Genomic DNA, 72089 nt, shown 5'->3' on the forward strand with positions numbered 1-72089 from the left:
GAGAGAGAAGAGAAAATTAATATATCACTTAAGTGGTATCAGGCCACTCAAGTGAGGAAGTCTTTCTCAAAGTACGACCACTCAAGTAAGATAAACTTACTCAAGATTATCTAACTATGATGATGATAATGTTGATGATGAACATGTGATGATATATATTTATATATGTGATTGATGTGTTGTGATATGTATGGTATGCTTATTGATGATAAAAAGATGAATTCATTTGTAAGATAAACACTTTGTTGAATGAAAAACTTGTATTACGAATGAAAAATAAACCTGTTTCCACAACGAGTATTTTCTGAACTCGTCTCGATCTTGACAGGAAATCTCCAAATTGACTAAGTACGAGTATGAGTAATACCCGATTTTTTAAATTGGATATGGGAACGAAAATGAGTATGGACATGTATGCCCCATCCCTATATTCATCTCATCGTCGTTCTTATACATGTCCTCATTTTAAATTACTAAAATATCTTTAGTTTAGTAGGTAACTTGAAAAAACTTATATTGATTTTTCTTTTGTTCTTAGTTTCATAACCTATTTTTAAGGTACACATTTAATAAGTTTTACTCTTTTATATAATTTTACCTTTATCCAATTATTATTTGATACTTTGATTTGAGATTTATGCAATTATAATTTCTTTCTTTATATTTAACATTAGAGAAAAGAAAATGTATATTTTTTTGACATTATCCTTAATAATGTATATCATTATTGTTCATTTGTTGTGATTTAAAAAAAAAATTTATTTAATTAATATTTAAAATAATAACGAGACAGAAGATAAGGATAATACACAAATTTCATATCCGTGTAGTATGAGATGATGATGAAAAAGTGAAATTCGCACCCACATCCCATTTTCGTCCCTAATTTATATCATATGTTGTTCTTCATGGTGACCCTTTATAGATATGTTACTCTTTATACGTATGTTGTCCTTTATAAATGTGCAGTAAAAATATTTAAAATAATATTGTGATCATAATGATTAAAATATTAAATACAAAATTTATTAAGTAAAATATATATCTAATATTAAATACAAAACTTATTAAGTAAAATATATATCTAATGCTTCATTTTATGATCTAATTATATAAATAACACTTCGAATAATAAAAAGATAAAAAAAATCTTATTGCAAGACTTTCTATATAAAAATATAAATAATCATCCTATCATGAAAAAATTGAGATTAATTATTTATCAGCATAGTACTACAAATATTTTAAGATAGAAAGATTATCTTATAATTTATTATATATAATAATATACTATTATACCCTATATATATTAATTAATGACACGTTACATTATTTACCACAAATCCACGTGAACTATAAATTGGTAAACTATTTTAAAGATGTTCACTAGAAAAACAAAACTTCATCCCATTAAGTTTTTAACATTTTTAATTTAAATATGTTTGAAACTGATTTTCATATTAAATTTTCAATTTAATAATAATATGAAATGTTATAATCATATATTTATATTTGCAAGTAATTATCTACTTTACCTCTAAAAACAAATCATTGTACATAAAATATAATTAAAATGCATACCCGTCAATGTTCTCAGATTCAAATTAACTTCATAAATGTATAAAATATCAATCTTTATTAAAAAAAAATATTCCATTCACTTAAGTGTTTAAGATATTTTAAATTAATTCAATAATAATCTTTACTAATGTTTTTTATATTTAAATAATTAACAATTAAATAAATTTTATTATATCAATAAATTACCAGTCTATTTTATTTTAAAATAATTAAAATTCAAGTTAATATGTAAATCAATTTTAAATATTGATGGTTTTTGTTTAACTTTTAAATTAAAATGATTTAAGTGAAGGCCGTTTAATGTAGTGCTAAATCCTTTAACACTAAACATATGATGATATAGATAAGACCAAAAAATCACAAGTTGTCTCTCAAAAAAACTCAATAGTAAAATCAGTCAAACAATGTTCAGAACCTGTCTGCAATCAGTAAGATTAACAATAATTATAAAAGTCAAAATGAGAGTTTTAAATTATTGTGAAGAAAAGTAAAGTAGACCATAAAAATCAGTAAAGAAAGGACATTGACTTTCAAGTTTTTTTAACAATGAATTCTTCGTCAGTTGATAAATATATCATTCATTTATCATCTAAAATTAAATTAATTAACCAAACATGTGACAACAAAAATAACCGAATCTCAATAATGAAACATATGTCCACTAATTTATTCAGTACCTTAATCGTCTTCATGCATCTACTCATAAGGTTTTTAATCTTTTACCACTTGAATCATGTACCCAAGAGATTGTTAAAAAAAACTAAACAAGAGTTAATTAAAGACAAAATTGAATTATCAACATAGGTTCAAAAATAATTCCCAAAAAAATAATTAAAGTCAGAAAAAGATCAGACATTTAACACAATAAGATTTTGCAGAACAAAACTTTAATTGCACAAAATCTCATAATTCATTGTCAAATTACAAGAGAATCAATCCAAAGGAGTTTATCGAAGGTAAACAAAAGAATTAAAACAAAGAAATTAAAGAAAACTAAGGAAACTCTAATGCTATGTTTTTCGAACTTATAAGTTTCCAACTTTTTAGAATTCTCTTATTTTGTTTTGAGTTTTATCGCGAACCCTATTTTTTTGTATATTTGCAAAAGATTTGCTTTCAATTTTGTTTTTGAGATTTTGTAGATTTTTATTCTCTAATTCTTTAACTCATTTTATTTTCCGTTTTGATTTAAGGAAACAACTTCGACTTTTGTGTGATTTAGTCCATTCAACGTGGTAGACAGTTCCTTTAGACCATCTAGAAGATGCTTTTATTACTGTATAGTCCACTCTGAGAAGTATTAGACAATCTACTGCGACTAAAACACAATACTAACATAAATAATAGTTAACCCATTCAGAGTTATGGTCATTTCGTTTATACCATCTAGCAGATGCTTTTATTAGATCGTATAGTTTACTATGAGAAGTATTAGACCGTCTACTATGACTAAATACTTGCAGAAATAATAGTTAAGACTAAAATAAACCAAATTAGATGAATTTCAATTAAAACAGTGAACTTATCATGATTACACTTCAACAATATATATTTAAAGGTTTAAAGTGTGAGTAAAATTATGCTTGTAAGAGCACTTTTTTATAAAAAACAAAACAGCAACCCCCTGCACCTGCACACATATTTTGTTTTCTTCCTTATCTCCAATTTTTTTCTCTCTCTCTCCATATTCTCTTCTCTCCATCTCTCTTAATTTTCTCTCCCAATCTTCATCTATTTTAAAATCTGATCGGACCATGTTGTAGGTGGCGAGTTAAGGAACATTTCTACCCGATCAGATTTTTAAACAGAGTAAGTTCATTTTTACTCTAAATATCCTTTGTTAATATCCTTTGTTCTTTGTTTTTACTTAGGATTTAGTCATCAATCTTGGTGGGGTCAGTTGAGAAGTTTAATCCTCTCAACTTATTCTATTATATACTGAATTTTTGTTCTGTTTGGATAACTTGCATTAGGCCCGTAAATCTTGAAGCTTATCCAGACTGTGGGGAATAAAATTCTAAAAGTTGCTTGGAAAACAAGCAATTGAGGTAAGGGAAGCTAAATTTAATTTTTAATAGCACCCTAGGATAGAAGATCTGAATGCAGAAGGGACGTGGTCCCAATATTCAATTTCTCTTGTAGGGATGTTGTGTGTTTATATATATTGGGTTGTTTGTTTATATATTATTTAAATTTGTGAAAATATTCGGTTTTGATGATTTAGTATTAAAGTGTTATTTTTTTTTATGTCAAATAGACTTTTGAATATTTTGGATCACTTTTTGAATGATATTGTATGACAGAATGGTATGGAATTGAATTCATACATTTGGGATAATGTATGGACTGATGTTTGTTGTGTATTAAGTATTGATGCCTATGTGGTAACAGAGATCTCCGAGCTTCACTGATGATCTAAGTCACATAGACTAAGATATCAGGTGGTGAGAAGCTGATGGGGGAGTTCATGCACACCGTGACATATGAGATGCACAGCTTGGGTTGTATTGAACTTACCCTGATCCTTTCTGTTGGATTCGCTGGTAATCTTTGGATCAGGTGTTAGTCTCTGGTAGGACTTACTTAATACGAGTCTTCCGGAAGACGTTGTTTGTTGAATATTCTGGATGTGTAGATCCATGTGAGATCTATGTGATTGATTTATGTTGGAATTTGAACAAGATTGAATAATTGAGAAATTGGCCATGTAATTTGATTTTCTCTTTTAATTTAATTTCATATATTATAAAATTTTATTTTCACTAGCTTACCCTTGTTTTTTGTGTTGTGTTTAAACTGCGATGACTGTACTATGTACACGAGTAGATGACCATACAGGTGCAGGATAAATTTGTTGCTGAAGGTCGTCACGATATCCTGGTTGAAGCAATTGGACGACCTGAACACTCTGGTCGTGTTCGTGCAGCTGGACAAGGGATCGGAATTAAACTTTATTTTGGAGTTTCAGAACGACAGCCATCCTCCTCCTCCAAGAAGGAAACTCAAATGAAGACTAAGTTACGTGAAGAAATAATGGAGGAGATGAGAAAGGAGACTGATTTGATGTGGCTGGAGATGAAAAAGGAGAATGATCGAATGCGACAAGAGTTTCTATCGCAACAAGTTTGTGCTGAGCTGATTGAACCCCTTGTTAGTCCCACTCCCAAGAGCACAGAGGGGAGTTGTGCGGCTCCTCCAACATCAGGGGATGATATCAATGGACAGACAGAGGATTGTGAGCTCCTGGTAGTGGGCGGCAAACTTCCTCGGGTGGTGGCACTTGGAAAAGTCTGTAAAAACGCCACCACCTTACATAACGTTCCTCTCTCCCCTGATGTGGCGCAGGTAACAGTTGAAAAAGTACGATTTCCTGATGCTCGTGTTCCACTACCTTCAGATGAGGTAACCACTGTGGCCGATGCATTTCAGACATTCGTTGCCTGGCCAGAGAGCTCATTCGATCTATACCCGAACCTCATGTAATAATTTCGTTTCATTATATTATTTTTTATTTATATTTATATATTACATATAATTTAATACAAATGTTGTTTATCTTGTAGAAACCTTTTCAGTCACCAAGTCCGGAAAAGAAGCGTGAGGTTCCAGTTGACGATCCTATAGCTTCCCTACGTCTCATTGCTAGTCAGATTGGCAATGATCTTTTTCCAGTTCTGTGGGATAATACATTTTTTCAAATAAACACTGAACTGCCACTGATGATTTACAACACAGATTTATCATAATTTATATATGGGAAACCAGAGCTCAATATAAGTATAATTCAATTTTTTATGATGTAAGTATCTTTACCTATTATTCAATTTACTTTATGTTAAATTATTATTGATTATGCTTTAACTAAAAACTTGTAGGTTTTTGCATAGAGTCTGTATCACTGAGGGGAAGGAAAATATGTATGGATTCTTAGACCCTGCATATACTAATCTCGTTGGACCAAACTCAACTGAGACTCAAGCATACATCACTAACACCCTGGAAAAAGAGGGAAAACAAATTTATTTATGCCCTTATATTAATGAGTAAGTTTAATTATATGTCATCAATTATTATTATTTCATGTTTTAAATATTTACTAGCTCTTTTCATTGATCATATAGGCATCATTGGCAGTTACTTGTCTTATCAATGGTTGATAAGACTGCTGTGTGGTTCTGTTCCCTACACAAGAAGATTCCCACAAAATTTAAGGATATCATTGATACGTAAGTATAGTATAAACTTAACTTTAAATATGTTACTAATTAACCATCTACTAACGAGGTTTTTTGTATTAACCAGTTCATGGCGTGGATATAACATCCTAAAAGGTCGATCCGATTTAAATAATTTGAACTACATAAGAGTAAAGGTTTGTATTTTTTTTCTTTCTCTATTATCATTGTTTATCAATATACTGACATATTACTTTTGATTGAATTATAGTGTAATAAACAACCAGGAAGCTATGAGTTTGGCTATTACATTATGCAATGGATGATTACCATTATAAGACTAGGTGTTAAAACTGGTTGGAAAGAGGTACTAAATATGTTAAATCATTTTTATAATTCTTGAACATATATATATCTAAATACTAATTTATGTCAACTTTGCAATGCAGTTATTCACAGAAGAAACACCAATGAATGAGGAAGGCATTTCATATGTTAGAGATTCTTGGTCCACATATTTCATTAATTTTTATAACTCTAGCATAGGTAAACAATAGTGGTTTTATTATATGTAATTTGATCACTTGTAAATGTACATTTTGATGATTTCAATTGATTACTATATTTCTATATTTGTCTGGCTGGGTTTGATCATTATGCAGGTTATTAAAATATATGGTTTATGCACAAAACAAACTGCACTTTAAAAAAAAAAAACTATTTACAAATGCGGTCATTTACCAAGACCGCATTTGTAAATGCGAATTCACTATTTACAAATGCGGTCTTGGTAAATGACCGCATTTGTAAATAGTGATTTATGAATGCGGTTTTTACCAAGACCGCATTCATAAATCCTAAACCCCAAACCCACATCCCTCATTCAGAATAATATACAAATGCGGTTACTTAAAATAACCGCATTTGTAAATGTGATTTATGAATGCGGTCCTATGACCGCATTTGTAAATGCCAGATTTACGAATGCGTGCTGATCAAATGCGGTTCTATGACCGCATTTGTAAATTTAAAATAGCCGCATTTGTTTTACATTTCTGCACTAGTGAGTCTAGCTTTAAGGCTTAGCTAAAAGTGCCTAATAGGATGTTTAACAACGTTGTTTTCTTGAAATCTTGTCTGTGCTTGAGTCAAAGTAGATATTATGAATAAAAATGAAAATATTAAGAATGAAAAGAATCTTGATAGAGTGGTGAGGGTGCACACTCATGACTAGATCAAGATTATTTTCTATCTTAATTCTAAGTAGCAAGAATACATTTTAGAGATAAGTTTTGATTGGGTTTTTTTACGTGTTTCGTATGATTATTTCTTTGAAGTTTATTTGTCTTAAAGAAGTAGTTGGAAATTTTTAGTAATTTCTAATCCAATTATTTATGTGCTTAGAAGATGGCACGTAGACCACCTACTCCTCCTCCACCAGTAGATATGCCCAACTTAGCTCGGGCAATAGAGATTATGGCAACAACCTTGCAACAACAAAGTGTTATTATGGCACAACAACATCAGCCTGCCCTTCATTAATTAGAAACTACTAGATTAGCAGCTGAAGCATCTCGGCTTCATCAACAACCCCATACTTTTAGTCTGGAGGATTTTCTGAGGCACAATCCACCCAAATTTAATGGCAAGGTAAATCCAGATGGAGCAGACCAGTGGGTGAGAGACATAGAAAGAATCTTTGAAGCTACTCAATGTCCTGAAGAGAGAAAGTTATTTTATGCCATTTATGTACTAACTGAAGAAGCTGAATTCTGGTGGATAGGCATGAAGCAAATGATGGAAGACAAAGGAGAAGATGCCACTTGGGAGAACTTCAAAGTAAGATTCCTGGATGAGTATTTTCCTGATAGTGTCAGGTATGCAAAAGAAATCGAATTCATGCAGTTGGAACAAGGAAATCTTTCAGTCACTGAGTATGCTACTAGGTTCAAACACCTAGCTAGATTCTACACCCAGACCATGATTGAGGATTGGAGATGTAGAAAATTTGAGTTTGGATTGAAGCAATAACTTAAAGAAGTGGTGATTCTTATGTCCAGTAGAGATTTTCCTGCTCTAGTGGAGAAAGCAAAAGTAGTGGAGAGTTTGAAAATTAGTAGCAGACTTGCTGAGCCTCAAGTGGGAGGACCTTCTAAAAGCATGCCTAAATATGAAGATAGAAAGAAACCTTATTTCATACCTCAATCTTATAACAACGAAAGACCCAGTTCTCAATCACCACCTAGTTTGAAATGTTTTAGATGCAGTGGGCCACATGTTGTTAGATTTTTCCCTCATTCAGTGTCAAATGTGACATGTGATAGATGTCACAAGTATGGTCATGCAACAAAAGACTGTCGTGTCCAATTGGGAGCTCCAAATTCTGGCGGAGTGCAACAAGTACAACAAAATAGTAATAAAAAACCCAGAGCTGCTGGTAGACTTTTTGCCATTAGTGGAGCTAAAGCTTCACAGTTTGATAGCCTTGTTAGAGGTATTTGTTTTATCCTTGGAACACATTTATCTGTATTGTTTGATTCTGGGGCAACCCGTTCTTTTATATTTTTTGATTGTGCTAAGAAACTTAAGTTGCCAGTCCGAGAATTAGAATTTGAGTTGGTGGTATCTACACCAACAGAAGGTATTATAGTAACTTCTTTCATGTGTGTTGAGTGTCTAGTAATTATATATGGGCAGAGATACAAAATCAACATGATTTGTATACCTCTAAAAGATTTGGAGGTTATATTGGGAATTGATTGGTTGTCTGCTAATCATATCCTTATAGATTGTTGTCGGAAGAAGTTAATTTTCCCTAAATTAGAAGGAATGCAGGTTATCTCAACTCATCAGTTTGAGAGAGAGATACGAGAAGGTGCAGAATATTTTATGCTCTTGGCTTGTTCTATAGTTATTGATAAAGTACAAAAAGATATGTTTGTAGTTCAGGAGTTTATGGATGTATTTCCTGATGAGATTCCTGGACTTCCACTTAAAAGAGAGATAGAGTTTGCAATAGACTTGATTCTCGGAGCAGGCCCCGTGTCAATTTCTCCATACCGAATGGCACCAGCAGAGTTAGCTGAATTGAAGAAACAACTAGAAGACTTATTAGAGAAACAATTCATTCAACCTAGTGTTTCTCCATGGGGAGCTCCAGTGCTTTTAGTGAAGAAGAAAGATGGTTTGTCACGTCTATGCATAGATTACAGACAATTAAACAAGTTAACAATAAAGAATAAATATCCTCTTCCTAGAATTGACGATCTGATGGATCAGTTGCATGGGGCAATTATCTTTTCTAAAATAGATCTGCGCTCATGTTATCACCAAATTTTAGTGAAAGCGGAAGATGTTCAGAAGATTGCTTTTAGATCAAGGCATGGTCACTATGAATTTCTGGTCATGCCATTTGGTGTGACCAATGCTCCAGCTATCTTCATGGATTATATGAATCGGATATTCAGACCTTTTCTTGATAAGTTTGTGGTAGTGTTCATAGATGATATCTTGATCTATTCTCGTACAATGGAAGAACATGCAGAACATCTTAGAATTGTCCTGAACATTTTGAGAGAAAAACAGTTATATGCTAAACTTTCAAAATGTGAGTTATGGATGTCAGAAATACAATTTTTAGGACATGTCATCTCTGCACAAGGAATATTAGTAGACCCTTCTAAAGTGGAGGTTGTACTTTAGTGGGAGCGTCCTAAAACTGTTACAGAAATTAGAAACTTTGTGGGGTTAGCAGGATATTACAGGAGATATATAGAAGGTTTTTCTAAAATGGTGGCTCCTTTGACCCAATTAACTAGAAAGGATCATCCTTTTACATGGAATGAACAATGTGAGAGAAGCTTTGAAGAGTTGAAAAGAAGGTTGACTAATGCTCCTGTATTGACAATCCCTGATACCAATCAGTCTTTTGAAGTTTTCTGTGATGCTTCCTATCAGGGATTTGGTTGTGTTATGATACAGAATTAGAAAGTTGTTGCCTACGCTTCTCGTCAGTTAAAGGTGCATGAAAGAAATTATCCAACTCATGATCTAGAATTGGCAGCAGTTGTCTTTGCTTTAAAAATATGGAGACATTTTCTTTACGGAGTTAGTTTTAATGTGTTCAGTGATCATAAAAGCTTGAAGTATTTGTTTGATCAGAAGGGGTTAAATATGAGGCAGAGGAGATGGATTGAATTTTTAAAAGACTATGATTTCCAGCTAATACATCATCCTGGGAAGGCAAATGTTGTTGCAGATGCGTTGAGTCGTAAAAAGATACAAATGTCGTCGCTTATGATTAGAGAGCTAGCATTGATTGAAGATTTCAGAAGTATGAATTTGGAGGTTTCCATGTCTTCAAATTGCATTAGTTGTAATACACTTGTTATAACTAATGAATTTCTGGAAAAGGTGAAGGAGAAGTAGTTGGAAGATTCAAAATTGAAGAACTTCATGGGCTTATTAAATACTGACAAAGCTAAAGACTTCTCTTTAGGAGTGGATGGTATTTTGAGATTCAAAAATAGAATATGTATACCAGAAGATAATGAACTAAAGCAAACAGTGTTATCTGAAGGTCATAAAAGCAAACTCAGTTTACATCCAGGAATGACCAAGATGTATCAAGATCTCAAGAAGTCTTATTGGTGGCATGGCATGAAGAATGATGTAGCTAAGTTTGTAGCTGCTTGCCTGACTTGTCAGAAATCAAAGATTGAACATCAACGGCCTGGAGGCATGTTAACTTAGTTAGACATTCCAATGTGGAAGTGAGACAATATCTCAATGGATTTTGTTACCCACTTACCACGTACTTTGCGGAAGCATGACTCTGTTTGGGTCATAGTGGACAGGCTAACAAAGACGGCACACTTCCTACCTATAGACTTGAGAATCTCTATGCGGAAGTTGGCCCAGATTTACATAGATGAAATAGTCAAATTGATGGTGTACCCTCCAACATAGTTTCAGATAGAGATCCTAGATTCACCTCCAGATTCTGGCAAACATTTCAAGAAGCTTTGGGGACTAAACTCAGACTTAGTTCAACATACCATCCTCAAATTGATGGACAATCAGAGAGAACTATCCAGTCCTTAGAGGATTTTCTTAGGACTTGTGTGTTAGATCATTTGGGCAGTTGGAATGAAGTTCTACCTTTGGTGGAGTTCACTTATAATAACAGTTACCAAGCTAGCATAGGAATGGCTCATTTCGAGGCATTGTATGGAAGAAAGTGTAGGACACCTTTGTGTTGGTTTCAGGATGGTGAGAGTGTGTTAATTGGATCAGAATTAATACAACAAACCAATGAGAAAGTCAAAATGATTCACGAAAGATTGAAAACATCTCTCAGCAGGCAAAAATCTTATACAGATCAAAGAAGAAGACCTTTAGATCTCTGCGGGTGAGCATGTCTTTTTGAGAGTTACACCGTTCACTGGTGTAGGAAGAACACTCAAATCCAAGAAATTGACTCCTAAGTTCATAGGACCTTATCAAAATCTCCGAAGAATAGGCCTTGTGGCTTATGAAATTGCTTTGCCTCCTCCTTTAGCTAACATTCACAATATTTTCCATGTATCCCAGCTAAGAAATTATGTACCTAATCCCAACCACATTATAGAGTCTGATTTAATCCAAGTGAAAGAAAATCTGTCATTTGAAGTGTAGCCAATCAGAATTTTAGATTCACAAGTGAAACAACTTCGTGGAAAAAGTATTCCCATGGTGAAAGTATTGTGGGATCTCATCTCTAGAGAATCCACTTAGGAAATTGAAGAGGAGATACGAGCATCATACCCTAGTCTCTTTATTGGTAAGTTCATTTTCGAGGACGAAATTTTTTGTAGTTGGAGATAATGTAAGAGCACTTTTTTTTAAAAAACAAAACAGCAACCCCCCTGCACCTGCACGCATATATTGTTTTCTTCCTTATCTCCATTTCTCTCTCTCTCTCTCTCTCTCTCTCTCTCCATATTCTCTTCTCTCCATCTCTCTTAATTTTCTCTCCCAATCTTCATCTATTTTAAAATCTGATCGGACCATGTTGTAGGTGGCGAGTTAAGGAACATTTCTACCCGATCAGATTTTTAAACAGAGTAAGTTCATTTTTACTCTAAATATCCTTTGTTAATATCCTTTGTTCTTTGTTTTTACTTAGGATTTAGTCATCAATCTTGGTGGGGTCAGTTGAGAAGTTTAATCCTCTCAACTTATTCTATTATATACTGAATTTTTGTTCTGTTTGGATAACTTGCATTAGGCCCGTAAATCTTGAAGCTTATCCAGACTGTGGGGAATAAAATTCTAAAAGTTGCTTGGAAAACAAGCAATTGAGGTAAGGGAAGCTAAATTTAATTTTTAATAGCACCCTAGGATAGAAGATCTGAATGCAGAAGGGACGTGGTCCCAATATTCAATTTCTCTTGTAGGGATGTTGTGTGTTTATATATATTGGGTTGTTTGTTTATATATTATTTAAATTTGTGAAAATATTCAGTTTTGATGATTTAGTATTAAAGTGTTATTTTTTTTATGTCAAATAGACTTTTGAATATTTTGGATCACTTTTTGAATGATATTGTATGACGGAATGGTATGGAATTGAATTCATACATTTGGGATAATGTATGGACTAATGTTTGTTGTGTATTAAGTATTGATGCCTATGTGGTAACAGAGATCTCCGAGCTTCACTGATGATCTAAGTCACATAGACTAAGATATCAGGTGGTGAGAAGCTGATGGGGGAGTTCATGCACACCGTGACATATGAGATGCACGGCTTGGGTTGTATTGAACTTACCCTGATCCTTTCTGTTGGATTCGCTGGTAATCTTTGGATCAGGTGTTAGTCTCTGGTAGGACTTACTTAATATGGGTCTTCCGGAAGACGTTGTTTGTTGAATATTCTGGATGTGTAGATCCATGTGAGATCTATGTGATTGATTTATGTTGGAATTTGAACAAGATTGAATAATTGAGAAATTGGCCATGTAATTTGATTTTCTCTTTTAATTTAATTTCATATATTATAAAATTTTATTTTCACTAGCTTACCCTTGTTTTTTGTGTTGTGTTTAAACTGCGATGACTGTACTATGTACACGAGCAGATGACCATACAGGTGCAGGAAAGCCTTATGTAAATATTTGTATTTCTATAAATCCTAATCATGTATTAGGAATGTTTTGAAAAAACTCCAAGTTTGTATAGAAATACGTAGAACTTGTATTGTAATACTTAGATGTTATTTTCTGGGGTGTTACAATGCTAATCAAATATATTTAAAAAATAGAGATATAAAATTATATTAAATTATTATAAAAGTGAATTAAAAAATAATTGGAAACACTAAAATTATTAAATTATTATAATTCATACGAGTACTATGAAAAAGTTGTTATAACAACAGAAAAATACAAATAATCATTTATATATTTGTTATAATTTTAAATTTTTAAGCATTCATTTTTTTTAAATACTGAAAATTAATAAATTTATAATTAGTAATATGATCCCGTACCATTTTCACTTTTTAGAAACATTTATACCTTTTTAAATGTTTAAAATTTATAATAATTTTAAATTTGAGTTTAATTATTTAATGCTAACAATTCAAACTTTAAACAAAGCATTTACATTTGTTAAAGTTTAAAATTTAAAAAAAATAATTTATAACAACTGTTAAACTTACAATTACTGAATTAAATTTAATTATTCAACATTAACTCTTTCCAAGTTAATTACTCTATATTTTCAAATACACCTAGTCACTATATATTGATTGATTAAGTTAAGTTTAATAAAATAATATATTGATTGAATACATTATCGGCTTCTTTATGATTTTTCCGTTTTGGAATTATTTATTTTTGCTTCCACTTGTTTTTCTTTTTTTAAGTTATAAAGTAGACGTTGAATAGTAATTCATTTGTCCCACAAACTTCAATTTAAGTTTAAATTTCTCTGCCAAATATGAAAAATAACAATAAATGTAATTATTTTAAAAATAATTTATCTACGTTTTCAATAAATATAATATTTTAAAACTAAAACAAAGAAAAAAAATCAATAGCATGTAACCCTTAGAGAGTTGTGCATGATTGGTCACTACTGGAGTAAAAAATTCAAGCAATGACAAAGGAAAAAAGCCTTTCTTCCATCCTCATATTTCCAGTTTTAAAATACTTAGAAATTTGTTTCTTGAACAAAAGGATGATTTCTTAAACAATCTAAGTATACAATTTTTATTGAAATCTTTTATACCCGAAGGAACAAAATGTAAATGCAGATGTAATCATCAATAATAATTTCACTGCCTTTCAATTTTGTGATGAGTGTTGAGAATGTATTGTAATGCACCGCCAACTGAGTGATATAGCTTTGGGTCTTAAACAATAGCAAAATGGTTTTGTTGAATATGAGTATACGATAGCATAGGTATAGGTTGAGGCTTATGTTGACATAATTTGGCAAATGTACTGGTTCAACAGTAATATTTTATCTCAAAAGACGGATATTGAACCCAATAGAAAATATTCTATTAAAATCTTTATGTGTAACATTCACTAAATATGTAAATATGTACAAAGGTCTAATTCAAGGTATATGAGCATTGTTTGAATAAAATTTGCTTCTAATTTAAATAAAAACAAAGTAAATGATTATTAGAATTCAATTGATAAGATTGAGATTAAAGTTAATCCTTCTCACTCGTCTCTAGTTTGGATAAATAAACATATACAATATTCTGACCTAATTTGATATTGATGCAACAAAGAGAGTCATTCACATTGATTCTTCAAATATGAAATTATTAAGATCTTCTCCTAAAAATTGATTCCTTAACTATTTAACAAATTTTCTTATTAAGAAAAAATGTTATAAAACATTTGTTATGTCACAGTCTGATATGAGCTGGATTGACACTTTAACAAGACACACAACATTATGGAGACTTAAGGTCATCTCAATGGAGGATAATGCCATCCAAGAGAGAAGCCAAACTCATTGATCAATGAGTGTCATGTCCTTATCACAAACACTTGGCGGAATTGAAAGGAAAGCAAGAACAAAACAGAATGCTGAAAACAGAATTGGACTCAAGGAAGCTTAAGGAATCATCAATGGAGACATAGCCGTCCAAAATGATGTTCCAAACTCAATAAGAGTGCTATCTCCTTGTAAACATCCATGGAACAAGATAACTAAACAAAACTGAATCAAGAACACAAAGTACCGAACAAAAAGTAGAAACAACACATGGAGCACAAAATAATCGGTGGAAAGATGAAGAACACTAAAGAATTCTATAACTACCGATTGAAAATGAAAATGGAGATGAAAGGAATGAAACTTAGGTGAGGAAAGCTCGGCTGGAATGGGAATTGGAGTTGCTCACGCCACTTGGTGATGGAGTCCCAAGATGAGTGAAGGAAGTCGCCACTTGAAGCTCTCCAAAAGCTCACAAGATGAGACCAAGTAAGGAGATCCAAATCTCACACAAATCTCTCTCCAAATGAGTAGAGTTTCTCTATAGTAATTATCCAATTCTGAATTTACAAGAGCCCAACCTCTCTATTTATAATAGAAGAGGGCTGAAATGAAACACAAATGAAACTTAAAGTTCCCTCCAAATTCAAATGCAAATTGGTGCCACCTAGTCATGAAGTAAGTGTGATCCACTTCCTATTTTCAGCACCTCCTAAAATGCGTCTACACCCCCCTAACTATTCACACTTTTTATTTAATATTCATACCTCCTACAACTATACAAAATTAATTCAAATGATGCTCTTTTATTTAATGTTTGGCCTTGCCCCTCATGGTTTGGACTTGGGCTTCTTGGGTTTGAGCCTTCATGGACTTGGGCTTTGGGCTTGAGCCTCATCTTTTGAAAAGACTAATAAGAAGAACTTTAAATGATTTGGCCCTTGTCCATTCTTTCCATTAACAACATCTTTTTGATTCTCATCACAATCTATTCCTACTATCATAATATGTCAAGTATTTTCTTTTGGGTTAGATCATCAGAAATACTTCACAATCAATTCCAAAGATTCAAGATTTAAGCATAAAATGAAAATACCAATACCAAATAAGAATAGAACATCAGAGATAAATATCACCACAATACATAGGAGTTTGAAAAGATTACATTCTGGTGTGAGTTGATTTTAAGATTGCACATTTCATGTTGACACTTTGTTTGAGTTTTTGAATTAACAGAATATGGTGAGAAACCTAAAGAAGATTCCCACACACATATATTGTGGTAGTTATAAACACCATGCTATACGAAAATAATCGCCACCACATATATTTTATTTAGTGATACTTTTGAAAAAACTCTTTCCTTAAGCAATGTTTTATATATACCCTTCACGATCCATGCATAGAAATTTACCATTTGTGAAGTATTGAGAGAGCTTAAAAAGAATACGTGTGTATCAGTGAAATGAAAAATTTGTACTAAAATGTATCCATTTTTTAAAACCAAATTGAAGCCTTTGATAAAAACTATTATCTACACAACTCTAAATCTATCTTGTTAATCATTAGAAATAAAAGTTAAACATACTTGAACTCATCATATTAATAAAAAAATTGGACTTAAAATAGATGTTGAAACTGATAGCGACAAAATTGTTACCTATGTTGCATATAGAAAATAACCTTAAATGTCCTATATGTGTAGAAGGAAAACCTTTTAAGTGCATAGGCGTACAAAACATCTTGAACTATTTGATCTGATCTAACAAACTTCAAGAATTTTTGTAATAATATATCTATTAAAATCAAAGAATAAGAGCAAGGAAATGTTCCTAGAATATAAAGCTAAAGTGGTGAATCAACTAGATCAAAATAATTATGTGATAGGGTAGATTAAGATTTGATAGGGGAGGTGAATATTGTACAACAAGTCATAAATAATTATGTGAGAAGAATGATATAATACATGAGTTCATTACCCCCTTATTCGCTTATACAAAATCGTATAGCCCAAAGGAAAAATAAGACCTTGAAAGATATGATAAATGCAACCTTTCTTTTCAAAAAAAAAAAAAAAAACCTTGACGAAATCTTACATTCTTAATAAAGTTCCTCTTAAATAACTAAATAAAACACTTATGATTTATGGAAAGGTTACCCTTCAAACCTTGAATTCTTAAAATTGGAGGGTGTCTAGTATAGATAAAAAACCAAATTTAAAAAGGACAAATATTGACTAAAAAATTGTGGATGTTGAATTCATTGGTTATTCTTATCGCAATGGTACATATAGTCTTTTTTTTTTTGCCTTGATGATAATTCTATTATTTGTCTTCCCGTCAATAAGAGAAAGAGTTGTTTTAATGGAAAATGATATAAACATTTTGTTTGATTTAAAGGAATGATTTTTGTAAGAATATTTTATTCATGTTTTAGAACTTCTGTACGAATTCCATAATTTCAAGCAAGGAACTTTGGGCATGACTAAATTTTCACTAAGCTAAAAGGTTTGGGGAGGAGCTTGAATGTTGCACTTGTCCAATAAATTCTAAGCAATGAGGAATGTAAGGAATTATAGGCACCAAGATACGATTATTTAGTTTCTAAATTGTTTTAATGATTATTTCAATGTTGTTAAGTCACATATATTGTTGATGGATCTTTTACCTTCTTAAAAAAGTTTCTTTTTATGATAATTCAACATGAAAGGTAGGGTAACCTAAGTTTTGGTGAAGAAACCAAAGTGTTTCTTGAAACCAATGGTAATAGAAAGAACTTTGGCATAGGCAAAGGCAATAACAACTGAAGATGTGTCTCAAGAAAGCTTTGTTCCTATTGTGAATAATGCATGCTAGTGTATGTACATAAACCATTGGCCAAATTTTGTTGGTACAATAGTGCTAGCTCTTGCCCTTACTTTAAAAAATATATTATTTCTCCTAAAATTCAATTTTAACCTTGTTTTTGTGTCAAAACTCTCTCACAATTCTAATTCTCTTTCAAGTTTTTTTATTTGAAAACTGATAATTGTAGGATATGCAATAAATGAGGATGATTGATTTGACTAAATAAGTGGGATGTTTGTAGTCGTTGAAGATTGAGACTTCAAATAGAAAATGACAGAAGTTATGGTCAACAAATTTAATGTATTATTTATTTCCTACGATAAATTCTTGCAAGGAAAGAATGACAATAAATGATAAATGCACATAATTTAATAAATAAAGATTTTTATTGAAAATGGGAATCAAGACAAAAATTTGTGTGGAGTTTTTTCTTCCATCCTCATATTTCCAATTTTAAAATACTTTGAAATTTGTTTCTTGAACCAAAGGATGATTTCTTAAACAATCTAAGTATACAATTTTTTTATTGAAATCTTTTATACCCGAGAGGAACAAAATGACTCTCTAATTTGAATTCAACAATGTTAATCCAGATGTAATCATCAATAATAATTTCACTGCCTTTCAACTTTGTGACTAAAACTTCCCTAAAGACCTTTACTAAGTCAGGATAATATTTATCTTATAATTTCACTAAGGTCTTGAGGCCTTGATTATGCAGAAGTTTTTGGAAAGTAAAGCCTCCAATAATAATTGATAGATAAATATATAGAAAGAGACATTAAAAGAAATCATTAAATAAAAATTAATTTAAAAAAAAAATTAGTTATTATATTAACTAAATTATATATTATTTTAGAAAATAAAAAAATTATTGGTATATAAAATAATTTCTAAATTGGTATCTAATTAGTTATTAAGATTTTAGTTACCAATTAATTTAGATTCTAAAGTTGGTAGCTAAACCCTTGTAGCTAATTAGATATCAATTTAAAAATAATTTATAAATTTTATGAATAATAGAAACTACTTTAGATATCAATAAGTTTTTTAGTATTAGTATCTAGTTTAATCAATATATAAGGAACTAATTATTTTTTATCTTTAAAATTAGTTTCTATTTAATGGTTTTCTTGCAGTGAGAATGAGAAAGATGCATTAGTAGAAGAAAAGAAAATGTATATTAGTCACACTAAAGCATAACGAAGACATGATATATATACAAAAGCGGAAACTATTTGACACTTCTATTATCCCCCTTAAACTTATGGTTGGATTGGGCATAACCATAAGTTTATCCTAAAACAAATCAAAGGTAGTCTCGAACAAAATGCACATCTATGCCAAAGTGTTTTGTGTAAAGCTTAGGAATGGAAGTTTTGATGTGAAGTTCTTAAAGAAGAGAGTGAACCCATATAACTTTAGCAAGGAGTGCAACAATGCTACGATATTCAATCTTCGTGATGCTCTTGGAAATCGTCTTCTATTTATGAGATTTTGAAAATATAATATTGTTTCCAAGGAAAAAACACAATACCTTGTAGTACATATTCTATTATCAATGTCATAGGACCAATCAACATCGCTGAAGTCAATAATGGAAGTGGTTGAATTGCAACATATAAGGAGACCATGATTGGTGGAACCAACAAGATAGTGTAAAATTCATTTGACAACCTTCGGATGCTCTTCTTGAGGGTCATGCATGAATTGACATACCCTTTTAACTGCATATGAGAGTTTATGATGAGTGTTGAGAATGTATTTTAATGCATCGGCAACTGAGCGATATAGCTTTGGGTCTTAAACAATAGCAAAATGATTTTGTTGAATATGAGTATATGATAGCATAGGTATAGGTTGAGGCTTATGTTAGACATAATTTGGCAAGTGTACTGGGTCAACAGTAATAATTTATCTCAAAAGACGGATATCGAACCCAATAGAAAATATTCTATTAAAATCTTCATGTGTAACATTCACTAAATATTGAAATATGTACAAAGGTCTAATTCAAGGAATATGAGCATTATTTGCTTCTAATTTAAATAAAAATAAAGTAAATGATTATAAGAATTCAATTGATGATTGAGATTGAAGTTAATCCTTCTCACTCGTCTCTATTTTGGATAAATAAACATATACAATATTCTGACCTAATTTGATATTGATGCAACAAAGAGAGTCATTCACATTGATTCTTCAAATATGAAATCATTAAGATCTTCTCCTAAAAATTGATTCCTTAACTATTTAACAAATTTTCTTATTAAGAAAAAATGTTATAAAACATTTGTTATATCACAGTCTATTCCTAGTATCATAATATGTCAAGTATTTTCTTTTGGGTTAGGTCATCAGAAATACTTCACAATCAATTCCAAAGATTCAAGATTTAAGCATAAAATGAAAATACCAATACCAAATAAGAATAGAACATTAGAGATAAATATCACAATACATAGGAGTTTGAAAAGATTACATTCAGGTGTGAGTTGATTTTAAGATTGCACATTTCATGTTGACACTTTGTTTGAGTTTTTGAATTAACAGAATATGGTGAGAAACCTAAAGAAGATTCCCACACACATATATTGTGGCAGTTATAAACACCATGCTATACGAAAATAATCGCCACCACATATATTTTATTTAGTGATACTTTTGAAAAAACTCTTTCCTTAAGCAATGTTTTATATATACCCTTCACGATCCATGCATAGAAGTTTACCATTTGTGAAGTATTGAGAGAGCTTAAAAAGAATACGTGTGTACCAGTGAAATGAAAAATTTGTACTAAAATGTATCCATTTTTTAAAACCAAATTGAAGCCTTTGATAAAAACTATTATCTACACAACTTTTAATCTATCTTGTTAATCATTAGAAATAAAAGTTAAACATACTTGAACTAATCATATTAATAAGAAAATTGGACTTAAAATAGATGTTGAAACTGATAACGACAAAATTGTTACCTATGCTGCATATAGAAAATAACCCTAAATGTCCTATACATGAGTTCATTACCCCCTTATTCGCTTAGACAAAATCGTATAACCCAAAGGAAAAATAAGACCTTGAAAGATATGATAAATGCAACCTTTCTTAATTTTGGTATGTCTAATTATATGTCAAAAATAAAAAAAAAACCTTGACGAAATCTTACATTCTTAATAAAGTTCCTCTTAAATAACTAAATAAAACACTTATGATTTATGGAAAGGTTACCCTTCAAACCTTGAATTCTTAAATTTGGAGGGTGTCTAGTATAGATAAAAAACCAAATTTAAAAAGGACAAATATTGAATAAAAAATTGTGGATGTTGCATTCATTGGTTATTCTTATCGCAATGGTACATATAGTTTTTTTTTTTGCCTTGATGATAATTCTATTATTTGTCTTCTCGTCAATAAGAGAAAGAGTTGTTTTAATGGAAAATGATATAAACATTTGATTTGATTTAAAGGAATGATTCTTGTAAGACTATTTTATTCATGTTTTAGAACTTTAGTACAAATTTCATAATTTCAAGCAAGGAACTTTGGGCATGACTAAATTTTCACTAAGCTAAAAGGGTTGGGGAGGATCTTGAATGTGGCACTTGTCCAATAAATTCTAAGCAATTAGGAATGTAAGGAATTATAGGCACCAAGATACGATTATTTAGTTTCTAAATTGTTTGAATGATTATTTCAATGTTGTTAAGTCACATATATTGTTGATGGATCTTTTACCTTCTTAAAAAAGTTTCTTTTTATGATAATTCAACATGAAAGGTAGGGTAACCTAAGTTTTGGTGAAGAAACCAAAGTGTTTGTTGAAACGAATGGAAATAGAAAGAACTTTGGCATAGGCAAAGGCAATAACAACTGAAGATGTGTCTCAAGAAAGCTTTGTTCCTATTGTGAATAATGCATGCTAGTGTATGTACATAAACCATTGGCCAAGTTTTGTTGGTACAATAGTGTTATCTCCTACCCTTACCTTAACAAATATATTATTTCTCCAAAAATTCAATTTTAACCTTATTTTTGTGTCAAAACTCTCTCACAATTCTAATTCTCTTTCAAGTTTTTTCATTTTGAAAACTGATAATTGTAGGATATGCAATAAATGAGGATGATTGATTTGACTAAATAAGTGGGATGGTTGTACTGGTTGAAGATTGAGACTTCAAATAGAAAATGACAGAAGTTCAGGTCAACAAATTTAATGTATTATTTATTTCCTACGATAAATTCTTGCAAGGAAGAAAGACAATAAATAATAAATGCACATAATTTAATAAATTAAGATTTTTTTTGAAAATGGGAATCAAGACAAAAATTTGTGTGGAGTTTTTTCTTCACCTAGGAGCGAAGATTTGCGAAGAAAATAAATCTTATAAATTTATATTATCTTATATATACGTTTATATTTTTATATTATTAATTTATTAGTATTTATATTATAATCAAATAAATATAATTAATTGTATAATATAATATAAAAATAATAATAATTATTAAAATAATAAAAATATTAAATATATAAAATAATAATTATAATAAATAATAAGTTTATGAAATAACAATTGTAACAAATAATTAAAATAATTATAAAGAATAAATAATAATAATTAATAAAAATAAAAATAAATCTAATTATTTATATAATAATATTATTATTAATAATTATAAAAAATAAATATATAATTTTTTTCATATATTTTAAAAGTAAGATAAAATTTGTAAAGTTATATTTAACACATTTTAAATAAATTAAAAACTTGCACATAACCATCACATGAGTCACAAAATTCAATAAACTTTCTTCACAAATATATTCTAATATAGCACAATCCAAACAACCTCACATTCCTCTCAAATCACTGCAAATCCACTTTCTCAATTCTCCTCTCTCATCCAAACACTATAAGTATTTTTTGAGGTAAAAGTTACAAGTTAGATTAATCCATCTCTTGTCAATTTCTTCAAAAAAAATATAACAAATTTGCATGATTACATATAAAACACAATTCATCCATCACAATTATTAAAGAATCAACAAATGTTGATTCTTTACCTCACTATATCATAAAGATTCGCAATGCGTCACAACACACGAGGAATATTACATCATTCATTCACCATGACCAAAAAAGAATCAATAAATTTTAATTCTTTGCATCACTCATAAAATTCGCTACACGTCACAACTAACACATGAAAAAGCTTCTTACACATTTATAGAATCAACCAAACTACATCCTATTCTACTTTCAGTTTGTTGCACTTCTTTTGTTGTGTATAAAACAACAACCAATATATTGGTTTTATAATAAAAAAATTTAAATATATTTTTTTGTCCTTATACTTTCACACAAAATTAGTTTTTATATACTTTTTTTCAAACTTTAAATCTTAGAGTAGTTGTAGAAAGAAAATTATTGAAATATGTCACTATCAGTTTTTTACATGTCAAACGAATTTTTAGTGTGAACTAGGATGTTAACATATCAGGTTAACTTATAACGTGGATGTTATAATATTATAATACAATCAACATTACAAATTCATTTGTTATGTAAAAAAAATACTAGTAAAAATTCATTTCAATAGTTTTCTAAATAAAGATATCTAAAATGTTTAAAGTTTAGATTAAAATTAAAAATCAATCTCACATTTTAATACAATTACGAAAGAACATATTTAATACTACACAAAAATCAATAGAAATACTTTTATGACTTCCTACATAAATATACTCTACGTTTTTTCTTAAATTATTTAAATATATAAAATAATAAACAGTTACAAAATGATAATTAATTTTTTATCTTTAAAAAAAAAAAAAACTTAAGTAGCTGTTGCTAGAGATCATGACAAAGAAGCCGTCAAATTTTGAAAGAGCCCATGTGTGTGTTTTGATTTGGAATAGTTAGTACCAATTGCATTTATTAATTAAAAAGGTAGACACAAATAATTAATAAATTAATTAAAATGTTAAATTGTTTAGATGTTATTTTATTTCAATTTTTGAAAAAAAAAAATTAATTAGAATAATTTGAGATGAAACTTGTAACACTATCCAACCAAGTCAAATGAAAAACACCAATTCACTATTTCATGTCAGACATCACAAGTAAATTGAATGGAAACGTTCACACAGAAAAACAATCAAGTCCACTGTATCACAAAAAGGAAGGTTATCAATTAATATACATATTTAAAATTATTAATAAAACACCTCAAATTTGATTGAAATTAAAATTTTCAGAATTTCTAATATTGAAACTGTATATTTTTATTCGAAAAAGACTTATAAATTAACAACAGTTTATAAAAATTCTAAATGAAAATGAAACAAACATTTTTGTGACAGGTTCTAATGAAAAATATTCTAAGAAAGTAATCAGAAATTATTTTGGTACTATTTTTGGTGGAACCTCCACACTGAAGCCAGAATCCCATTGGAAGAGGTTGAAGGCTTTGGCTTCCTAGTTCTTTGGACCTGTAATATAGTACCAAAACACAGTCTTTTAATTTTATTTATTATTTAACATTCAACTAATAAACAATATAGAAGTTGACGAGGGAGACGTGCAGATTATTCCTATTTTCTTTTTAATGTAAGAAAATAAGTGTTTTTATATTATAGAACTTATTTTTTTAAGTATAGACTATGTTTATATATATATATATATATATTCACATTTTATTATATTAAAATGTTTATAATTTAATAGTTTTTATTTATTTTATAAATAATAAATAATTAAAAATTTAAAAATAATATAATTTAAAAAATATATAATTTTTTAAAAAGAATATTAAAAAATAGATAACTTTATTTTCTTAAAATTATTTAATTATTTTGAAATAAAGACAACTTATTCACTTATTTATTTTATTAAATAAACAAATTACTTTTTTATAAAATAAAATTGTCCAATTAAAACATAACACCAAAAAAATTATCAAATGATTATATTTATATATATTTTAATTATATTTGAAAATTGAAAGAAAATTTTAATAATATATACCTATATATAAAGGGTATTCTCCATTATAACCGTTTTTTTACACAAATATTTTCCGATTCTACCCTTATTTAATAAATCTCATTTTATTAATATAATGGAGTATTTCGTCATTTCATATAAATTACTTAAAAAATAAAATTATTTTGTAATTTTTTAAATTAATATTAATGTACAGTTTTTATATGACTCCCTCACTCTTCTAGTTCGTTATTTTAAGGCAACAAAGAAAACATACTCTCACAGATTTTCACACCAAATCTCACATATAAAATAAAGTAACATTTACTTTTAATCACTGTCTCCACTCTATTTTTTGCTTTCAAATTCGACTCATCCAAAATTATTTTTGTATGTATAATACATTTCTATCATGGTGAAAATTGAGTAAAAGAGAAAAATGTGAATACACATGTGCATTCCACTATTGTATATATAAATAATATATGTTTAATATTACTATTTTACTCTCAACTATATTTTAAAATTAAAAAGATAAAAATAAAATAAATTATTCAAATATTAAAAGAAACTGTCGTGGAATTACTCAATATTTTTTAATATAACTAACATTATTAGTATTATTCTTTCTATTAAAATATATATTTTGCTCAGTTTTAAAGAAAATTAATTACTTTCATTTATTATTTTCAAACATAGTTTGTCTTTGCCAGAAAGCCAGCTGTGAATTGTTCAATGAAATTGGGAGCAAGTGCCCCACAATAAAAGCAAACAATGAAATTCATAATTGAGTATTAATTTCTTTAAAAATGATTTTAATTTTTATGAACTACCCTATTCAAAGTGCCACCAATATCATCTTCTTATAATTTATATGATAATTTTTATTACAAATTTCAACTAGAGGTAATATTATTTGGTAATATATTACAATTAAAAATCAATTTTAAAAGATTAAGTTAAATTTAAAATAAACTTTTTAATATAATATTAGAATTATTTAAAATATATAATAATATAATAAATTCAAGAAATTATTATAAAATAAATTCTAAATCATTTTAATATTGTTACAATACATTCTAAATAATTTTGATTCATATTTAAAAGTAAATTTTAAATTTACATTAACTTTATAAAACTAACTTAAAGATAATATTTGTATTTATTTATATACTATATAAAAATTGATTTTATCTCTAATTGATGTATAATCTCTAATGTTATTATAAAAATTAATAAATATCTTTTATAAAATAAAATGCCTCATGAAAAGAAATATTATTTGGTATTCAAATCTTATAAAAAATTATAATTACAAAAAAAGATCCATTAAAAATAATCAGAATGAAAATATTGGCATTTTCACTGTATTTCAGTCAGATAATTTTAAAATCGACCCATTTTTTGAAATTTCAAACAGAGAATAAAAATTTGGAGTAAATTGAATTTTTCTATCTTTTTCTTAAATTTTCTCCAAAGTCGTTTTTTTTTACTTTCTTAATCATTTCAGCAACTTTAAAATGAATATATATGCTGCATTAATATTTCTTAATTATGTTAAATTTTTTATAGCGTTCCTCACTCTATAAGGATTAAAAACTAAGAATATATAATATTATCTAGGATAAAAACAGTAATTTACTGAAAAAAATAAATCAAAACTTATAACTTCAGCACAAATTTTGTTTTCTTTGAAATTTGTTAGTTTGGCTTTTATCTTTAAAACAAGATGAAACAAATCTTACCTTTTTCTTTGGCTTTGAAACCTTTGCCAGTTTAATATCTTCAGCATTATTTTCTAGATACCCCTTTATCTCCTCGTCGTTCATGTTCTCTATCATATCAATCTATGAAACAATCAAAACATTTAGTATGAACAAATATCAAAAGTGTTGACAACTATTTTGAGAATTTAAAGCAAAGTTATATGGTGAAGAAACAAAAAGAATAAAATTTTATATATATATATACCCATTTCTTATTGAGAATTTAGGGCAAAGTGAAGAAATAAAAAAGATATATACACATACCCATTTCTTTTGAGAATTTAAGGCAAAGTTATCTGGTGAAGAAACATAAAAAAAATATGTACATACCCATGACTTAAGGTCTTCTACATCCTTTCTTAAGGCTTCTTCTTCTTCCTCCTTGGATGCAACTTTTTCTTTTTCTCCATCTGCTTTCTTCTTGTTTTTTCCTCCTCCAACAGTATCCATGCTTTTGTTTTAGTATGTTCAACAAAATATAACATTACCCTTACTTAAAGAAAATGGGTCAACCAATTAGATGCTTGACAAGGCCAAGTGCCAGCAAAGAATATGTATAAAATAAACCTATTCGGATGAAACTTTTTATCAGTTTTTTTTATGTGGCAAATAAATTTTGAATGTGAATGATAAGATGTTAAAATATTTCAAATTGACTCATTATTAAAGTAGATGTTAAGATATTTTAATTAAGTGAACATTAAAATTTCATTTATTACTTAAAAAAACATTAATAAAAGCTTATTTTAATAATTGTTTTTACTACAAAGTACATATGTTATGTCTAAAATTTGAATTAGTGAGAAAAATTAAATTCGTCCTATATTTAACCTATATAAAACAATGCATGTGAATCTGATTTGAGAACACAACCATTCTTGGCTTTAAACCAAGTCTAGTTATTGACTGATAAATAAGGATCTATTAGTGGCATAACACTGTTTAATTAGTGTAATTCATTTCAATATTGCCATGAATTTTTCTGATAATTACGAGAGAACCGTGCAATGAACGGAATTTAATTTTACATTTTTCTTTTATTTTAGTGGAATTCCTTATAAAGAAACTAGTATACATATTCACTTTATAATTTTTTTTCTTTATATTTTAACTTTGAAAAACACCATTTTTCAGTTCTTATTTATGAATGAATTTTGGTTTTAGTTTTACAAAATAAATTTCTTTTACTTTCTTTTTCCAAAATTTAAAGTTATTCCTTTTGTGCTTATCATTTATTATAGGTAAATAAGTAACAGATCTTATTTTTTTTACATATACTTATTTGTTGATATTATACCATTAAAGGAGAAGTAACACTTCTATTGCTTTTACCAAAAAAACTAGTTCCTTTAAGGTAACTTTACTCCAAAGATGCATTAAGTAGTTATTAAGTGTTGAATAATATTAAAGAGAATTTTTTTTAATTTTAGAAATATAAAAAAACAAAAAAAAAATGCCTAAACTCTAAACAAATACCTTTCATCTCCTTTTAGCACAAACCAGTAACACATAAAAAATAAAGAACCCAAAAATCAACATAATACTCAACAAAATATATAGCAAATGAAACAACATAAATTCCATGCCACTTCCAACACAAGATCTCATATGCCTTTTCGGCCCATAAACACTTACCAGGATCAGCAGCAACATAACAAATTTTGAGAAGCGCCAAAATAATATACATGATTAAGCCAAGCAAGTGGATGCAGTTTTCATATTATTAATTAACAAATTTCAAACATACAGGAGGGAGGGAGGATTTGTTTGATCAAGTCTGTTCTTTTTTCTATCCCGTTATTCTTTATGTCTTTATTCAAATTGCCTTCCGGGGTGAAAGACAAGTTGGTTAGGATCCAAAGGAATTTTCTTTGGGGGTGGGGTTCTGAAGGAAGGAAGATCGCTTGGGCTTCTTGGGAAAAGGTTTGCAAGCCTCGTGAATTTGGGGGGCTTGGTATCATTGATTTAAAGATTTTTAACCTGGTTTTGTTAGGTAAGTGGATCTGGAGGTTGGGTTCAGATAAGGGTGGTCTTTGGAAGGAGATTCTTGTTTCTAAATATGGTGGGTGGAGAAGTTTGAGAGAGGAAATAAAAATTCGTAGGAGCTCTCTTTGGTGGAAAAAATTGAAAGAGGTGTGGGCTTCAGAGGGTTGGGGTAGAAGTTTTGAAGATGGGTTCAAGTGGAAAGTTGGTGATGGAAAGATTATTTCTTTCTGGGAGGATAGTTGGCTAGGTTGTGATGCGCTGAAGAGAGTCTTTCCAAGACTGTTTTCTCTTTGTTCGGCCAAAGATGCAAAGGTGGCTGAGCTTGGGTCTTGGTCTGATGGTGTTTGGGTTTGGCATTTAGCTTGGCGTAGACCTTTTTTCGACTGGGAGAAGCCTATGGTGGATCAGTTGTGTCAGGCTTTACTTGAGGTTAGGATGGATTTGGGAGAGGCGGATAGGTGGGTTTGGAAGGTAAGGGGTCTTCAGACGTTTTCAGTTAACTCTGCCTATTTTCTTGTTAGGAGGGATTGTGAGGTGAATTTTTCTCCGGTTTCCAGTAAGTTATGGAGTTGTAAAGCCATACCTTCTGATTTATTTATAGCTTGGACGGTGTTGGAGAATAAGATTGCTACTGAGGTCAATTTGGAAAGGCGAGAGGTGTTGGTTGAAAGTTTTTTGTGCTGTCTGTGTGGGAAGGAGGAAGAGTCTCACCGCCATTTGTTTTTCGATTGCAGTTTTGCTTGGCGGGTTTGGTGTTTCTGCTTTAAGTGTTTGGGAGTGTTGTTTGTGTCTCACATTGATCCTATGTCAAACTTTGCTCAGTTCAAGATGAGTCTGTCTTCATATTCGATTAATGATGTGTGGAGTACAATTTGGGTTGGGGTTGTGGGGGAAATATGGAATCACAGGAATTTTATCATTTTTAATAGGGGTGTGCCTGATGCGTCAGAAGTGTGTGCATTAGTGCAAGCAAATGTTTGGTCTTGGATTTCTGTAAAATCTCGTTATGCCTCATTTTCCTTCTCCAGTTGGTGTTTTGAACCTTTGGAATGTATGATAATGGTTTTTTGATGTATTTTAGGTTTTTTAGTACGGTTAGTGCTTTGGTTTGTTAGTTTGGTGGCTTTAGTATAGAAGTTGTTTATTGTATCTTTTGTTAAGGGTTGAACCACCCCTGAAGTGGTTCACATTTATTTATTTGTTGATAAAAAAAATGTGGGTTCATAATTCAATCAGAAAAAGCAAAATTAAATTTTGACAATTTCGATTTCAACCAATCCCATGTCTTTGCTTTAATTGAGCCATATGAAACACTTCCTCCACATCAATCTTCCCTTATTTAAATACAATCCTATTTTTATGGTTCAAAATACTCTATTACGAGACAATCCACAAACCCTTCCAAACTAGATTTTGTATAAGATTAAGGTTGAGAAGATGAAATTGTTTAAAGTGAGACATTAACTCCATATGCTGAACAAACAAAACACCTAACCATCTATAGCATTTATTCCAAATATCATTTGCTATCACACACTGTACAAACACAAACAGATGTAATAATAGAAATAACCCCTCTTCTATATAAATTAAGACACTCTACAAACAGATGACAATGTTTTTGCTAAATATTTTGAGCGAAAGACAAATAAACTTTGGATAATAATAAAAAACCAAACCATTAGTTATACCTTCCTTAAGGAAAACTTGTTTAATCGTTAACATGTCAGCGTGACCTAAAGTAAAAAATAGTTTGTTTCTCTCAAAGATTAGAAGATTTTTTTTATCAACAATAAGCAATATATACATAAGAATCACTTTAGGGGTGATTCAACCTGTATACAAAAACACGGATACATCCTTACATCACACACCTTCCTACCAACAATTCAAAACTAGCCCTGCCAAAAAACCACAACCACACATCAACTAAGCGAAACAAGACAATCCAGAGGAACAAGACACCAATCAGAATAAGAGAAACAAACAGATGAGAATTTAGAAGTAATCCAAGACCAAACCTCAATTGAGCCAAAGAAAAGATTTCATAATAGTCCAGCACTCCACCTTTGAATAAAATAATGTTCCTGTAACTCCAAATCTCACTAACCACCACAATCGAAATACTCTCTATCCTTAAATTGACCGACTTAGAAACATTACACATCCTGAACTACAAAAAATGAGAGTAAGAATCATGAGGGGTAACCGACAAAATGCTTAACCACTTAAAACAGAGGTTCCACACCAACTAGACTATTCTACAATAAAAAAATAGATGATTAGTCTCTTTCTCTTTTACCCCACACAAACAACAAAGAGCGCTTCCGACCACAATCCCACGTCTAAGTAAATTTGCCATTATTGATAATAGAGTATAATCTTAAAAAGTAATAATGTGAAGATCAAGTTAACTTTTTCTTCTCTTTTGGTGATTTGGTAATAAAAGATGTTGGTGTATGATTTAATAAGATTTTTTGGAATTGTGTAAGGAAGTTATGTTCACCCGCTACTCGATGTAAATGAAGTTAATTTTAGTATTTATTTTAATTGAGTATTGAAATATATATATATATATATATATTAAAAAATAAATATAAGGTGAATATAAAATTTAATTTATCGTTGGAAGTTTAAAAGTATATTTTGATAATAAACTAGAATATAATTACATTGTATATGTTAATACGATAATTATTGGTCAATCATAAGTGTAAAATGTAAGGATAAAGGAGTATTTTTGTATTGGTTTTGAGTATATGTTATATGTTTTCTAGTGAAACTATATTCTTTTAGCTAATATCACTCAAGTAATAGATTATAGCTCAAGCAACATTCAAATGGTAAGTCATGAGTATATGCATCGGTTGATATATTTAACTATTAACAGAGACATTCAAATGATAGTTTAAGGTTTGAGCGAGAGAGATGCTACTGTAATTTTCTTTCCTCTAGAGTGAATTATGTCCAAATAACTCAAGGTTGTTTCAAGTAGTGAAAATGGTGCATGAGATTCTTTATTATGTGATATTAATAATTTTGGAATTTGTCGGGTGATCCAACAAGTAGAATCTCATCCAGGCATGATCGTTGGAGAGATGTAACCAATTCTTCTTCTCTTTAGAATTGTATCACTTTAAGTGATTAAATTCTTCCTAGATTAAGAAAAGAAAGTCATTCAAACGAGAGATAAACTTCTCAAAGAATATTTATATAAGAAAGATGATGATGAACCTTGTAATGCCTTAAATTATTTACTATTATTTATTTTCTGTAATATTTTAAAATTTTAAAATAAAGCTTATAATATAATTTAGAAAGTAACAATATTAAGATATATTAGGATGGGTAAACTTAAAATAATCATAAGTAAATTTACAATTACAATAACTTTTTCAATTCATTTAAAAGCACTTGTCACACTCTTATTTCCACAAAATCTAGATAATATTCACTTCTAAGTTTATAAAATTTTATACCCATTAATACACAATTATAAATTCAAAAAGGATGAAATATATTAAAAAAAACTAAATAGTTTAGGTAATGTGATTCTGTTCTCTTTGAACAAATTCTGAATGATGATTGGAGAAAAACATTCATCACCATACTTTTTCTCTAAATTACCAAAATTGTTTCTACACTTTATACCACAATAGATCTCTCTATAACTATCCACATTCCACAAATAATAGATTATTGATGGCAGAAAGTTCATACATAGGAAGATTTTTCTACCTCTAGTAGCCCACATATTAAACTTTAAAAAAAATAAAAAATTTCTTGGCTCAAAATTAATACAAAAAATAATACAAAAAATTAAAAACAACACAATGCTATAAAACATTAATCCAGTAGAGAAATTTTAAATAAAAGCGTGCTTTTTTTTAACCTTTTCTGCATAAGTTCAATTTGAATATTTTTTAAGATAAATATAGGTTTTCATGCCTAATGAATCAATTTCTTGGCTCAAAATTACAAAATTGTACAGAATATATAAAAATAGGGCAACAATACAAAGTTTTGGAAAATTAGGATTTAGATTATGAGACGACTCTCATTTCTTCCAAAGAGTCTTGTGGTTGTTCAAGAGTGTAAAAGAAAGCTCAAAATAGTATTCTTCCTATGGAAATTGAGGTGTAAGGAATAATCTAAGAGATAGAAAATTTGAATTAATAAAGGGAAGATGTAGTAGTAGGAAACAACAACAAAGAAGCAAAAGCAAAATTAGAAATAAGAAAACTTACTAACCTAACTCTAGAAATGGAAAACCTTTGCTCTTCCCCTCTTTGGTCACGAAAAAATATAAAAAAAAATGAAAGATATATTTATAGGAAATGCAAGACAAAAAAAGATAAATGAAATAGAAAATAAGTCATGTTTATCTTGATTAAATACACTTGGTCAAATTATCCATAGAGAGAGAGGAGAAAATTAATGTATCACTTAAGTGGTATCAGACCACTCAAGTGAGGAAGTCTTCCTCAAAGTACGACCACTCAAGTAAGATAAACTTACTCAAGATTATCTAACTATGATGATGATAATGTTGATGATGAACATGTGATGATATATATTTATATATGTGATTGATGTGTTGTGATATGTATGGTACGCTTATTGATGATAAAAGGATGAATTCATTTGTAAGATAAACACTTTGTTGTATGGAAAAATTGTATTAGGAATGAAAAATAAACTTGTTCCTACAAGTATTTTCTGAACTCGTCTCGATCTTGACATAAAATCTCCATGTTGACTAAGTACGAGTATGAGTAATACCCGATTTTTTAAATTGGATATGGGAACGAAAATGAGTACGTACATGTATGCCCCATCCCTATATCCATCTCATCCCCGTTCTTAGACATGTCCTCATTTTAAATTATTAAAATATCTTTAGTTTATTAGGTAACTTGAAAAAACTTATATTGATTTTTCTTTTGTTCTTAGTTTCATAACCTATTTCTAGGGTACACATTTGATCATTTTTCCTGTTTTATATAATTTTACCTTTATCCAATTATTATTTGATACTCTGATTTGAGATTTATGCAATTATAATTTCTTTCTTTATATTTAACATTAGAGAAAATAAAATGTATATCTTTTTGACATTATCCTTAATAATGTATGTCATTATTCTTCATTTGCTATGATTTTTTCGTAGAAGAATATTTAATTAATATTTGAAATAATAATGAGGCAGAGGATAAGGATAATACAAAAATTTCATATCCGTTCGGATATGAGAAGATGATGAAAAAGTGAAATTCACACCGGCATCATTTTCATCCCTAATTTATATCTTATGTTGTTATTCATGGTGTAACTCTTTATAGATATGTTATCCCTTATTGGTATTTATTGGTATGTTGTGCTTTATAAATGTGTGACGAAAATATTTAAAATAAAATTGTGATCATAAGAGTTAAAATATTAAATACAAAACTTACTAAGTAAAATATATATCTAATGCTTTATTTATGATCTAAGACTTCTAATAAAAGACTAAAAAAAATCCTTATTGCAAGACTTTCTATAAAAAAATTATAAATAATGATCCTAACATAAAAAATTGAGATTAATTATTTATCAACATACTACTACAAATATTTTAAGATAGAAAGATTATCTTATAATTTATTATATATAATAATATACTATTATACCCTATATATATTAATTAATTAATGACACGTTACATTATTTACCACAAATCCACGTGAACTATAAATTGGTAAATGTTTAAATGTTTGTTACTCTTTTTAGAAACATTTATACCCTTTTAAATGTTTAATATTTATAATAATTTTAAATTTGAGTTTAATTATTTAATGCTAACAATTCAAACTTTAAATAAAGCATTTACATTTGTTAAAGTTTAAAATTTAAAAAATATAATTTATAACAACTGTTAAACTTACAATTACTGAATTAAATTTAATTATTCAACATTAACTCTTTCCAAGTTAATTACTCTATATTTTCAAACACACCTAGTCACTATATATTGATTGATTAAGTTAAGTTTAATAAAATATATTGATTGAATACATTATCGACTTCTTTATGATTTTTCCGTTTTGGAATTATTTATTTTTTCTTCCACTTGTTTTTCTTTTTTTAAGTTATAAAGTAGACGTTGAATAGTAATTCATTTGTCCCACAAACTTCAATTTAAGTTTAAAGTTCTCTGCAAAATATGAAAAATAACAATAAATGTAATTATTTTAAAAATAATTTATTGACGTTTTCAATAAATATAATATTTTAAAACTAAAACAAAGAAAAAAAAATCAATAGCATGTAACCCTTAGAGAGTTGTGCATGATTGGTCACTATTGGAGTAAAAAATTCAAGCAATGACAAAGGGAAAAAGCCTTTCTTCCATCCTCATATTTCCAGTTTTAAAATACTTAGAAATTTGTTTCTTGAACAAAAGGATGATTTCTTAAACAATCTAAGTATACAATTTTTTTATTGAAATCTTCTATACTCAAAGGAACAAGAACAAAATGACCCTCTAATTTGAATTCAACAATGTTAATCCAGATGTAATCATCAATAATAACTTTGTGACTAAAACTTCCCTAAAGATCTTTACTAAGTCAGGATAATATTTATCTTATAATTTCACTAAGGTCTTGAGTCATTGATTACGCACAAGATTTTGGAAAGTAAAGCCTCCACTAAAAATTGATAGATCAATATATACATTGGAACTGGGAATGGAATAAAAGGTATCATACATGAATATTGATGCGTATATTCTATACAATAAAGAAAAAAAATTATGATTTCACGAGGTTTTTTAAAACCACCTGTAAGATATACACGAAATACGTGTAGAATCATCATTAAGACCATCATACTTGCCAACCATCGTTGAACTGATCGGATTAACCAACCAAAATTAGCTTCAGTCTTTATATATTGAACAGAAGCAAAAGCTTCAGTAACGGTATCAATATATAGAAAGAGACATTAAAAGAAATCATTAAATAAAAATTAATTTTAAAGAAAAAAATAATTAGTTATTATATTAACTAAATTATATATTATTTTAGAAAATAAAAAAATTATTGGTATATAAAATAATTTCTAAATTGGTATCTAATTAGCTACTAAGATTTTAGTTACCAATTAATTTAGATTCTAAAGTTTGTAGCTAAAACCTTGTAGCTAATTAGATATCAATTTAAAAATTAAATTAAAAATTTTATGAATAATAGAAACTACTTTAGATATCAATAAGTTTTTTAGTATTAGTATCTAGTTTAATCAATATATAAGTAACAAATTATTTTTTATCTTTAAAATTAGTTTCTATTTAATGATTTTCTTGCAGTGAGAATGAGAAAGATGCATTAGAAGAAGAAAAGAAAATGTATATTAGTCACACTAAAGCATAACGAAGACATGATATATATACAAAAGCGGGAACTATTTGACACTTCTATTATCCCCCCTTAAACTTATGGTTGGATTGAGCAGAACCATAAGTTTATCCTAAAACAAATGAAAGGTAGATCAGTGATGGGCTTAGTTAACAAATTTGCAATTTGATATTTTGTTGGTAAGTGAATCAATTGAACCCGATTATGCTGAATGTAGTCTCGAACAAGATGCACATCTATGCCAAAGTGTTTTGTGTAAAGCTTAGGAATGGAAGTTTTGATGTGAAGTTCTTAAAGAAGAGAGTGAACCCATATAATTTTAGCAAGGAGTGCAACAATGCTACGATATTCAATCTTCGTGATGCTCTTGGAAATCGTCTTCTATTTATGAGATTTTGAAAATATAATATTGTTTCCAAGAAAAAAACACAATACCTTGTAGTAGATATTCTATTATCAATGTCATAGGACCAATCAACATCGCTGAAGTCAATAATGGAAGTGGTTGTATTGCAACATATAAAGAGACCATGATTGGTGGAACCAACAAGATAGTGTAAATTTCGTTTGACAACCTTCGGATGCCCTTCTTGAGGGTCATGCATGAATTGACATACCCTATTAACTGCATATGAGAGTTTATGATGAGTGTTGAGAATGTATTGTAATGCACCAACAACTGAGCGATATAGCTTTGGGTCTTAAACAATAGCAAAATGGTTTTGATGAATATGAGTATACCATAGCATAGGTATAGGTTGAGGCTTATGTTGACATAATTTGGCAAGTGTACTCGGTCAACAGTAATAATTTATCTCAAAAGACAGATATCGAACCCAATAGAAAATATTCTATTAAAATCTTTATGTGTAACATTCACTAAATATTGAAATATGTACAAAGGTCCAATTCAAGGTATATGAGCATTGTTTGAATAAAATTTGCTTCTAATTTAAATAAAAACAAAGTAAATGATTATAAGAATTCAATTAATGATTGAGATTGAAGTTAATCCTTCTCACTCGTCTCTATTTTGGATAAATAAACATATACAATATTCTGACCTAATTTGATATTGATGCAACAAAGAGAGTCATTCACATTGATTCTTCAAATATGAAATTATTAAGATCTTCTCCTAAAAATTGATTCCTTAACTATTTAACAAATTTTCTTATTATGAAAAAAATGTTATAAAACATTTGCTATCACAGTCTATTCCTAGTATCATAATATGTCAAGTATTTTCTTTTGGGTTAGATCATCAGAAATACTTCACAATCAATTCCAAAGATTCAAGATTTAAGCATAAAATGAAAATACCAATACCAAATAAGAATAGAACATTAGAGATAAATATCACCACAATACATAGGAGTTTGAAAAGATTACATTATGGTGTGAGTTGATTTTAAGATTGCACATTTCATGTTGACACTTTGTTTATGAGTTTCTGAATTAACAGAATATGGTGAGAAACCTAAAGAAGATTCCCACACACATATATTGTGGCAGTTATAAACACCATGGTATACGAAAATAATCGCCACCACATATATTTTATTTAGTGATACTTTTGAAAAAACTCTTTCCTTAAGCAATGTTTTATATACCCTTCACGATCCATGCATAGAAATTTACCATTTGTGAAGAATAAAGAGAGCTTAAAAAGAATACGTGTGTATCAGTGAAATGACAAATTTGTACTAAAATGTATCCAATTTTTAAAACCAAATTGAAGCCTTTGATAAAAACTATTATCTACACAACTTTAAATCTGGAACTCATCATATTAATAAGAAAATTGGACTTAAAATAGATGTTGAAACTGATAACGACAAAATTGTTACCTATGTTGCATATAGAAAATAACCCTAAATGTCCTATATGTGTAGAAGGAAAACTTTTTAAGTGCATAGGCGTACAAAACATCTTGAACTATTTGATCTGATCTAACAAACTTCAAGAATTTTTTTAATAATATATCTATTAAAATCAAAGAATAAGAGCAAGGAAATGTTCCTAAAATATAAAGCTAAAGTGGTGAATCAACTAGACTAAAAGATTGAGAGATTAAAATTTGATATGGGAGGTGAATATTGTACAACAAGTCATGAATTATGTGAGAAGAATGATATAATACATGAGTTCATTACCCCCTTTTTCACTTAGACAAAATTGTATAGCCCAAAGGAAAAATAAGACCTTGAAAGATATGATAAATGCAACCTTTCTTAATTTTGGTATGTCTAATTATATGTGAAAAAAAAACCTTGACGAAATCTTACATTCTTAATAAAGTTCCTCTTAAATAACTAAATAAAACACTTATGATTTATGGAAAGGTTACCCTTCAAACCTTGAATTCTTAAAATTGGAGGGTGTCTAGTTAAGGACAAATTCATTGGTTATTCTTATCGCCATGGTAAATATAGTTTTTTTTTTTTTTTGCCTGGATGATAATACTATTATTTGTCTTCCCGTCAATAAGAGAAAGAGTTGTTTTAATGGAACATGATATAAACATTTGGTTTGATTTAAAGGAATGATTCTTGTAAGAATATTTTATTCATGTTTTAGAACTTCAGTACGAATTCCATAATTCCAAGCAAGGAACTTTGGGCATGACTAAATTTTCACTAAGCTAAAAGGGTTGGGGAAGAGCTTGAATGTGGCACTTGTCCAATAAATTCTAAGCAATGAGGACTGTAAGGAATTATAGGCACCAAGATACGATGATTTAGTTTCTAAATTGTTTGAATGATTATTTCAATGTTGTTAAGTCACATATATTGTTGATGGATCTTTTACCTTCTTAAAAAAGTTTCTTTTTCATGATAATTCAACATGAAAGGCAGGGTAACCTAAGTTTTGGTGAAGAAACTGTACCGTCCCGTCCCCGGGCGTTGACCAGAGTCAAAGTCAAAGTCAAAGTCAAAGCCAAAGTCAAACATATGGTGGGACCCATCCAGGGTGCCCATGGAGGAAAGTCAATAGGTTGACCGTTTAAGGCGTCGCCAGGTTAAGGCGTCGCTAGGTTAAGGCATCGATGATGTCACCCCCCGATACCCACGGGTAGGAAAGACCGTGGAGGGGGCGACACCACGAGGGGCCTCAGTACCTCAGAGCAGTAAGAGAAAGGTGGCTCCAAGGCCATAGTTTAGTTCCAGTAGGGAGTAGCCTGACTCGTGAAGTACCCACGCCACCTCTGGGAGACCCCCGGGATAGATACGACCCATGAGAGGGCCACGCCCGGGAGTCGAGCCATGTGCGTAGGGTAGGTAAGCTCCCAAGGTGAGTGACTAGAGGTTGGGGCGCATGAGTTGGCACCCAGAAAGTCACCCCTTCTGCCGGATGCACTACGAGGAAGGAGGACTTTCACGATGGAATATCCCTAAGCTGGATTACGGTATTGTAAGGCCTTCCACGTAGAATAGGGATCAAGTCATAAGAACACATGGTAGTAAGTACTGAAACATCAAGGTGTATAAGTTTCCCTGAAAGTTTGCTAAGGTACGTTTTTATTTTAGTTTACGTTTTGAACGCTTTAAAGCACTTTAAATGCTTTAAATGCTTTGAACGTTTTAAACGCGTTGAACGTTACTAAGTGCTTTAAGTGCGCTTTAAGACGCTTTAAATGCGCTTTAAGACGCTTTGAATGCTTTAGACGTTTAAAAGGGGCTTTAGACGTTTGAGACAGAGATCCAGACTCAGTTTGACACACACACTCTAATTGCTTGCTCGCGGACCCACTGTTCGCACAGGCAATTAGAGAGAAATTTGTTACTCAGATATTCGACCACCTTCAAAGCATCCATTCACGGTGCTCCGATACGGAGGTGTGTCCCCTTTGATGTGTCTCGCTTGCTGACTTGATCGTCGGAGTGCAAATGGCCGCGAGGGCGCCCCTTTGTTCTCTCTGTTTCAGGTACTCACGGTGGCACAGGGAGAAGATTTGGAACAAAGACGAAGGAGTCCTAGATACGCGGGTCTTAGCTACGCACGAAGCACAATCTGGTCAACCGGTGGGAACATTTGGCGCCCACCGTGGGGCCCCGATCTAAAACATCAGTCCCACCACAAGTGTTCAATTTTCCAGTTGCAGTTTCCGATTCAGTTCCTTCGAGAGTATACCAAGATGCACCGTTCGTTGTGAAATTGGTGCAGTTTCACCGATTGCCTTCGGTTCAGTTCGCTGTTGGATCGTGTTTGTTTGAGTTCGAGTTCCCAATGTTTTCTTCATTCCCTTGGAGTTGCACGACAGCTAGAAGAAGTTCCTGAAACCGCAGAAGATGAGGTCCACGACGCAAGGTTCGACGCGCACTGAGAGCGAAGAGATGACCATGCAGCAGGTCATGGGTATGATATAGGGACTGCAGGAGGCAATGGCAACGTCGAAGGCTGAGCAAGAGCGCATGCAGGAGGATCTCGCGGCATCTCAGGCGAGAAATGAGGAGCTTTGTCGCATGAATGAGGAGTTGTGTCGTGGGTGGCGCAACAACTCAAGACTACGCGATGGGGATGAGCCTGAGGGTTCCACTCCACCAAGGGAGTTCTCTACGCCATTCTCGCAGCTGATTCTGGAGACGGTGATCCCCAACACGTTTGTGGGGCCCAAGGTAACGTTCACAGGGATGGAGGACCCCGAAGCACATCTCACTGCGTTCCACACGCAAATGATGCTGGTAGGCGGCTCCGACGCTGTAAGATGCAAGCTCTTCATGAGCACTTTGACTGGGATGGCCATGGACTGGTTCATTAGCCTTCCTTATGGCCATATCACCTTCTTCGCACAGCTCTCGCAGCTGTTTAGGGAGCAGTATCTAGCAAACAGGGCTCCATTGCTGGTCTCGTACGACCTGTTCGATGTAAAGCAGTATCAGGGTGAGACCCTCAATGATATGAATCCAAATAGACATGACAATAAAATTGGGAATTTAGGGTTACGGGATGGAATAAATTCAAAACAGTAACAATAAAAAGCTGGATAAAGGAAGGCGCCACAAACAAAGTTTGATAAGCCTAAGGATGATCGCCACAAGAATTGGTGGATTCTTGATAAGATCGCAAGATACAGGGAAAAACCCTAGCAGAGAAAACACTCTCTAAAATTATCAAAATATTCGTTCCCCTAATCTGAGTTCCAATAGTGTATAAATTACAAAGGTCTTTTCTTGTTTGTAAGAAAATAAGACAATACTACAATCTTTATATTTCAAGAATGATCATTGTCCCAGTGGTTAGGTTGATACTCTGTACTTGGTCATGAGTTCAAATCCTAACTTCAAATAAAATAATAATATTATTTTAATATTCCAATCTTGTTGTGCGTGGCCCTTGGGCTTGGATGTCCACATCATTCCCTCCCTCTTGAAAAAGACTTGAAGTTAAATCCAAAGCTTCATCACCTCCAATAAAATGAGACAAATCAGACACATTAAAAGTGCTACTCATATTGTACGTACTTGAAAGATCAATCTTGTAGGCATTGTCATTAATCATTTCTAACACTTGAAAAGGTCCATCCCGTCTAGATTGGAGCTTGGATTTTCTTTGTCTAGTTAACATTTCTTTCCTCATGTGTACCCAGACCCCATCTCCAGGATCAAAGATTACTTTCTTTCTTCCTTTGTTAACTTGTTTAGAATAACCTTCACCTTTTTCTTCAACTTGTTCTTCAACCTTTTTATGTTGCTTTCTCACATAGTCAATCTTAGCCTGTGTATCTTTATGCTTTAAAACAAAAATGTTAGGCATAGTTAACAAATATATTGGAGTTAAAGGATTTAATCCATACAAAATTTCAAATGGATCACAATTCGATGTGCTGTCAACAACCATATTGTAAGCAAACTCAACATGATGTAAACATAATTCTTGGATAGCCATCACCTTTTCATAATCTACATGAACTCCTTTGGCACTTACCACAAAACACAAGAACGCAATTTGTTCAGTACAAAATCTGCATTTATCAAGATTAGCATACAACTTTTCCTTTCTAAGAACATTCAAAACAGCACACAAATGTTCCTTATGTAATTCCAAACTAGTGTTATAGATCAAGATGTCATCAAAATACACCACAACAAATTTGCCCAAAAATTCTCTCAAAACATAGTTCATTAATCTCATAAAAGTGCTTGAGGCATTTGTTAGCCCAAATAGCAACTCACGCCAGTCATACAATCCATATTTTGATGTAAAGACAGTTTTCCATTCATTCTCATTCCTAATCCTAATTTCATGGCAACCACTTTTTAAGTCAATTTTTGAAAATATACAACCACCATACAATTCATCCATTAAATCATCTAACCTGGGAATATGGTGTTTATACTTAATGGTAATGTTATTGAGTGCTCTGTAATCTGTGCACATCCTCCAATAACCATCATTTTTAGGCACCAAAATTACTGGAACAACACATGGGCTCATGGTCTCTTGTACCCATCCTGTGTTCATCAATTCTTCAACTTGAGTTTGGATTTCCTGCAAAACAGAATCAACACTAGGAAGAAAATTAATTTGGTTAGAAAGGTCATCAACCAAAGTGTTGTTTGTGCAATAAGGTAAATAAAGAGGTTTGCTAGAAAGTAGCAACTTCTTCACTTCATTCACTTTCAGTAATCCACTCATTTTTCTCTCATGTGTTTCTCTCTTTGTAAGTGTTTCACTCTTGCTCTGTTTAGGTGTTTCACTCATCTCTCTTTTCTCTTGGACTCTCTTTTCTCTCAATTTGATTTGATCCTCACACACCTCTCTAGGAGATAAGGGTTTGAGAATGATCTTCTTATTATTCTGCATGAAAGAGATTTTATTGGTGAAACCATCATGAATAGCCTTGGTGTCAAACTGCCACGGCCTCCCTAACAAAATGTGAGTTGCCTCCATTGGAACCACATCACACAAGACATTGTCATTATATTGTCCTATGGATAGGTTCACCCCTACTTGTTTACTCCCTGTCATCTCTCCATCTTCACTAAGCCATTGAAGCTTGTATGGCCTTGGGTGCGGTTTTGTCTCCAAATTCAATTTGGTAACTAGTCTTGAGCTAGCTACATTGGTGCAACTTCCTCCATCAACTATGAGTGAACATATTTTCCCTTGAATGGAACATCTAGTATGGAAAATATTTTCCCTTTGGGTTTGGTCCAAAGCTTGCATTTTGCTTCCCATAAGCCTTCGAATCATCAACAAATCACCCTCCAATGTATCCAACTCCACCTCTACCTCTTCCTTCTCTTCTTCACTTGAAGGTTCACTGACTATTTGTGTCTTTGATAAACTGATCATATTCTTTTTTGTTGGACATTCTGAAGCATAATGTCCTCTTCCCAAGCATTTGAAACATTTTACCTCACTTGTTTTCCTTTTAGGTGGTGAGTTACTATATCTATGAGGTGACTTCCCACTTGAAAATGTGACTGAACTTGAGGGAACTCCTTTATCCTTCATCGCCTTATCCTTCCAATTGAAATTTTTATTATTGTTAGAACTCCTCATGATTCCCTTCCTCTTGAGTTGTTGTTCTACTTGGTTAGCCTTGTGCAACAACTCTTTCATGTCAACATACTCTTGCAGCTCCACAACATCCCTAATATCATGATTCAATCCATTCAAAAATCTTGCCATGATTGCTTCGTTTTCTTCATTCTTTCCAGCTCTAATCATGGTCACCTCCATCTCTTTAAAATACTCTTCCACACTTTTATTTCCTTGAGTCATTCTCTGGAGTTTGAGTTGCAACTCCCTATTGTAGCTTGCTGGAATATATCTCTTCCTCATAATCCTTTTCATTTCTGTCCAAGATTCTACCATGGGTTCTTCATATCTAGTTCTGTCCCTTTGGTATTTATTCCACCAAGTTAAGGCATAATGTGAAAATTCAGCTGCTGCCAACTTCATCTTCTGCACCTCATTATACTCATTGCAAGCAAACTCATGCTCCACTTTAATTTCCCACTCCAAGTAAGCATCAGGATCACTTTTCCCATTGAATGTGGGAATATTTAATTTTATTCCATCAATTCTCAGAGTTCTTTGTTCTCCATCATTTTCTCTTCTCCTCCTCCTATCTCCTCCTCTATTTTCTGGATTTACTTGTTGTGCTTGCTCCATTTGATCCAACCTCTCATAGAGTCCATGACTTTGTTGTTTCATTATCCTTTCCAAGTGTTGTGTTAAGGCTTGCATCTATAGTTGAGACAGTCCACTATCTGACGGTTCCCCTGCCATGCTCAAGTAAACAGATTACAAATAACAATAAGTTTGGGCCTCACACCACTTTCTCACGTGTTTACACTCAACACTCGTGTTTCACACAATAAGGCTTTTTTTCTAATGATCACACTGTCTTTTACCACTCTTTCTCTACTTAAGGTTCTTACAAGAATCAAGCAATCAATGCAGAATCACTTTCAAAAGTAGCAATCACAATCAATTAAAAATAATAGTAAAGAACAAAATAGTGAAGAACAATTTCACTATCAACAAACAAGCAAGACAATTAAAAAAACAGCAAGCAAAAACAATATATAGAGAAAATAAAATATGTAGACAGGACACTTTTAGAACTTTTAACAAACACCAAGTATGCACTGAATAAGAACTATTTTTTTTTCTGTTTTCCTCTTGTTTTTTTTTTCTATTTTTGTTTTCCTCTTCTTCTTCCTTTTTTTTTCTTCTTTTCTTTTATTTTATTTGGAGTTAGGATTTGAACTCAGGACCAAGTACAGAGTATCAACCTAACCACTGGGACAATGATCATTCTTGAAATATAAGGATTGTAGTATTGTCTTATTTTCTTACAAACAAGAAAAGACCTTTGTAATTTATACACTATTGGAACTCAGATTAGGGGAACGAATATTTTGATAATTTTAGAGAGTGTTTCTCTGCTAGGGTTTTTCCCTGTATCTTGCGATCTTATCAAGAATCCACTAATTCTTGTGACGATCATCCTTAGGCTTATCAAACTTTGTTTGTGGCGCCTTCCTTTATCCAGGTTTTTATTGTTACTGTTTTGAATTTATTCCGTTCCGTAACCCTAAATTCCCAATTTTATTGTCATGTCTATTTGGATTCATATCAGTTGGTATTCAGAGCAAAGGTTTAAGTCATAATATAATTGTGCATCCTGAATTTTTTTTTCCCTCATTACTGTTCACGGTACTGTTCACGACACTGTTCACGGTACTGTTCACGGTACTGTTCATTTTTTTAAAAAAAAAAGCAGAAACTGAAAGAAAAAAAAGAAGAAATAGAAAAAAAGAAAATAAGACAATACTACAATCCTTATATTTCAAGAATGATCATTGTCCCAGTGGTTAGGTTGATACTCTGTACTTGGTCCTGAGTTCAAATCCTAACTCCAAATAAAATAATAATATTATTTTATTTTAATATTACAATCTTGTTGTGCGTGGCCCTTGGGCTTGGATGTCCGCATCACTCAAGGAATACATCAGTCGCTTTGGAGCGCAGGTGGTGAAGGTTGGCACCACAGAGAGGAAGAACCAAGACAAGAAGCGCCATACGCGGCGAGGAGGCCTCAGGCAAGTGGGCAGCAGAGGTGCTGGGACCTCGTAAAGACTCGTGGTGTGAGTTTCACGAAGCGTTTGGGCACCATATCAACAATTGTTTGGCGCTGGGCCATCAGCTGGATGAGCTCATGAAGAATGGCTTTCTGAAGAATTATCTTGTTGGGCCTGCTACGACCACAGCCCTAGCAGCGCTGGAGGAGGATCAAGCGCATGAAATGCCAATCCATGGAGGGGTGCACACCATCTCTGGTGACTTTTCTGGAGGAGGACCCACTGCCTCTCAGCGCAAGAGGTATGTGAGTGCAGTGAACTCAGTTGCTGAGGAGGGTTCAGATGATCAGTAGGAATCATACCTTGTGTTCGCAAGGGCTGACCTACGAGATGTTGTCCCACATGACAATGGCCCCGTGGTCATTTCGGTTGTCACAGCTGGGAGAAAGGTGCATAGGATTCTCGTCGACCAGGGTAGTTCTGCAGATGTCATGTTTTGGTCGACGTTCAATAAGTTGCAGTTGTCCCCTGACATGCTGAGGCCCTACACTGGATGCTTGTATGGGTTCACAGGAGACCAAGTTGAGGTGCGTGGCTACCTAGAGCTGAGGATGACGTTTACTGATGGAACGACATCGCGTACCGAGAGCATCCAGTATCTAGTCGTGAATGCTAATTCAGCTTACAACATTCTGTTGGGAAGGCCTGCGTTGAATAGACTAAGGGCGGTGGCCTCCACGCGCCACATGAAGATGAAGTTGCCAGATCTTAGTGGCAGGGTCATTGTGATCAAATTTGATCAAGAGGATGCCCGAAAATGCTATGAAAATAGCTTAAAGACAAAGAGAGACGTTTTCATGGTGCTTGAATGATCGCCCAACTCAGCTACGCCGATGGAGGTGGAGTCCGCAGAAGAGGCGACACCTGTCGAGGCCTCACCCGCAGGGGCGACGCCAAGGGAAGATGCGCGCTTAGAAAAAACACCAGGGGAGGCATCGCCCATAGGGGAGGTATCCGCGGGGGCCTCGCCCATGGGAGAAATTGATGAGGCGCCGCCTATAGAAGAAGATCGCAGAAACGAGACTCGCGCAGAGAGCGTACGAGATAGCTGACCCCAACCAGTGGACAACGTGGTGGAGAGGCAGATTGGTGGCAAGATATTCAAGCTGGGGCATTTATTGAGCCAGGAAGAACAAGACGAAATGGCAGCGGTGATCTCGCGCCACTTAGATGCATTCGCATGGACCACCTTAGACATGCCAGACATCGACCCAGATTTTTTGTGCCACCACCTCAGCATGGACGCCAAGGTTCGCCCTGTACGACAGAGGAGGAGGAAGTTCAACGAAGAGAGGTGTCTCGTCGTGAAGGAAGAAACACAGAAATTGCTAAGTGTTGGACACATCAGGGAGATACAATACCCTGAGTGGCTGGCCAACGTCATCTTAGTGAAGAAGACGAATGGAAAGAGGAGAATGTGCGTAGTCTTCACGGACTTAAACAAGGCGTGCCCTAAAGATTCGTACCCCTTACCTAGCATCGACGCATTGGTGGATAGCGCCTCAGAGTGCAAGATGCTGAGCTTCTTAGACGCATTTTCGGGGTACAATCAAATAAAAATGCATCCAAGGGATGAGAGCAAAACGGCGTTCATGACGGAAACGTGCAGTTACTGTTACAAGGTGATGCCGTTTAGGCTGAAGAACGCAGGCGCCACCTACCAGAGACTAATGGACAAGGTCCTTGCACCCATGCTAGGAAGGAACGTGCAAGCCTACGTAGACGACATGGTGGTGACCTCGCAGGAGAGGGGGCGGCACACAACGGATCTGGAAGAGCTGTTTCCCACCATATCAAAGTACTGCCTCAAGCTGAACCCCGAGAAGTGCGTCTTCAGGGTTGAGGCGGGTAAGTTCTTAGGCTTTATGCTCACGGAAAGGGGAATAGAGGCGAAACCTAATAAGTGCGCAGCCATCATTGCCATGAGGAGCCCAACTTCAATGAAAGAAGTGCAGCAACTGACTGGGCGGATGGCAGCTTTGTCAAGGTTCGTATCTGCTGGAGGTGAGAAGGGTCACCCCTACTTTCAGTGCCTCAAGAGGAATAGCCGTTTTGCGTGGACAGATGAGTGCGAAGCAGCATTCCTCAAGTTAAAGGAGTACTTGGCGACGCCGCATGTGCTTTACAAGCCACGGGCAGGCGCCCCCATTCGTTTGTACTTCGCTGTGACTGAGTGGGCTATCAGTTATGTGCTGGTCCAGGAGCAGGATCAAGTGCAGAGGCCCGTCTACTTTGTAAGCAAGGCTTTGCAAGGCCCAGAGTTGAGATACCAGTCGTTGGAGAAGGCGGCGTTGGCAGTAGTGTTCTCGGCCAGGAGGCTCCGCCACTATTTTCACAGCTTCACAATGGTGGTGATGACGAACCTCCCCATTCAGAAAGTACTTCAGAGGCCAGACGTAGCTGGAAGGATGGTTCGTTAGGCAGTGGATGGGTCCTCCAATCAATAGGGGAGTGGCGCGAGAATAGTTCTGGAGGGCCTAACGGGGTGTTGATCGAGCAAGCCCTATGCTTCGCCTTCAAAGCAAGCAATAACCAAGCTGAGTACGAGGCACTGATTGTTGGAATGCTCTTGGCCAAGGAGATGGATGCACAAAGCCTCTTGGCGAAGAGTGATTCCCAGTTGGTCACAGGGCAAGTAGCAGGGGAGTACCAAGCAAAGGACCCGCAGATGACAACATATCTAAAGTATGTCCAATTGTTGAAGGGAGCTTTCGCTACGTTTGAGCTGGTGCATGTCCCTAGAGAGCAAAATGCCAGAGCTGAGCTGCTCGCCAAGCTGGCCAGCTCTTGCAAGGGGGGAAGGCAGAGGACAGTCATCCAAGAGACGCTCAAAACGTCACGAAAGATTGTGGCAGACAACATGGTGGATGTTCTTCACATCAGCACGACGAGAGGAAAGCCAAGGAGCCATCGCTCTTTGATTCAAGATACGGCGAGGACACCCCGCATCAGCACCTATGCGGCCTCGCCCGAGGGAGAGAAGGTTCTGCAAGTATGCGCTTTGGAGGAAGGCGACACGTGGATGACGCCTTATAGGCGATACATTGCAGATGGGATTCTCCCAGCAGAGCCTGGGGAGGGAAAGAGGATAAAGAAGAACTCTGCAAGGTACACCCTCGTTGATGGAGTGTTGTTCAGGCATGGGTTCACACACCCAATTCTGACATGCGTGAGTGGCGACGAGTTTACAAGGATCATGTCAGAGCTTCACAAGGGGATTTGTGGAAGCCACGTAAGGGGAAGATCACTAGCTTCCAAGGTGATTCGCACAGGGTTTTATTGGCCATCGGCGAGAGACGACTGTGTGAGATACGCCCAGCGATGCAAGCAGTGTCAGATGCATGCTGATTGGCACAAGGTGCCTCCAGAAGAGCTGAGATTGATTTACAGCCCGTGGCCCTTCCACACATGGGGAATCGATATTCTAGGGCCTTTCCCTCTGGCGATAAGGCAGATGAAGTATTTGATAGTCGCCATCGAGTACTTCACGAAGTGGATAGAGGCAGAACCAGTGGCACAGATCACTGCGCACAAAGTACAACACTTTGTTTGGAAGAACATTATGTGCCGTTTCGGGGTGCCAAGGCATCTCATCTCAGATAATGGCACTCAGTTTGCGAGCCAACAGTTGGGGAAGCTGTGTGCAGAGATAGGAATCAAGCAAGTGTTTGCATCAGTCGAACACCCCCAGACGAATGGGCAGGTAGAATCAGCAAATAGAGTTTTGCTGAGGGGATTGAAGCGAAGACTTGAGAAAGCTAAAGGGGCGTGGGCAGAAGAAGTACCAAGAATCGTGTGGGCTTACCACACCACGTCTCAATCTTCCACCATGGAGATGCCGTTCAGTTTGGTATATGAGTCAGACGCCATGATCTCGGTGGAGATTCACGAGAGCTCACCCCGCTTTTTGAGCTTTGTGATAGAAGAGTCCAACGAGCAAAGAAGGGTAAATCTAGATCTATTGGACGAGGCCAGAGAGGAAGCGAGGATAAAGGCTGAAGCTGTGAAGAGGAGAGTGGAGCATTAGTATAGCTCTAAGGTGAAGCCGCGACAGTTCCAAGTAGCTGACTTGGTCATGCGGAAGACTCATCCTTATGAGTTGGAGAACAAGTTGTCTCCCAAATGGACCAGACCCTTCAAAGTAACCGAAGGGGGCCCATCCCACGCAGCTGAAATGCAGCCAATTTAAAATTTTATTTCAGTTGAAAATTATGAAGCACACAGCTGTAAAGGGGACACTCTTTTTCCCTCTCGGGGTTTTTTTAATGAGGTCACCCAAGTAAAAAGAAGTTCAAGAAAACTTTGTCTCAGTTTTCCCTCCCACACAATGTAAAAGACAAAAAACAAAGGGAGCAGCGTCGTCAGGCGTAGGCGTCGCCAGATAAGGGACTGGGCATCGAAATCAAAGCAAGTAACGGGAGCACACGCTCATGCGTGGGCGTCAAGTCAAAAGGTACGCTTAGTATAAGTTAAAATCCGAGAGTCTAGTCCTTGAGCAGGGGTTAAGGGATTCCTTCGGGACGCCCCCTCCTCAGGTAGGAATAGCTAGCCCCAGTGTCTGATGTTTAGACACCTCGCAAGGAAGTGGTGGGGGGCGTTTCCTTCGAGCGTGTGTGTCAAACAGTAAGAAGTTTCGGAGCAGTGGAGAACCAGGTCACTTGGTGCAGATACACGCAATTAAGGAGAAGCGACATCCTTCAGGAAACCTTCTCCTTAGGCGTAATCACCAAAATACCTGGTCATCCTGGTGTTTAGACACACCAAGGACGATACGACGATGTTTCCGACACGCCTCTCCCTGGGCGTGGGCACCAAGAACACTGATCGCCTTGGTGTTTCAGACACCCTGAGGAAGAAACGGCACTACTGATGGAGGAGGGCCCAAGCTCACCACACTATGAAAGCCAAGCTTCCAAGACTAAGACCGTCTAGCCATGATGAGAGCGTCTAGCCTCAACAAAAGGAGCGTCTAGCCATGATGAGGAGCGTCTAGGCCATGAAGAGGAGCGGCTACATAAGGAGCATCTATGAAGAGTCCTAGACCGTCTAGCTTCACATAGACATGGGCCAAGCTACGGTTTGTGAAGAGAAGGCTTTTGTTGCATAAAGGCCCATTAGGGGTGCTTAGTAGATAGGGTAGTGTAGAAAGCACATTTGAATGAAACATTCTAGAACTTTGCTAGGTGTGACCGGTCATGGCACATGGCCTAGGCTTGCATTTCATTTGGTTTACATTTCATTATGTATTAGCTTAGGTTTTACGTCCCAAATAGCCTATAAATAGGGAGGCTATCTCATGTATTTTGCAAGTTTATTGTGAGTAAAGTTATGCTGCCCATTTGTGCTCAACTTTGCTTCTCCCTAGAATCCTAGGCTCTAAACTTCAATTCCTTCATCTTTTCCCTTGAGCTGGCCGAACCACTCAATACCCATACTTATCATGCACCTACAAGATCAACACCACTCTTAGGAGGATCTTGCTCACTCTCATTCATTGCTTCCGCCCCATACTCTACATTGATTCAAGAAGAACTTCATGAAAATGCCATCATTTGGTATCATGAGCTTTGGTTCTTCAAGATGAGTAGCTCCTTGTCTTTTCAATTTTAGTTCTTCTTTATTTCATATTGTCATTTACTTTCCTTACTTGTCTTGCTGTTTTTTACATTTTAATTTGTTCTTGGTGTGCTTTGTGGAAGATCCAACCGAAGCACTCTTGTTCAATTGATCTTGAACAATTTCTTGTGCAAATTGTGATAGGATTCCATACACCTTTGTGTTGCTATTTTTCTTTTAGGCTTTTGAGTCTTTATTGCTTTCCTTATTTGGTTCATTTTATGCTTTGAGTCTTTAATTTTCTGAATCTATACATGTTTTGTCAAGTCATGTTCATCCATATTGTCAACAATTCATAGTAGTCCTTTTATTTGGCTTGATTGTTTCTTGATTTTGGGTCTCTTTATTTGCTTGAATCTGCTGTTCTTTGCTCCTTTGGTACCTTTTTAATTTTTAGTTTGAGTTCATATTGTGTTTAGATCCTACACAATTCTATTTCACAAATTTCCATTGTGTCTAAACTTTGGTATCTTGCTGTTTTTGTTTCCAGTTTTCAGATTCCCCTGTTTTCACCTTCTCTGTTTTGGCTGTTTTAACCCAGAAAAATATTTCCATTCATAGGAAAATTTTGATTCTCTGGAAAATGCAAGTTTAAAGTGTTATAGAAAGGACAAAAAAAGAATTAGGTCAAAAGAAGCAACAGAAAAAAAATTATAAATCTTTTAAAATCAGAGTGCAAATCTGAAGCGCTCCAGCTGGCCTAACCGAACGCCAAATTTGCAAAATTTATTAAAAAAAATGGTGCATCCGTTTTGAGTGATTCCAAAGCCAGATTTTAGATAAGATCCTGAATATCTTGCATAATAAATTTCAGAGCCAAATTCTAAAAATACAGCTCAGCATAAATCGGGGAACAAACACGTTTTCTGGCCCACAACATTTTCCAGTGGTGCTGTTTTTTTTTTATTTGGTCATCTAATCTAGTGCTTTTCTTTAGGAATTCTTTTGTGTGCCAACCTTTAATTGAGTAACTTTATTTGTTTGCTTTAATTACTTGACTCTCTTTCTAGTTGTCATAATCTAAATCCTTTTGGTGGTACTGTTTTATTCAATTAAATTTGTTTCTTGCTTTTGTTCTTTGACCTCTAATTTGGGTGCTGGAATTTAATTCTTCTTTGGTGCTTATGTGAATGGGAACTTGATTTGGTTAAGGTTTAGCCCTTTGCTAGGTGCTGGAAATTGGAGGATTAAAGGCCATCATTCTAAGGAGAAGACAAGGCCAAAGCCGAAACAAGCATTCTTGAGAAAACACTACAAACACTTGGAAGATCAACAAGCAAAGACAACAAGGAAGTGCACTAACCAAAAAGAGGATCAACAAAGGGAGTTCTCTTATTTCCTTTGCAACTTGGTTTATTGTTAATTACCTTTTTAATTACGTTTTAGACGGTGAGTGTGTCTTCAAGGGCTCTAAGTGTCCAAGAAGCCTCACCTAGGGCCGACTAGTATAGCATTCTTGATTAGTAATTGTTACTTGTTTGTAATTGCTTTTCTTTTGCTTTCATAGCTACGTTTTGCATGTTTAATTTTGTTTAATTTGTGTGCTAAACCGACTAGCTTTGTTGCATAGTTAGCTTACATTGTTTTCTTGCATTTATTTCTCAACTTATTTGTGTTCTAAGTGTTTCACTAAGAGAAAGTCTTGTGTGAAGATATTGGGGATAGTTTTTGGCAAGGAAAAGGCTTGGTACTTAAGTAGTCCTTTGTGACTCACCTCCCTTACCTGGAAAACTACCTTCTTTAACTTTCCTAAACTTTCTCAAAGTAAAACACCTATATACACAAATTTTTAGCCATGTCTTCTTCTTATCACTCTCCAAAGTCTATAGAAAGTGAAGTAAAATCTTTGAAAACTCTTTTAAAAGAAGTATCCCAAGCGGTACAATTGATATCTTTTAGACAATTGGAGAATGAGAACAAAATCAATGAGTTGGCTAAAGCTCAAGAAGAGAAATCACAAAACTCACAAAAATAAAAAAAAAACTCATGCATCCCATTCTAAAAGTAATGAGACTCTAGGGGAGGGAAGCCTTAGAATTAATGACTATTACCAACCACCCCCTAGAAGAACTAGACAAAGGGAGCAAGAGAGCCCAAAGGAAGTAAGGGTAGACCTACCCCATTTCTATGGTAAGGAAGACGTAGAGGCCTACCTAGATTGGGAGATGAAAGTAGAGCAACTCTTTGCTTGCCATAGGGTGAGTGAAGAAAGGAAGGTACCCTTAGCAACCCTTAGTTTCCAAAGCAATGCCATGTATTGGTGGACCTCTTTAGAAAGAGACCGACGTCTTCATAGGGAGCCTTCCATAGAATATTGGAATGACCTTAGGGGAGCCCTAAGACGTCGCCACATACCTTCCTACTACCATAGGGAGTTGATGGACAAGCTCCAAAGACTCCAACAAAAGAACTTAAGTGTGGAAGAGTATAGGCAGAAAATGGAGCTCTACATGATGAGAGCATCCATTAGAGAGGAAGAAACCACCACCATATCTAGGTTTCTAAGTGGGCTCAACCTTGAGATAAGGGATAGAGTAGAACTATTACCCTACCAAGACTTGAATGATTTGGTTCAACTTTACATTAAAGTTGAACAACAAAATTTGCGCAAAACTTCAAGTCTAAGGGTGGGTTCTTACTCCAACTCTTATCCCAAGAAAGACTTTAAAAGGGAGGGTAGTACACCTAGAGACGAATCCAAAGAAACTACCAAACCCTTAGTGAAAGATGCCTCCACCCCATACATCCGTGCTAGGGACACCAAGTGTTTTAAATGTTTTGGAAGAGGGCATGTGCAAGCGCAATGTCCAAACCAAAGGGTTTTGTTTTTAAAAGGAAAAGATGAGTACACAAGTGGTGAGGATGAACCTAGTACTCAAGAAAAAGGGGAAGGAGAAAGGATAAATCCTTTGGAGGGGGACTTATTGATGATTCAAAGAATCCTCCACAATCAACCTAGTGCATCCAACGAGACACAACGAGAGAACATTTTTCATACTAGATGCAATATTTTAGAAAATATATGCTCTCTTATTGTGGATGGTGGGTCATGCTGCAATTGCTGTAGCACTAGATTGATTGAAAAATTAAAACTACAAGTAGTTCCTCATCCAAAACCGTACAATTTACAATGGATCAATGAGGATGGAGAACTACGTGTAGACAAACAAGTGGAAATCGAGTTTTCTATAGGTAACTACAAAGACAATGTTTTATGTGATGTAGTACCTATGGAAGCTTGCCACATCTTATTAGGTAGACCATGGCAATTTGATAAGAAAACCTCGCATAATGGTCTAACTAACGAGATTTCTTTCATCCACAAGCACAAAAGATTTGTACTTAGCCCATTACCACATTCCCAAGTGGTAAAAGACCAAATACAAATGAAACACAAAAGGGATGAAGAAAAAATAGAAAACGAGAAAAATTTTGGGAAACAAAAGGCGTGGGAGAATAGTGTTCCTTCCCACAAGGTCATTCAACAAGTCAAGCACAATGACACTACCTTTACAAACATGCTTCTTGTTGAACAACCTAGCCTTTCCTTTTGTAAAGGAACACTTGCAGGCATGAGCACAAAAGAAAAGTCTTTAAAAGAAGCTTGCATAGATCAAGACTATTTCTCCAATGTGTTAAGATATCCCCAAAAGAATGACAAGTTATCTATAAGCACCTACCAATTTTTGTATGAAGTAGTACCTAGAACAACTTGCCATGTCTTATTGAGACAACCATTGCAAAATGTACAAATTTTCATAAACAATGGTTGTACCAACCAGACTCTCTTTGCACATAAGAGAAAAAGTCTACAAGAAGGAGAACTCATGGGGCAAATGAGAATTGATGAAACTCTAGAGCTTTTAAGAGGAAAACTTTTGTCACCCATGAGAAAAGAGGTTCAAAGACATTACTTTAGGTACAACTCTTGTTTTCAAACTACACCTAAAGCAAAGTCTCAAGAATTCTATACTCCTTCACCTTTTGTAAAAGATCCATGGGAAGACACACATTTCAAATTAAAGCTTCCTAGGACGACAAAAGGTCTTGATTCTTTCTTCATGGAAGTGGATAAACTCTTCTTAAGAAAAGTGACAAGCCTCCATGATTTATTTTCAAAAATAAGGAATAGAGCTCCAAAATTTGAAAACATAGCTCTCCCTTCTATGCTTCACGAAATCATGAGGGACACCCACAATTCTTGGGATAAGAATCCTTTTCCTTTTATGCATGCATACAATGGAGTAGTCCACAAGATTACTCATATCTCTCCATTTGAAGTTATATGTGACCATAGTCCTCTTGCCTTTTTAAAGTTGTCACCATTTCCTAAAGGGATTATGCCTAAGGAAAAAGTAACTACTTTTGAAAATTTTAGAAAATATAAGAGGATTAAAGAGCACCTACAACCCTCAAAAGGGAGATATTGTGAGAAGTTGGCCAACACAAGAGAAAAACAAGAATGGCAACTTCACACAATTATCTATTTTCCAAAGGCTCACCATAACTCCTTTGCTTTGTTTCAGGATTCACATAGATTGACATTTGATCCGGGAGGATACACCTTGACGAAGCAAGAGGCTGCTATCCGAGATCAAGAATGCACATCTGAGGATAGATCTTCTCATGAAGGAGGAGATGATGGACACCATCCAGCCACAACCATCCCCCGAGCAAAAGCCTTGGATTTGAGGACAAATCCTTTTCAAGAGGGAGGGGATGATGGAGGAGGGCCCAAGCTCACCACACTATGAAAGCCAAGCTTCCAAGACTAAGACCGTCTAGCCATGATGAGAGCGTCTAGCCTCAACAAAAGGAGCGTCTAGCCATGATGAGGAGCGTCTAGGCCATGAAGAGGAGCGGCTACATAAGGAGCATCTATGAAGAGTCCTAGACCGTCTAGCTTCACATAGACATGGGCCAAGCTATGGTTTGTGAAGAGAAGGCTTTTGTTGCATAAAGGCCCATTAGGGGTGCTTAGTAGATAGGGTAGTGTAGAAAGCACATTTGAATGAAACATTCTAGAACTTTGCTAGGTGTGATCGGTCATGGCACATGGCCTAGGCTTGCATTTCATTTGGTTTACATTTCATTATGTATTAGCTTAGGTTTTACGTCCCAAATAGCCTATAAATAGGGAGGCTATCTCATGTATTTTGCAAGTTTATTGTGAGTAAAGTTATGCTGCCCATTTGTGCTCAACTTTGCTTCTCCCTAGAATCCTAGGCTCTAAACTTCAATTCCTTCATCTTTTCCCTTGAGCTGGCCGAACCACTCAATACCCATACTTATCATGCACCTACAAGATCAACACCACTCTTAGGAGGATCTTGCTCACTCTCATTCATTGCTTCCGCCCCATACTCTACATTGATTCAAGAAGAACTTCATGCAAATGCCATCAACTACCCCAGGGTAGGCCTCTCCTCAGGCGTGGGCACCAAGCGCGCAGAGATAAGGGCTAAGTTGCCTTGGTGTTTAGACACCCCGTGGATGATGCGGCGCTGTTGTAATAGGCCTCTCCACGGGCGTGGGCCCCAAAGCGCGACTTTGTCCCAAGTGTTTAGCCACACTGAGGACGATACGACCTCGCGTTCAGCGGGTCTCTCCTAGAGTGTGGGACACCCAGTGCAGGAAAAGATAAGTCCTCCCTCGCCCTCGAGCGCTGGTGAGGGTATAGAAAGGCAATGAAAGAACAAGTTGAAGAGGCAAAAGAAAATCGGAGAGTAACAAGAAGAAGAGTGAAGAGCACGAGTTATCAAAAGTCGTAAAAGACAAGAGAAGTCCTCCTTCACCTTTGAGTGATGATTAGACACGAAGTTAAGTCCTCCTATGTCTTTAGGCGATGACGAGGCAAGCGACGCCTTCATAAGGTAGATTCCTCGCAGATACGAAGGCCAAGTGAAGCTTGAAGCGAAGAGATCAAGAGAAGGGTATGCATCACGACTTAGAAAGGAAGACTAAAAGAGAAAGTCACGTGCTACCTAAAGAGTTGAAGGCAAAGCGACGAAGAGATACATCGGAGGTAAATACCAGTTACGCCTTTGATATAGTAAAGAAAGCAGAAGCAAATAAAGGTGCAAGAGAAGTTAAAGGCGAACAAGAATGTAAAGATAAGAGTCGAATGATATTTAAATAAACAAAGTCGAGCGTCGGAATTACAGATAGTTCAAATGTTGGTAAATACAAATTTACAAAGAAAATGGAAAACGATTAAGCACTGCTCATTCCCCAAGGTCGAGGGCCACCACCTTCCCATCGACGATTTGGTTGCCGGGGTTACAATTTGAGGTGTCAATCCCTGGGTTTTCACACGTGGCTTGGGCCAGAGCCTCTTTAAACCCCTCATCAAAGGTGCCAGCCATGTCGTCGAGGAGTTCTTTGTTGGACTTCTCCAGTTCTTCGATCTTGGAGTTCTGGGTGGCTAGCTGCTTGTCCAGAAATTCCTTCTCCACCCGAAGCTTGTTAAAATCAGCCTGGAGTGTGCCGTTTTCAGCTTGGAGAAGGTTGAGAGCTTCGATCTTCGCAGCCAGCTCCCCCTCAGTCTCAACCAGTTTTGCCTCTTGAGAGACACAGCGGTCCTCAAGGGCCTTGAAGTTTTCAGCAACCTCCTTCAGTTTAGTAACCTCCGCCTGCAGGGGAATCATAGAGCCCAGAAGGTCAGCACATTTCTGGTCAGCCTCGTGCCACCTCATGTTGACTGCCTCCTCCGCCTCCCGGGTCTCCGCCAGGGAGGCTTTGTAAGCATCTTCCAGCTTCAGTTTCTCCTCCTTCAGGGAGGCCACCTCACGCTTGAGAGCCTGAAGGGCTTGCATCTCGATGGCTTTGGATTTTGCTTGTGCGCGCCACTCGAGAGCAATGGCAAGGAAGCCCCCATGTAGTAGGGCATGCCTTCCTTCTTGGCCTCGCCAGAAGAACTTCCCGACGACCTCTCAGTGAAGCCCCTCATTAGTTTTATGATTGGAGGGGGAATTTCTAAGGTCTCTGGGGCAGTTGCTTGTGTGGCAGGTGTTTGTGTTGATGGCGGTGCGGATTCTACCCCCTCCTCTTGGCCCAGTTGGTGTGATGGAGATGTAGCGCTAGGGGGGTTGTCCCTTAGGGACCCACCACGTTGGGGAGATGCAGATCGTGAGGAGATGACTCTGTTGGTCCTCCTCCTCTTGAAGACCTGCCCCTCGCCTGAACCTTCATCATCGGAGGGGACGATGAGGACGCCCTTGCCCTTGTCAAGGGGGGCTGGGGTAGAGGTGTTGGCCATAGCCAGTGGGACTGCAGCGATTGGATGTGGTGAATTAGGTGTTTGGATGGTGTGGGGTGAGTTGGTTGTTTGGGCGGTATGTGGTGAAGCAGGGCTTTGTGGAGGTTTTGGAGGGGTTTTTTCAGTCATAGAGGTATCAGAAGCACCAGCTTTCGCGAAAGTCGCCTTGGTGTGAGCTTTCAAGGCCTTGGCCAGAGCAAGACGCCTTGACGAGTCCATCACTGAGGCTACACCAGACAAGCAAAAGAACAAAGGATTAGAGCCAATACCAGTTAAGCATGAAGCATCAGATACACATAGCTACACACAGAAGTTTGGAGCAGATAAACAGTACATACAACAATAAGAGAAGGCCCATTAAGGGGCAAAGATAAAAAAGACAAGTATGGGCGTAGATTCTCCTACCAAAGTACTGAGAAAGGGCGTCCGCATCAAACTCACGAGCTACGAGCTCTGCGGTGTTGAAGACGATTCCCATGTCAGCTAAAGCCACACATACCTCTCTATTAGCAAGGGTAGTTCGTCCAAGGACTTGGGCTTAATCAGCCTTGGCTCTTTCACCCAATACAAGGGGAAGCCATCCAGGGCTGTGGGGTCGTGTTTGGTGCAACACACCCTGAAGAACTTGCCCTTCCATCCTTTGTAGGAGTTCTGGAAGAGGGTGAGGAGTATCCTTCCAGCAACTCCAGAGAAGCTCACCCAGAGGCTCTTCCCTTGTTTCTTCACTTAGAAAAAGTGGAGGAAGATGTCCACTGATGTCTCGTGTTCAGAATTTCGAATGCCCTGATGAATTCCCAACTGTCGGGGTGTAGCTGGGCAGGGGCTACGTTGATTTCGGTAAGCAACTCCCTCTCGAAGCCTGAGAAGTGTAGGCGCAGACCGGTTCGTTTGAACATCATCTGGTAGAGGAAGAAGAAGGGTTTCCCACCATTGGACCTATCATCCACGCAGACCGGCTTCCCGGGGGTGCAGTGACGAATGGAGATATGGGAGTCGTGTCTGCTGGAGAAGGCATTGAAGTTGTATACATGTGGGTCACCCAGATGGTTTTCCACATCTTCAACGATGGTCAGAGTCGAACATTCGGCTAAGAGTTCAATAGAGGCACAGGGGTAGTGAGCCCTATATTTGATCCTTGGGGGTGGTGGATTGGCGGTTGTTTTTGTACGCGCCATGGTTTGATGAAAAAGCTGAAGAAGGAAGAAAAAAGCAAAGGCTTAGCAAAGAAGGTTTGAAGGAGCAAGTGGGGAGAAACCCTAGAAAAGCCCTACCCACGTGAGAAGAGAAAAACGGGGGAGGGGGGGGAACGAAGGAACGAGAAGAATACAGAAATGCGGAAACATAAACAGTCCCAGGTAGTTATAAGAGCAATACAGTAAAGAATAAGGGCAATCTAAGTAGAAAAACCATACATTTTGTGGTTGGAAGGCGAAAAGGTGTGAGCTTTCGAGAATGAAGAACGCAAAGGTCGCAGGGAAGATGAAAAGTGCAGAGAGAAATCAGAAATGATGAAACAGTGCTTTGAGCGCGCGTTTTTGAAAGGTTATAACGTTAACCTGAGAAGTGCTAGCGACACTCATCCCCAACCATAGGATCGTGCCACGTGTCGAGAGATTAGCACGCAACTTAAGTTGTCACGTCACCGCGCAAAAATGTCTAGTCAGCATCAGAATGCCACGTGGACGATAGGGCGAAGTCAAACATATGGTGGGACCCATCCAGGGGGCCCATGGAGGAAAGTCAATAGGTTGACCGTTTAAGGAGTCGCCAGAATAAGGCGTCGCCAGGTTAAGGCGTCGCTAGGTTAAGGCGTCGCCAGGTTAAGGCATCGACGGTGTCACCCCCCGATACCCACGGATAGGAAAGACCATGGAGGGGGCGACACCACGAGGGGCCTCAGTACCTCAGAGCAGTAAGAGAAAGGTGGCTCCAAGGCCATAGTATAGTACCAGTAGGGAGTAGCCAGACTCGTAAAGTACCCACGCCACCTCTGGGAGACCCCCGGGATAGATACGACCCATGAGAGGGCCACGCCCGGGGGTCGAGCCATGTGCGTAGTACGAGAGGATGGTAGGTACGCTCCCAAGGCGAGTGACTAGAGGCTGGGGCGCATGAGTTGGCACCCAAAAAGTCACCCCTTGCGCCGGATGCACTTCGAGGAAGGAGGACTTACACGATGGAATATCCCTAAACTGGGTTACGGTGCTGTAAGGCCTTCCACGTAGAATAGCGATCAAGTCATAAGAACACATGGCAGTAAGTACTGAAACATCAAGGTGTATAAGTTTCCCTGAAAGTTTGCTAAGGTACGCTTTTATTTCAGTTTATGTTTTGAACGCTTTAAAGCACTTTAAACGCTTTAAATGCTTTGAACGTTTTAAACGCGTTGAACGTTACTAAGTGCTTTAAGTGCGCTTTAAGACGCTTTGAATGCTTTAGACGTTTAAAAGGGGCTTTAGACGTTTGAGACAGAGATCCAGACTCAGTTTGACATACACACTTAGTTGCTTGCTCACGCACCCACTGTTCGCACAGGAAATTAGAGAGAAAATTGTTACTCAGATATTCGACCACCTTCAGAGCATCCATTCACGGTGCTCTGATACGGAGGTGTGTCCCCTTTGATGTGTCTCACTTGTTGACTTGATCGTTGGAGTGTAAACGGCCGTGAGGGCGCCCCTTTGTTCTCTCTGTTTCAGGTACTCACGGTGGCACAGGGAGGAGATTTGGAACAAAGACGAAGGAGTCCTAGATACGCGGGTCTTAGCTACGCTCGAAGCACAATCTGGTCAACCGGCGGGAACAGAAACCAAAGTGTTTGTTGAAACCAATGGTAATAGAAAGAACTTTGGCATAGGCAAAGGCAATAACAACTGAAGATGTGTCTCAAGAAAGCTTTGTTCTTATTGTGAATAATGCATGCTAGTGTATGTACATAAACCATTAGCCAAGTTTTGTTGGTACAATAGTGTTATCTCCTGCCCTTACTTTAACAAATATATTATTTCTCCTAAAATTCAATTTTAACCTTGTTTTTGTGTCAAAACTCTCTCACAATTCTAATTCTCTTTCAAGTTTTTTCATTTGAAAACTGATAATTGTAGGATATGCAATAAATGAGGATGATTGATTTGACTAAATAAGTGGGATGTTTGTACTTGTTGAAGATTGAGACTTCAAATAGAAAATGACAAAAGTTCAGGTCAACAAATTTAATGTATTCTTTATTCCCTACGATAAATTTTTGCAAGGAAAGAATGACAATAAATGATAAATGCACATAATTTAATAAATATAGATTTTTTTTGAAAATGGGAATTAAGACAAAAATTTGTGGGGAGATTTTTCTTCAAATAGGAGCGAAGATTTGCGAAGAAAATAAATCATATAAATTTATATTTTATTATATATATGTTTATATTTTTATATTATTAATTTATTAGTATTTATATTATAATCAAATAAATATAATTAATTGTATAATATAATATAAAAAATAATTATTATTATTAAAATAATAAAAAATATTAAATATATAAAATAATAATTATAATGAATAATAAGTTTATGAAATAAAAATTATAACAAATAATTAAAATAATTATAAAGAATAAATAATAAATAATAATAATTAATAAAAATAAAAATAAATCTAATTATTTATATAATAATATTATTATTAATTATAAAAAATAAATATATAATTTTTTTTTCATATATTTTTAAAAGTAAGAATAAATTTGTAAAGTTATATTTAACACATTTTAAATAAATTAAAAACTTGCACATAACCATCACATGTGTCACAAAATTCAATAAACTTTATTCACTAATCTATTCTAATATACCACAATATAAACAACCTCACATTCCTCTCAAATCACTCTAAATCCACTTCCTCAATTCTCCTCTCTCATCCAAACACTATAAGTATTTTCTGAGGTAAAAGTTGCAAGTTAGACTAATCCATCTCTTGTCAATTTCTTCAAAAAAAATATATAATAAATTTGTATGATTACATATAAAACACAATTCATCCATCACGACCATTAAAGAATCAACAAATGTTGATTCTTTACCTCACTATATCATAAAGATTCACAATGCGTCACAGTTCACCATGACCAAAAAAGAATCAACAAATTTTAATTCTTTGCATCACTCATAAAATTCGCTACACGTCACAACTAACACATGAAAAAGCTTCTTACACATTTATGGAATCAACCAAACTACATCCTATTCTACTTTCAGCTTGTTACACTTCTTTTGTTGTGTATAAAACAACAACCAATATATTGGTTTTATAATAAAAAATGTTAAATATATTTTTTTTGTCCTTATACTTTCACACAAAATTAGTTTTTATATATGTTTTTTCAAAGTTTAGATCTCATTGTAGAAAGAAAATTATTGAAATATGTCACTATCAGTTTTTTTACATGCCAAACGAATTTTTAGTGTGAACTAAGATGTTAACATATCAGGTCAACTCATAACGTGGATGTTATAATATTATAATACAATCAACACTACAAATTCATTTGTTATGTAAAAAAAATATTAGTAAAAATTCATTTCAATAGTTTTCTAAATAAAGATATCTAAAATGTTTAAAGTTTAGATTAAAAACAAAAATCAATTTCACATTTTAATACAATTACGAAAGAACATATTTAATCCTACACAAAAATCAATACAAATACTTTTATGACTTCCTAAATACATATACTCTACGTTTTTTCTTAAATTATTTAAATATATAAAATAATAAACAGTTACAAAATGATAATTAATTTTTTATCTTAAAAAAAAAAAAAACTTAAGTAACTGTTGCTAGAGATAATGACAAAGAAGCCGTCAAATTTTGAAAGAGCCCATGTGTGTGTTTTGATTTGGAATAGTTAGTACCAATTGCATTTATTAATTAAAAAGGTAGACACAAATAATTAATAAATTAATTAAAATGTTAAATTGTTTAGATGTTATTTTATTTCAATTTTTGAAAAAAAAACATTTTTAATTAGAATAATTTGAGATGAAACTTGTAACACTATCCAACCAAGTCAAATGATAAACACTAATTCACTATTTCATGTCAGACATCACAAGTAAATTGAATGGAAACGTTCACACAGAAAAACAATAAGTCCACTGTATCACAAAAAGGAAGGTTATCAATTAATATATATATTTAAAATTATTAATAAAACACCTCAAATTTGATTGAAATTAAAATTTTCAGAATTTCTAATATTGAAACTGTATATTTTTATTCGAAAAAGACTTATAAATTAACAACAGTTTATAAAAATTCTAAATGAAAATGAAACAAACATTTTTGTGACAGGTTCTAATGAAAAATATTCTAAGAAAGTAATCAGAAATTATTTTGGTACTATTTTTGGTGGAACCTCCACACTGAAGCCAGAATCCCATTGGAAGAGGTTGAAGGCTTTGGCTTCCTAGTTCTTTGGACCTGTAATATAGTACCAAAACACAGTCTTTTAATTTTATTTATTATTTAACATTCAACTAATAAACAATATAGAAGTTGACGAGGGAGACGTGTAGATTATTCCTATTTTTTTTTTAATGTAAGAAAATAAGTGTTTTTATATTATAGAACTTATTTTTTTAAGTATAGACTATGTTTATATATATATATATATATATATATATATATATATTCACATTTTATTATATTAAAATGTTTATAATTTAATAGTTTTTATTTATTTTATAAATAATAAATAAATAATTTAAAACTTAAAAATAATATAATTTAAAAAATATATAAGTTTTTAAAAAGAATATTAAAAAATAGATAACTTTATTTTCTTAAAATTATTTAATTATTTTGAAATAAAGACAACTTATTCACTTATTTATTTTATTAAATAAACAAATTATTTTTTTATAAAATAAAATTGTCCAATTAAAACATAACACCAAAAAGAATTATCAAATGATTATATTTATATATATTTTAATTATATTCGAAAATTAAAAGAAAATTTTAATAATGTACATATACCTTAATTTTCAAAATATCAACCTATGTATTTGTATTTTTTAATTTTTTTTTAACATTCTGAATATTATTCTTTATTTAGTATTTCACTTTAAAAAAATATTAAAACAAAATAATTACATAAAAAGTTATTGTTTTCTTTTTTAAAATATATGTATATAAAAATATATGTTATGATTTTGCATGACATTTGTAAATTTACCATATATATAACTACTATATTAGTACGTGTACTCAGAAATTATTGTTTTCTCATATTTATTTGTATTTATTATAATAAATTATAAATTTATAAATATGAAAATAATGACATCTTTTATTTAATTTTTAATATTAAACATAATTATATGTCATTTTCTGTGTTCCATATATATATATATATATATATATATTAAATAAGGGCATTTTTCATTATAACCGTTTTTTGGTGTACATAATTTTTTTTCTGATTATACTCTTATTTAATATATATCATTTTATTAATACAATGAAGTATCTTGTCATTTCATATGAATTACTTTAAAAATAAAACTATTTTTTAATTTTTTAAATTAATATTAATGTCCAGTTTTTATATGACTCCTCCACTCTTTCCTTAGTTCCTTATTTTAAGGTAACAAAAAGAACATACTTTTACATATTTCCACACCAAATCTCACATATAAAATAAAATAACCTTCACTTTTAATTACTCTCTACACTCTATTTTTTATTTTTCAATTTTGACATATTCAAAATTAGTTATGTATGTATGTTGCATTTCTATCCTCTTGAAAATTAAGTAAAAGAGAAAAATTTGAATACACATACGCATTCGTGTTGTGTTTCCACTCGTATATATAAAAAAAATATGTTTAATATTACTATTTTACTCTCAACTATATTTTAAAATTAAAAAGGTAAAAATACAATAAATTATTCAAATACGAAAAGAAACTGTCGTGGAATTATTCAATATTTTTTTAATATAACTAACATTATTAGTATTATTCTTTTTATTAAAATATATATTTTGCTAAGTTTTAAAGAAAATTAATTACTTTAATTACTTTCATTTATTATTTTCAAACTATTTACCTGCCTAAATGATATACATGCCCCAGTTTTCAAACATAGTTTGTCTTTGCCAGAAAGCCAGCTGTGAATTGTTCAATGAAATTGGGAGCACGTGCCCCACAATAAAAGCAAACAATGAAATTCATAAATATTGAGTATTAATTTATTAAAAATGATTTTAATTTTTATGAACTACCCTATTCAAAATGCCAACCAATATCATCTTCTTATAATTTATATGATAATTTTTATTACAAATTTCAACTAAAGATAATAATATTATTTTAGAGATAATAATATTATTTGATAATATATCACAATTAAAAATGATTTTAAAAGATTAAGTTAAATTTAAAGTAAACTCTTTAATATAATATTAGAATTATTTAAAATATATAATAATATAATAGACTCAATAAATTATTGTTATAATAAATTTTAATATTGTTATAATACATTTTAAATAATTTTAATATTATATTTAAAAGTAAATTTTGATTTTAATTTAATTTTATAAAACTGACTTAGAAGGTAATGTCTATATTTATTTATATACTATACAAAAATTGATTTTATTTCTAATTGATGTAATCTCCAATATTATTATAAAAAATAATAAATGTTTTTTATAAAATAAAATACATCATTAAATGAAAAAAAAATATTTTGTATTCAAATTTTATAAAAAAATATAATTACAAGAAAAGATCCATTAAAAATAATCCGAATGAAAAACTAAGAATATATAATATTATCTAGGATCAAAATCAGTAATTTACTGAAAAAAAAAATCAAAACTCATAACTTCAGCACAAAATTTGTTTTCTTTCAAATTTGCTAGTTTGGGTTTTAGGTTTAAAACAATATGAAACAAATCTTACCTTTTTCTTTGGCTTTGGAACCTTTGCCAGTTTAACATCTTCAACATTATTTTCTAGATACCCCTTTATCTCCTCGTCGTTCATGTTCTCTATCATATCAATCTATGAAACAATCAAAACATTTAGTATGAACAAATATCAAAAGTGTTGACAACTATTTTGAGAATTTAGGGCAAAGTTAAATGGTGAAAAAACAAAAAAGATATATACACATACCCATTTCTTTTGAGAATTTAAGGCAAAGTTATATGGTGAAGAAACAAATTGAGAATTTAGGGCAAAGCTATAGGGTGAAGAAACAAAAAAGATATATACACATACCCATTTCTTTTGAGAATTTAAGGCAAAGTTATATGGTGAAGAAACACAAAAGACATGTACATACCCATGACTTAAGGTCTTCTACATCCTTTCTTAAGGCTTCTTCTTCTTCCTCCTTGGATGCAACTTTTTCTTTTTCTCCATCTGCTTTCTTCTTGTTCTTTCCTCCTCCAACAGTATCCATGTTTTTGTTTCAGTATGTTCAACAAAATATAACATTACCCTTACTTAAAGAAAATGGGTCACCAATTAGATGGTTGACAAGACCAAGTGCCAGCAAAGAATATGTATAAAATAACCTTAATTACATATTAATGTTAATAAATATATGGTTAAATATGTTTTTTCCTTTATGTACTACTCATGCAGAAGTGATTTTTGTCCCTAGTCCAAATTTTAGAACGCCTGAGTATTTGTATTAAGGAAACTATTCGGATGAATCTTTGTCAGTTTTTTTTTATGTGACAAACAAATTTTCAATGTGAATTATAAGATGTTAAAATATTTCAAATTAACTCATTACTGAAGTAGATGTTAAGATATTTTAATAAAGTGAACATTAAAAATTCATTTATTACTTAAAAAAACAGTAATAAAAGCTTATTTCAATAAATTTTTTTACTACAAAATACATATGTCTAAACTTTGAATTAGTGATGAAAATTAAATTCGTCCTATATTTAACCTATATAAAATATTGCATGTGAATCTGATTTGAGAACAAAACCATTCTTGGTTACGGGTTGGGTCACCCTTGAAGTGATCCTTTTAATTCAATTAATTCTTTACTGATAAAAAAAAATCACTTTTAGCTTTATGCCAAGTCTAGTTATTGACTGATAAATCAAGGAGCTATTAGTGACATAGCACTGCTTAATTAGTGTAATTCATTTCAATATTCTCATGAATTTTTATAATAATTAGCGTTGAACCGTACAATGAAGGGAATTTAATTTTATATTTTTCTCTTTTATTTTATTTTCGTGGAATTCCTTATAAAGAAACTAGTATACATAGTCACTTTTATATATTTTTCTCTTTATATTTTAACTTTGAAAAACACCATTTTTCAGTTCTTATGTATGAATGAATTTTGGTTTTAGTTTTACAAAATAAATTTCTTTTACTTTCTTTTTCCAAAATTTAAAGTTATTCCTTTTGTACTTATCTTTTATTATAAGGTAAATAAGTAACAAATCCTTTTTTTTTTTACATATACTTATTTGTTGATATTATATCATTAAAGGAGAAGTAACACTTCTATTGCTTTTACCAAAAAAGCTAGTTTCTTTAAGGTAATTTTACTCCAAAGATGCATTAAGTAGTGTTATCAAGTGTTGAATAATAAATATATTTTTTAATTTTAGAAATATAAAAAACAAAATTCTAAACAAATACCTTTCATCTCCTTTTAGCACAAACCAGTAACACATAAAAAAAATAAGAACCCAAAAATCAACATCATACTCAACAAAACATATAGCAAATGAAACAACATAAATTCCATGCCACTTCCAACACAAGATCTCATATGCCTTTTCAGCCCATAAACACATACCAAGATCAGCAGCAACATAACAAATTTTGAGAAGTGCCAAAAGAATATACATGATTAAGCCAAGCAAGTGGATGCAATTTTCATATTATCAATTAACAAATTTCAAACATACATGTAGGTTCATAATCCAATCAGAAAAAAGAAAAAATAAATTTTGACAATTTCGATTTCAACCAATCTCATGTCTTTGTCTTTAATTGGGCCATATGAAACACTTCCTCCACATCAATTTTTCCTTATTTAAATACAATCCTATTTTTATGGTTCAAAATACTCAATTACGAGACAATCCACAACCCTTTCCAAACTAGATTTTGTCTTAGATTAAGGTGGAGAAGATGAAATTGTTTAAAGTGCGACATTAACTACATATGCTGAACAAACAAAACACCTAACCATCTATAGCATTTATTCCAAATATCATTTGCTATCACACACTCTACAAACACAAATAAAACCACTATCAACACACCTCCCTACCAACAATTCAAAACTAGCCCTGCAAAAAACCACTATCATACATCAGCTAAAGCGAAACAAGGCAATCCAGAGGAACAAGACACCAATCAGAATAAGAGAAACAAACAGAGGGGAATTTAGAAGTAATCCAAGACCAAACCTTCAATTGAGCTAAAGAAAAGATTCCAGAATAGTCCAACACTCTACATTTGAATAAAATCTTGTTTCTGTAACTCTAAATCTCACTAACCACCGCAATCCAAATACTCCATATCCCTAAATTGACTGACTCAGAAACATTACACATCCTGAACTGCAAAAAATGAGAGTAAGAATCATGAGGGGTAACCAACAAAATGCCTAACCACTTAAAACAGACACCAACCAGACTATTCTACAATAAAAAAAAAATAGATTATTAGTCTCTTCCTCTTTTACCCCACATAAACAACAAAGAGCGCTTCCGACCGCAATCCCTCATCTAAGTAAAATTGCTATTATTGATAATAGAGTGTAATCCTTAAAAAGTAATAATGTGAAGATCAAGTTGACTCATCAAATTCTTAATTTGACTAAGTAGTTCAATCCCTACTAAGGATTTAATTATTTTTTTTCTTCTTCTCTTTTGGTAATTTGGTAATAAAAGATGTTGGTGTATGATTTAATAAGATTTATTGGAATTGTGTAAGAAAGTTATGTTCACTGGTACGCTACTGGACGTAAGTGAAGTTAATTTTAGTATTTATTTTAATTGAGTATTGATTTATATATATTATAAAAGTGAAATGCAAGGTGAATGTAAAATTTAATTTATCAAATTAGAAGTTCAAAAGTATATTTTGATAATAAACTAGAATATAATTACATTGTATATGTTAATACGATAATTATTGGTCAATCATAAGTGTAAAATGTAAGGATAAAGGAGCATTTTGTATTGGTTTTGAGTATATATTTTCTGGTGAAACTATATTCTTTTAGCTAATGTCACTCAAGTAAAGTAATGGATTATAGCTCAAGCAACATTCAAGTAGTAAGTCATGAGTATATGAATCGATTGATATATTTAACTATTAATAGAGACATTCAAATGATAGTTTAAGGTTTGAGTGAGAGAGATGTTAATGTAATTTTCTTTCCTCTGGAATGAATTATGTCCAAACAACTCAAGGTTGTTCAAGTAGTGAAAATGGTGCATGAGATTCTTTAATATGTGATATTAATAATTTTGAAATTTGTCGGGTGATCCAACAAGTAGAATCACATCCAACAGGTAGATTCTTTAGAATTGTATCACTTAAGTGATCAAATTCTTCCTAGATTAAGAAAAGAAAGTCATTCAAACGAGAGACGAGATATAAACTTCTAAAAGAATATTTATATAAGAAAGATGATGATGAAGATTGTAATGCCTTAAATTATTTACTATTATTTATTTTTTGTAATATTTTAAAAGTTTAAAATAAAGTTTGTAATATAATTTAGAAAGAAACAATATTAAGATAGACTAGGATGGGTAAACTTAAAATAATCATAAGTAAATTTACAATTACAACAACTTTTTTAAATAATTTTTTCAATTCATTTAAAAGCACTTGTCACACTCTTATTTCCACAAAATCTAGATAATACTCACTTCTAAGTTTATAAAATTTTATACCAATTAATAAACAATTATAAATTGAAAAAGGATGAAATATATTAAAAAAAACTAAATAATTTAGGTAATGTGATTCTATTCTCTTTCAACCAATTGTGTACAATGTTTGGAGAAAAACTTTCATCATCCTACTTTTTCTCTAAATTACCAAAATTGTCTCTATACTTTATACCACAATAGATCTCTCTATAACTATTCACATTCCATAAATAATACATTATTGATGGCAGAAAGTTCATACATAGGAAGATTTTACTACCTCTAGTAGCTCACATATTAAACTTTTCAAAAAAAAACAAATTGTTCCTTTACTTTTGTATCGTCACAATCCTGGTTACCACACATCATGACAAGCAATCACATTCACAGTATTATTCTTTTAAACAATTAAAATTCCATTTCAGTAGCATAACAACAGTATTACCAATATCCCAAAAATTAAAAACAGCCAAATAAACAATACAAAAAATATACACAATCTAATATATTCTTTTCAATTCAATTAAAACTCAATTCATATATTTACAAACTACTATTTTTTTTTTTTTATATTTACTAACTATAATTTAAGTCACCTTTCCTAGAGTTTACATCCTTTTGACACTACAAGAAAATTATCAAATAGAAACCAATTTGTAGAGACCAAAATAATTAGTTACAATAGTAACTAAAATAGAGATCATTTTAGAAACTAAAAAAAATGATTTTTAAATTAGTTTCTATTATGGTTAAATAGTTTCTAAATTGGTATCTAATTAGCTACCAAGGTTTTAATTACCAATTATTTAGATTCTAAATTTGGTAGCAAAAACCTTGGTTGCTAATTAGATATCAATTTAGAAATCATTTAACAATAATAGAAACTAATTTAGAAACCACAAATTTATTTAGTCCCTAAAATGGTCTCTAATTTAGTCACTATAGCAACTAATTATTTTTTGTCTCTAAAATTGGTTTCTATTTCATGATTTTTTTGTAGTGTGACCATGAATCAAAATAATTAAATACAATAATTATAGAAAAATAATACAAAAAATTAAAAACAACACAATGTTATAAAACATTAATCCAGTAGAGAAATTTTTAATAAAAGCGTGCTTTTTTAACCTTTTCTGTATAAGTTCAATTTGAATGATTTTTTTAACATAGATGTAGGTTTTCATGCCTAATGAATCCATTTCTTGGCTCAAAATTACAAAATTGTACACGTATAGAATATATAAAAATAGGGCAACAATACAAAGTTTTGAAAAATTAACCAATTTAGGATTTAGATTATGAGAGATGGCTCTCATTTCTTTCAAGGAGTCTTGTTGTTGTTCAAGAGTGTAAAAGAAAGCTCAAAATATTATTCTTCCTATGGAAATTGAGGTGTAAGGAATAATCTAAGAGATAGATAATTTGAATTAATAAAGGGAAGATGTAGTAGTAGGAAACAACAACAAAGAAGCAAAAGCAAAATTAGAACTAAGAAAACTTATTAATCTAACTCTTGAAATGGAAAACCTTTGCTATTCCCTTCTTTGGTCACGAAACAAGATAAAAAAAAAAGGAAAGACATATTTATAGGAAAAGCAAGTGTTAGTTATAAATGTTATAACTGTTTTATGTGCATCTTATGCAGAACTGGGTATTATAAATACCTACTCTTTTTTGTTCTTTGTAACTCTCAGAGATTGAATAATACATTTCTTTCTTTCTCTCTACAACCTTTTATGGTATCCAAAGCAAACTATGGCTTCATCACCAACCACTGCAAATAAGTCTGAAATTTTTTCTTCCAAACCCGAGACTCTTCTTCCTCACATTTTTCATACACCCATACCCTTGAAGTTTGATCCAAACAATTTTTTGGTTTGGAGGCAACAAGTTACTGCCGCACTCAGCAGTCTTGGTTTTCTT

At 33.0% G+C, this 72089-nt stretch overlaps 4 protein-coding genes and 1 long non-coding RNA gene across 5 annotated transcripts; 1 reads left to right on the forward strand and 4 right to left on the reverse strand.

Annotated features, from left to right (window-relative positions):
- The first annotated feature begins 7163 nt into the window (after positions 1-7163).
- Positions 7164-7787, forward strand: LOC137838429 (uncharacterized). Its single transcript, XM_068647676.1, has 2 exons — positions 7164-7257; positions 7303-7787. Exons 1-2 carry the CDS (start codon positions 7164-7166, stop codon positions 7785-7787), a joined length of 579 nt encoding a protein of 192 aa, XP_068503777.1.
- A 16052-nt stretch (positions 7788-23839) lies between these two features.
- LOC137836455 (uncharacterized) lies at positions 23840-26797 on the reverse strand. The gene is made up of 3 exons (XR_011085283.1): positions 26690-26797; positions 26339-26440; positions 23840-24097 (listed from the first exon to the last, which is right to left on the reverse strand). It is a non-coding gene; the product is annotated as an uncharacterized lncRNA (long non-coding RNA).
- Positions 26798-41052: 14255 nt separating this feature from the next.
- LOC137838430 (uncharacterized) lies at positions 41053-43911 on the reverse strand. The gene has a single exon (XM_068647677.1). The coding sequence runs from the start codon at positions 43909-43911 to the stop codon at positions 41053-41055; it is 2859 nt and encodes a 952-aa protein (XP_068503778.1).
- Positions 43912-57184: 13273 nt separating this feature from the next.
- On the reverse strand, positions 57185-57775 carry LOC137838431 (uncharacterized). Its single transcript, XM_068647678.1, has one exon. The coding sequence runs from the start codon at positions 57773-57775 to the stop codon at positions 57185-57187; it is 591 nt and encodes a 196-aa protein (XP_068503779.1).
- A 5664-nt stretch (positions 57776-63439) lies between these two features.
- LOC137836456 (uncharacterized) lies at positions 63440-66695 on the reverse strand. The gene is made up of 3 exons (XM_068645164.1): positions 66575-66695; positions 66190-66291; positions 63440-63697 (listed from the first exon to the last, which is right to left on the reverse strand). Exons 1-3 carry the CDS (start codon positions 66692-66694, stop codon positions 63617-63619), a joined length of 303 nt encoding a protein of 100 aa, XP_068501265.1. The 5' UTR covers position 66695; the 3' UTR covers positions 63440-63616.
- Between the last annotated feature and the right edge of the window lie 5394 nt (positions 66696-72089).

This window comes from Phaseolus vulgaris, chromosome 4 (genome assembly GCF_000499845.2).
Source record: "Phaseolus vulgaris cultivar G19833 chromosome 4, P. vulgaris v2.0, whole genome shotgun sequence".
Classification (NCBI taxonomy): Eukaryota; Viridiplantae; Streptophyta; class Magnoliopsida; order Fabales; family Fabaceae; genus Phaseolus; species Phaseolus vulgaris.

Coding starts and splice junctions, on each gene's coding strand:
- LOC137838429 (XM_068647676.1), top strand. CDS start 7,164: ATGGCACGTAGACCACCTACTCCTCCTCCACCAGTAGATATGCCCAAC. Junction 7,258..7,302: donor AACAACCTTGCAACAACAAA/GTGTTATTATGG, acceptor TTCATTAATTAG/AAACTACTAGATTAGCAGCT.
- LOC137838430 (XM_068647677.1), bottom strand. CDS start 43,911: ATGAAACAACAAAGTCATGGACTCTATGAGAGGTTGGATCAAATGGAG.
- LOC137838431 (XM_068647678.1), bottom strand. CDS start 57,775: ATGCAAGCCCTTCAGGCTCTCAAGCGTGAGGTGGCCTCCCTGAAGGAG.
- LOC137836456 (XM_068645164.1), bottom strand. CDS start 66,694: ATGGATACTGTTGGAGGAGGAAAGAACAAGAAGAAAGCAGATGGAGAA. Junction 66,292..66,574: donor TAGAAGACCTTAAGTCATGG/GTATGTACATGT, acceptor ATTGTTTCATAG/ATTGATATGATAGAGAACAT. Junction 63,698..66,189: donor TTCCAAAGCCAAAGAAAAAG/GTAAGATTTGTT, acceptor ACTATATTACAG/GTCCAAAGAACTAGGAAGCC.